This window comes from Embiotoca jacksoni, unplaced genomic scaffold (assembly GCF_022577435.1).
Source record: "Embiotoca jacksoni isolate LCO1_2020_lvr unplaced genomic scaffold, fEmbJac1.0.p SCAF_43, whole genome shotgun sequence".
NCBI lineage: Eukaryota > Metazoa > Chordata > Actinopteri > Embiotocidae > Embiotoca > Embiotoca jacksoni.
In genome coordinates, this window is record NW_027185396.1 from 2,113,721 (window position 1) to 2,185,809 (window position 72,089).

General features: G+C 43.0%; 3 protein-coding genes across 6 annotated transcripts in view; 1 reads left to right on the plus strand and 2 right to left on the minus strand.

Annotated features, from left to right (window-relative positions):
* Positions 1–2,040: 2,040 nt before the first annotated feature.
* Positions 2,041–26,373, minus strand: LOC138210187 (protein FAM110A). 3 transcript variants are annotated; one of them, XM_069169186.1, is made up of 3 exons: positions 26,330–26,373; positions 5,214–5,557; positions 2,041–4,967 (listed from the first exon to the last, which is right to left on the minus strand). In XM_069169186.1, the coding sequence occupies exon 3, from the start codon at positions 4,955–4,957 to the stop codon at positions 3,542–3,544; it is 1,416 nt and encodes a 471-aa protein (XP_069025287.1). In that variant the 5' UTR covers positions 4,958–4,967; positions 5,214–5,557; positions 26,330–26,373; the 3' UTR covers positions 2,041–3,541. The 3 variants fall into 3 exon arrangements, with proteins under 3 accessions (XP_069025287.1, XP_069025286.1, XP_069025288.1); XM_069169185.1 differs by lacking the exon at positions 26,330–26,373 and adding an exon at positions 15,230–15,430; XM_069169187.1 differs by lacking the exon at positions 26,330–26,373 and adding an exon at positions 8,999–9,128.
* A 26,326-nt stretch (positions 26,374–52,699) lies between these two features.
* cox4i2 (cytochrome c oxidase subunit 4I2) lies at positions 52,700–61,697 on the plus strand. Of its 2 annotated transcripts, none has more exons than XM_069169209.1 (5): positions 52,700–52,835; positions 57,728–57,836; positions 58,910–59,074; positions 60,106–60,237; positions 61,330–61,697. In XM_069169209.1, the coding sequence occupies exons 2-5, from the start codon at positions 57,728–57,730 to the stop codon at positions 61,461–61,463; spliced, it is 540 nt and encodes a 179-aa protein (XP_069025310.1). In that variant the 5' UTR covers positions 52,700–52,835; the 3' UTR covers positions 61,464–61,697. The 2 variants fall into 2 exon arrangements, with proteins under 2 accessions (XP_069025310.1, XP_069025311.1); XM_069169210.1 differs by having other exon boundaries at positions 52,701–52,835; positions 57,728–57,830.
* Positions 61,698–68,605: 6,908 nt separating this feature from the next.
* bcl2l1 (BCL2 like 1) overlaps positions 68,606–72,089 on the minus strand; it is a 36,121-nt gene continuing 32,637 nt past the window's right edge. Inside the window, exon 3 of the mRNA XM_069169111.1 lies at positions 68,606–68,851. Within this exon, the coding sequence (XP_069025212.1) occupies positions 68,708–68,851 (144 nt within the window). The 3' untranslated portion in view covers positions 68,606–68,707. The remainder of the gene's footprint in view (positions 68,852–72,089) is intronic.

Here is a 72,089-nt window from a genome sequence, read left to right on the forward strand (position 1 = left end):
TATTTCATTTGGAGCAAAATGTATTTAATTCTATCAGCTTTCCCACCGAGGCCACATATATGACAACAAATATGGGAGTATTACAGGATAAAACCCTCGTTATTGCATGTAACTAAGAACTGGTATACCTGCACTTCAGAGGAAGTTTAGCTGCTTGATCTCAAAAACATAGGACTGGGCGACAGGCATTGAGTATCAATGAGTACAGGATTAACTAATGCTGGCAGCCATCTCAATTTAATTTCAGTTGCTTACTGAAAGGCACATAACTGCTTGATAATGTCGTCCAAAAGATTTAGCTAAAAAAATCAATTTTAAAAAATACACCGTTTCTGATCATCAATTCATTTAAAATGTATTTTTTATTAATATAAATCAAATGTCCATGACAGTTAGCTGCAAAAAGTCTGCAAGACCTCATTGTAGCGATATGCTCGTTGAAAAGTTTCTTTAATTACTGTTAAATAAAACTAAAATTACCAATAATTTACTCAGTTCAACTAAACGAATATCAACCTTAAAAGACGTTGACCAATTTCAGGGAAGAAAATGCACAACGTTACCATCAAACTATTATCTGACACTTCAGCAGGAAACTCGGGTTCATTTTCAATGCAAATGAAGTCGTTGGTCCTTTCTGGACATTAAAGCCTCAGAGATGCACAGCTGCCCGGTAATAAAAAGCTGACACAGTATGCATGAAACCACTTTCTCTCTTGCGTGTTTTTCCTTCGTTTCCTCCCTTCTGCTCCTCTTCCATCTCTTGAGCCTTTAAACGGTTGTGATGTGTCGGCCTGTTGGATCTCCGCCTCGGTGTCGCTGGCTGGTTTAATCAGAGCTGCCGAGGACATCGGGCGGCTGCTGTCAACGATGACCGGCTCCCAAGGCTCCAGGCAGCCATATTTATCATCCACTGCACCACACTTCTCCAAATCCTCAAACCCAGGGAAGAGTGAGCTCAAGGCTTCATCCTGGAGGAGATCAGGCATGCCGGGAGGATGTGAAGAGACGCAGCAGCGGTCCAGCCGTCTGAAAACTCTCCACAACGCAGACGCGAGGTGTCAGAAGTCCTCGACAGAAGTGGTGTTCGATCCCAGGAGCTCATCAAGCTCGGGAAGGAACGTTTTTATGGTGAATTTTACTGTTCAGAGACCCGGTTTGATGGTTTGTAATGTAATGGTGTAATCATGAGTTGAAACTCAGCATAAAGGGAACTCTGCCAGTTTTACATTAAAGTGAGTTTATTCATCACAAGGAGTTCTGATCTCACACTTTCCTTGGACTCTTGTAAAGTTGAGGCGTGCGTGTTTTGTCCAGGATCTAATCACAGTAAACATGATTAGTAGGATCTTCGTGTTTTCTGGACATTGATGGTCTCCGCTGCTTTACATTTTGTCCCATTATTTTATTTTCTTTATCAACCTTTCTAAGCACACTTAACACTGATGCATGTTTTTTATTATTAAATAGCCATGAGTTATTAAAAGCTTTTTAAATTAACATCCTCGAGAGCCTCAGATTTTTTTAAACTATATGGTAGTCAATGCTGATTGTTTAAAAGCTCCTACAATACTTTTGAAAATGAACCCGAGGTCTACGCCCCCTTCTTGCGGCACCATCTCCTCCTCTTCCTCAAACCACTTGCATCCTTTCAAATCCGTCACCTGTCGAACCTGAAAAACTCTTTAAACGTTTCATCTTTCTTACAACGAACGCAGACAAAAACATTTTTTCTGTGAACGGCTTCAGTTGAAACAACCAGTGAAAGTAGCTCTTTCATACCAGTTTCATTTTACACCAAGTTTTATGGATTTATGGATAATTTCAGGTAATCAAAGATGAGTGAATCCATCCAGTCAGTGGATTCCTGAGGCTGAAATGACATTTCAACACCTGCTTCTGCTGAACTGGACCTGCACCAGATTTCAGATTACAAACTTGGCAGCAAGATTTTCATAAACTCCTTAAAAATCACTGAAGACCAGCGGAGACACGCAGGAACCAGGCTTTGCAAAGAAAAAGAAACCATGAACAAGGAGGTACTCCAACATCTTTTTTATTAACAGTTCAGAATACACCGCGGTGAAGCGTTCACTTAAAGACTCTTTGGGCCGCCGTGTTCTCCGGCCTCTGATCTGACCGTCGCTGTGCGCTGCTCTCTTTTTTCCAAGAGTTGGAAAAAAACCTGACGGTGGTACTTGAGGGTGGTAGAACACACACACACACACACACACACACACACACACACACACACTCACACACACACACACACACACACACACACACACACACACACACACACACACCTCTCTGTCCTGCTGCGACAAACAGAAAGTCCAATAAATACACAACAGGTCTCTCTGGAGCGCATGTTACATGCAGCACTCACACCGAGCACGTGTCTGCTGCCTGCGTGTGTGTGTGTGTGTGTGTGTGTGTGTGTGTGTGTGTGTGTGTGTGTGTGTGTGTGTTCAGGTGTGATCCTACATATATTGTAAGTATAGTAAATACCATCAGATTGCACTTAAGACCAAAAAGATTGAATTCTGTACACAAAGTCGTCCGATATTAAAAAATACATTAAGTTACATTTTCCAAATAAATATTGGTCCATTTTTGTTAGTATGTCGACTACCTGAGACGCTTTCAGAGCCGCAGACGCATCCACACACCTTTTCATTTATCCATGAGCGGGCTTCCTTTCACTCTTTCCTTTTTACCTATCCTTTGATTATTCTTTCCATCTTTCCATAATAAATCTGTTCCACTTGCTTCAGCCATCCCTCATCATGTGACTTGCTCTGTTACCGTGCCAACACATACAAAGTAAAATGATTTCTCTGGCTGCACCAGCGCAGCTTCGTCCAAAAGACACGAGAGCGTGTTTTCAGATGCAAACACACACACACACACACACACACCCACACCCACACACACACCCACACCCACACCCACACACACACACACACACACACACGTGCTGTGATTCTGTGCGAGAGGAAAAAAGTGTGTGTGCTTTGTTGATGTGACTATATAAACGTTTCACTCGCATGCTGTGACACAAACTTGTAGAATAACAGTCTTACAGCCAAAAGGAGTTTTTTGGGAGAAAATATGAACGTGTTCATGGAAGCTTTTTCTTTTTTTTGTGAGAAGGTTTTCACAGTATCATCTGTTATACACACACACACACACACACACAAACACACACACACACACACACACAGTACCTTTACATGAGGACCACCACTCTTCCTCAGCATCATTTGCATCAGTCTATTATTGCTTTCGTATACAAATATTGTTATAGAAGTTTTTCGTGAAGGAAAAATGGGAGCTGCATCGTCCGTCTGCAGAGAAGCAGTCTTCACCTCCAGCCCGCGTAGAAAAATCTGTGATGTGTAATTTCCATAGCAAAAGTGAGTCCTCACAGGAAACGGAAGAAACAACGACTGGATTATCCAGAACGCTGCCGTAAGGCATCAGAACCGCCGGGCTTCCCTTCCTCCCTGTTCTCCAGCTCCTCCGAGTCTCTGTTGGTTTATACGTTAGAGACGGCGCTGTTCATGTCTCTCGCCTGCCGGATGCCGTACAGCCACTTGATGACTCGGGCGTTCCTCTCGATGACCGAGATGCCGTAGGGGACCCGTTCGTTGGCCCTGGAGGGCCCGTCCTCGTCCTCCTGGTCCCCTCCGTCCTCCCTCGCCCGCTCCGCCTCCTCGCCGCACTCCGAGCTGGGCGTGCTGACGCTGCGCAGCTTGGAGACCGACACGATGTCCGAGTTGGCCCGCGCGAAGCGCTCCACGCCGCCCATCCCCTCCACCTCCTCCGGGTCGAGCCCGCAGTAGTTGAAGAAGCGCTCCAGGTCGGCGGTGGCGCGGGAGTAGCGGTCGCTCAGGTCCGACTTGGAGCGGTGCAGCGACGGGTGCTTGCGGGCGGAACCTTTGGAGCTGGCGTTGGATATCCGGGTGAACGCGGGCGAGGCGGGCGGGATCATTCCCGCTCGGATCAGCATGGGGCTGGGCGGCAGGTAGGCCGGAGGGGAGGGGAGGGGCTTCTGGGATGGGGTGATGAGCTGAGGGTGGGGTTGGTTTTGATTGGGTGGAGGGGGTGGAGGAGGCGGGACCTGAGGGTGTGCGACCTGGCCCTGAGCAGTCTGTCTGGGTCGGAGCTGCAGCTGGGCCCTCTGGGGCTTCCTGAGCTCCGCCTGCGGCCGAACATCCACCCTGCGCACCGTCACCGAGTTCGGGGAGCTGTACGGCACCGGGACCCCGATGCGGGGCGCCCGCGCCGGGACGGGGGGCGGCCGGCGGATGAGTTCTGCCGCGGGGGTCCGGAGGTTGTTGCTGAGCGGAGAGGAGGTGCAGGAGGAGGTGGACGAGGAGGCGGCGGTGCTGTGATTCAGGGGTTTGAGGTTGTTGAGGAGTCGGTTGCTCCGGTCCGGCTCCGCCGACAGACTGCTGCCGATGCTCTTAGCTCCTGACGACGGGGACGAGGAGGAGGGGGAGGTGGAGGAGGAGGACTGGGAGCAGGGCAGCGGTCCGTCGCACACGTCGTTGATCAAGTTATTCAGAATATCCAAGTTCAGAGCGGGCTTCCTCCTCTCGCCCGCTCCCTCTCTGCCTCCTCGGTTCTCCACGTCGGCGGGGCAGCGGGGAACTTTCCGGGCCGGCGGCGTGCTGATCTGGCAGTGGAGCATCATGCCGTGGGGCACGAGGGGCTTGCGGATGATGGGGGGTTTGATGGGGGCCTGGCGGGTGAGCGCCACCTGCTGGCTCTTGACGTACTTGGCCTTGTCGGCCTCCAGGCGCTCCACGGCGCTCAGCTTGCGGGCCCCGGGCTCCACCTGGCGCCGGAAGTAGTCCGGGCCCTTGTTGAGGATCCTGAAGGGCATGGCGGAGGTGAAGGGGACTCCGGCCAGACGGCCGTCGGAGGGCCGCAGGGTCTCCACCGGCATGCTGGAGGAGCTGAGACAGAGAGGAGGAGATCAGTCACAGCTTTTGGAACAGAAATGTGTGTGAAGTGACAAGAAGAGGAGAAAGTGATGGACTGAGTGACGGGAGGAGAGAATGAACTCATCCAACATCCTCTCTCATGTCCTCCCTGAGCTTCAGAAAATAGCTCTTTTGTACTCTCTCTTTTCTGTCCCCCTCCCCCCTCTCACCCCCTTTTACTCCCCCCCTCCTCTCCAGGAGCCCCTTTAACTTCCTTACCGAAGCTGCTGCTGCTCCTCTCCCTGTCTTCCTCCCTCCTTCTCTCTCGCTCTTGTATCGCTCCTCTCTCTCCCAGTCCGGGCTCAGTGAATGGCGACGACGGGGTCAGTCGGGGTCAAATTCCACATCGGTCCCGTCCAGACCACCTCTGTTGGCTCAGCGGTGACCCGGAGGGGCGTCGGGCTGCAGACCGGGGTCAGCTCTTTATCCCAGAGTGCAGTTCTGGAGGATCAGCTGGCAGCGATCGCAGCTGCGGCTCAAACGCCGGATGATCCTCTTTAGGAGCACTGACCTGCTCCTCGGCCCCTACCCGGTCCAGATGTGAGCGGAGACACACAGCTGCTCTGCAGAGTTAAAAAAAGAGAGGAAGTCCAGGTCAGATAACAGCAGAGCGCTCTGTCTTCTGTCGCTCTCTCAACAAAAAATGGCATCCACACACACCGAGAACACACACACTCCCACAACACACACACACACACACACACACACTTCAGCCGGCCCACAGACGGGACTCTACACTGAAGTGCAGCAGACGGGTCGGGCTTTAATACCATGTCTGGCTCCTCCCAGCCGGCCAATGGGACGGCAGGCCGGAGGCTCGGTGGGGAACGGGGAGGGGGGAGGGGGGGGCTGCGCTCACATTGGTGCAGCTCAAAAGGGATCCTGACCAATTGAAACCCCCCCTCCCCCCTCCCCATTCAGAGCACAACAAAACACTGAGGCAGGGCTTTCATTCAAATGAAAATTCTTTGAAAGGGAGATGGAGGGGGGGGGGGGGTGATTGGTGGGCGGGGGGGAGGAGGGGGTGAAAGGGGAGGGGGGCGGGGATAACTGCTAAAAAACAGATGCAATATTTTACATTGACTTGCATCAAGCTCAGCGGGATGCTACCAAAACACTGAAGGCCACTGAGCTCTTTGTTGTCATCACAGCAGAAGGAGACAAAGTGTGAACAAAGACCCAGAAAACAAGAGAGGATCATCAGCTCACATCCAAACACTCTGGAAGGACCATTTCACACATTTCACACATTCTCACTGCTGCTTTTACTTTACTGCAAATTAACTTCATGTTGTGTAAAAAACAATGAATCCAAACCCAAGAAGCAGAAAAAGAAACGTGAACAAAGCCAGTGAAAGTTTGTATTATCTCATCTCTTTCTCTGAGCTCCAACTCCACAAAACAACCCCCCCCCCCCCACACACAAAACCAGTCTTATAGTTTACAGCTTTACAATCCAGGGTTACATCACACCCAGAGAGTAGGCCTCCTCCTCCTTCTCCTCCACCACCACCTCCTCCACCTCCTCATCTAGCCACACATTTTTAATTAGGCTTTTTATAGCCTGTTCCCTCAACATGTGACCCTGATTTTCCCCCAACATCTCTCATCCTCTCATCCCCAAGCAGCCGACCAGCAGAGAGCAAAACGCAACCATGACAGCTTACACTTAGAGCGACACACACACACACACACACACACACACACACACACACACACACACACACACACACACACACACACACACACACACACACACACACACTGCTTTCATCCCAACCATGCGACAATCCACAGAAGAGTTTAAAATAGTCCGGCTTAAATTAAACACATTTGCATCACAGAAAACAACGATTCACAAACATCAGGCCACCAGAAGCCGTCACAAACCCTCCGGGAGTCGGAGCACTCACACGGGAGACGGAGCAGGAAGCAGTCAAAGCACGACGGAGAGAGCGCTGAACGGATGCTGAAGCTGGAGTGTTGGGAAAGGAAAAGGAGGAGCGGTTTGGTTTCTGGTTGAAGGAAGACAAAAAAAAACAACAAAAAAAACCACAAGATGATGACATCATCACCAGCATTGGGACATCTGGAGCGTTCAGACGCACACAAACAAACAAACACACACCAGGTGCCTACCCACGATGCAACCTGACCGCTGCATTGCAACACGCAGTGTAAACACACTGTTGAGGAAAATCAGTGGAATTCCCTTTTAGCACACAACGCAACAACAAGCCGAGCACATGACACACAACGCTGCTGCACCTGAGACAGTGACCCACTGAAGACCGCCGGAAATCAGACACGCCAGGATTTCAACGCTTCTTTGGGATTGAATGTTTCTTTTTGCGGCGGATTTTCGAAAAAGCTTTGTTGTAATTTGCAAAGTTTTAAGTGAGTTTTTTTGCATAAAATTGCAGGAATTACAAAGAAAACCTAAGTTGAGAAAAAAAGATGCTATTTTTTTTTTTAGTACCACCTGATAAAAATGCTGCTGCACATCACAGAAATATTTTAGCTCTAAACTTTTTTCTATTTATTGAACTTAGAGGACCGTGGAGATAAAAGGTCCTAAAAGCTCCTAAAAGGTCCTAGAAGCTGCGTATGTTTCCAGAACAGAGCGTCTGTGACTGGAATATAGAAACAAGGACGACATCAGCTGTCAAAATAAGAGCTTTAGATGCTGTTTAATTCATGTTCATTCAACACATAGACCTGCTGGATGAAACCAACAAAGAGACGTCTCTGACAACTGGACGTGTGGAGAAAACTCATTTAACATCCAGTAATATGGAATCACTTCCTCTGATCACAAACATTTAATCACATCATTTTCATGTGAAGAACACATTTCCCACAAACCCCGTCACTTCCTGTTTCTCCTCTTGTTCAGGTTTCCTCCAGAGTTTTATTTGGTGATGAAAACAGGAGCAGAGTCTTTCTGATGGTAAATAAGTTATTTTTGTCAATAAAAAGTTTCGTTTGAAAAGATTTATTTCATGTCGTTAACTTTTTCAGCACAGCTTCTGTTGACGACATTTTTTGAAGAAAAATATTGGGAATTTTAATAAATTACAAGGTCCTGCAAATATTACAGTTTGCTTGAATTCAACTTATTGTTGGTAAAAACTACAAACTCACCACTGACACACGTCCAGTACCCAACCTCCAGAACATTTAAATGCAAGAAAAACTAAAATATTTCATAGTCACAGTCTCATTTTTTAAAGAAGAATTTTATTTCACTAATTTTTGTGACCGTTTGTGACTCCAATGCTTTTCTTAAAAATCTCCTGAAGAACTAGTGTAGTGTCACCAGACCCTGGCTTTAAAAGAACTGCTCAAAAACACCCAGAAAAGAACCACCCTCCTCTGCCTCCTCACTCACACTGAAAACTGCAGGTAATTATAGAAACGCATCCGATAGAAAAGGGCTTTACCAGAACCGGTGAAGACGAACGTCTGGTCCCAGAAACCTCAGCCACCTCAGGTTTAGTAGGCCGTGGCCTTGTCATTACCCTCACAGGCCTCCTCTGAAACACACACACTCCTGTGGTCCACATTTAGACCCTTTTCATGTCCACAAAGAGGCCGATTTCTTTAAGAAGGGCCAACCTTTGGCTGCACTTGGTCCTTTCGGGGCTCAAGTAAATACTGAGGAAAACAGGTCCCGGTCCGATGAGTGGTGGTCACACACTAGCCGGGCCTCCTCTCTGTCTTTCTCTACAACGTAGCATGCTGCTGGTGACCAACGGGCCTCTGACACACACTTAGATCACGATTACTGTAGTCGACAAATCCCAATGACACAAAAGGAGTAAACCCATCTCTGCAGGGAACAATGATCCCATGATCCATTCATTATTCAGTCTCTGCTCACACATGCGTAAAGAGTCCAGGAACACAAAGAGGTAGAAGTACTGATCATCATTCTCGTCAGGCTGCTAAATAAATTCACAACACTGCAGGTTTATATTTGGTACAAGTATGTAAATGTCAACCTGTTTCCGCTCCTTCGTTAGCGCTCGGCATCGAGAGGAACCATCAACGACCGCCGGCCTGGATGGAGGCCAACTTAACAAAACAAAACAGCAGCTTTTGTCATCCACGTCCTCGTTGAAAAGAGTCGAGCAGCTTAACATCCATCTCTGCAGCAGACTAACTGATCACACCGTTCACACCTCCTGCAGCCAGCAGCGAGGTGTGCATTGATCAGCACACCGCAGGCCGTCGGCCCTGTGTGTGTGTGTGTGTGTGTGTGTGTGTGTGTGTGTGTGTGTGTGTGTGTGTGTGTGTGTGTGTGAGAGAGGAGAGGAAACAAAAACATCCCTCAGCTTGTGTGTCCTTTTTTTTTTTCCCTCCGAACTTTCCGTCTTTTACTTTTCCGCTCATGTTCTCTTCTCCCACAAACAGCTGATGTCTCCAACGGGCTGCGACCGCAGCGTCAAACCGAGGAATGATATTTCTATTCAAGCGATGGAAACTCGGTCTGATTATTACAAAACTATGCGGACCGCTGACTGCTCTTACATTCCAGTTTCCAACCAGCATATCAGAGGGTCATGATATGGCTTGTGATAGCTGCTGTGTGTGTCCGGGAGATGGTGTCAGATGTTAGTGAAAGAGATAAAGGGGAGCTGTGATCCGGATCACTGGGACCAGAAAGCAGCTGAAATGGAGGGATGACTGGACTCTTTTACCGAGCAGCCTGTTTAAAACTAATTACAGACAGACACCAGGACTGGGAGCAATTTGCCACGCCAAAATTTTCTAGCGCTAAGTATCTGAGTGACTGAATAAACAGCAACACAAGAGGAAACGGGTTTCAGGAAAAGAGGAAAGATCGTTTCTATACTCGTGTTCTTAGAAAAAAAAAAAAAAAAAAACAGGAAGATGCAGCTCAGAGGGTCCAAACACTGAAGGACAGGAACAAGGTGCGCTCATGTGTGTGTAAACTGTGCCGCCAGCTGGCCGGTCATATCTCGGAGGCCTTGGTCCCAGCAGACGTTGATCCCTGATAGTCTAGAAAACAAGAGAAACCCCACCTAAACACAGAGTCAACATCCAGGCTGAAACTCAGGAAGACATCGGGTTCATTAACAAACTCTCCAGTGGTGGAGTAAGAAACATTACACTCAAGGGTGCGCATTATTATTTATTATTATTATTATTAAGCGCTTGTGCCTAATATTGTGGTTAAAGAAGTTTCCAACTAAATAAAACATGTAATCTAAATGTTTTCATATTGTGGAGCAATTCACTCTCAAAATGTAAAACTTTTTGTTGGCGTGATCTCCATTTCCATGGCAACACATTGGGGTACGACTAAGACCTGGAAAACAATCAGCTGACTCTTATGTAACATATGTAATGTTTACTACTCCAGGAAGTAGTCTGACCCTTAGCAACCACCCTAGCAACAGAGGATTTCTAGTCTCCAACTGAATAAATACAGAACATAGAAACACTAAACTGATCAGCTAGTTCAGTCTGGTTGGAACAAAGATATCTGATGGACAAAGATATCTGATGAACAAAGATATCTGATGGACAAAGATATCTGATGAACAAAGATATCTGATGAACAAAGATATCTGATGAACAAAGATATCCATGGACTCATGTGTTTTTAACATTTTAGCTCCGTGTCATGTGTTCAAACCAAACCGGTCCAGCTAGCCTCCTCTAGGATTGTAAGTGCGTGACTATCCGTGGTGTTACGGTACGGGTGCTCAGAGCGACCAAAAAGGACCAAAAGAGACCCGACTTCACCAAATGGGTCATTTAATAGAACTATAACAAGTAGAAACTACATTATATTACATATTATATGAAACTCAACTCTAATTCTATATTCCATTGAGGAGGTGGAGGGATATTTGGAGTGATGAGCAGGATGTGATGTCACCAGGAAGCAGTGATGCATTTCACAACAGGTAGAAAAACAAACAATGGCGGTCAGCTGGAGTGTTTGTGCACCCAGCAGGTGGACACGGTTTCACGGCGAACTGCACCCGTCTATTTCTGGACACTTGGACTTGCCTCTTTGCCATGAAGCCTGCACACAATAAACTGGCAACGGCTGCAAAGGAATCCCACAATGAATAGGATTCCTGTACGGCACCATCTAACCACTGGAATAACAACACGGGAGGAAAAACAAGGAGAGTCCAGAGTGCAAACTGAACTAAAGCCACTACAGAAACAGACAGACAGATATACTGACAGCTGTTCCTAATATTTTGTTCTTCCCATTCAAATGTATTGGGTTAAATACAGAAAATAATGGGAACATCTGTCAGAATAACCCAGTGCAGTTCAACAGCACCACAGATCACACTCTCCAAACCGACCATTAAACTCAATCAACACTTCTCTCTCAGATTGAATAACAACTGAACATTATTCAGTCGCTCCTGGATTTTTTTTCTTGTGATTGTTGCGATCTAAAATGTTTGATGTGGATTCTCTCAAAAGTTGCGATGTAATTTGCTACGTTTTAAGTGAGTTTTTTTGCGGTAAAATTGGGGGAATTTGACTTTTTTACGCACTATCTGATAAAACAAAAAAAGATATCTAAGCATGCTGCACATCACAGAAAAGTTCTAGTTTTGACCTTTTATTTAATGTTTTATTGAACTTAGAGAACCATGGGGCTCAGAGTTTTATAAAGCGAGTTTTGTTTGACCAGAGTACTTTATGCTGTCAGATTCTGCTCATGAAATTTTTTGCAGAAAAATTAAGGGAATTAAAAAGAATTTCAAGATGATTATAATCTCTATGAAGTGTGGATTTATTGTTATTGTAGTTTATGCTTCACCTGTCAGTGGTTTTAATGTTGCAGCTGATTGGTGTATGCCGTCTGTTGATATTATGATATCCAACAACTAAGACAATATTTAGTCTCGTACACAGACTGGATATAAAAGAGTTCGTAGCTTCAGGTCTGTAAAATGGTTCTGATCCAGAAGTGTCTTCAGCTGCAATACCAGCGAGTGCCACTAGAGGTCGGCTCCAAAAAGCCTCCGGCTCCATAGACTCCCATTCAACTTCTCTCATCAAATCCAAAGTGAATAAAATGTGTCCATCAGTTATCTCGGTGTTGTTAGCTAAAGTCACTCCTTCTTATTAGTTTTCTGGAAGTCCATCTGAAAATAATCCCTCATTCATTAGAAAAGAAGATTCAAGAAGACCTGTTTTTGGGGGCGTGTCATAACGTTCACAAACCAACGATGACATCATTGATGGTTGATGGTTGGTCTCATATCGATATAATATTACCCAGCCCTTATGTGCGACGCAGGCTGCTGTTCATCACTGGGACTCCCCAGCTTCAGTTTTTAAGTCAATAAAAAAGCTTAAAAAGAAGAGTTCAAAAGGTTATCAGCCCCTCCCCCCCTCCCTCCCTCAGGGCTGATTTAGGGAGCTTCTCCGACAGCTAATGAAGACGGAGAGGTGAGCAGCGGCGCAGCGGACCTCCCTTCACACAGAAAGCAGCTCTGGCCCGATGCAGAGCTCGGCCGACATGCATGACTGAAGTGTCTGAACTGCACGGTTATGCAACTGTTATGCACACTGGAGTCTAGTCATCTGCAAAAACAACCACTGAACCAGAAGCCAGTTATTATAGCATCCTCCTCCATCTTTGGACGGACCCCCTCGCCCCCCTCCCTCCACCTCTGCCCATCACTGTCTGTGTCTGTGGTCCCCGAGAAACACACACACAATTACACCCAGGGGTGGGCCGGGGACGGTCCGATGAAACCCCACCTCGTGTGTGTGTGTGTGTGTGTGTGTGTGTGTGTGTGTGTGTGTGTGTGTGTGTGTGTGTGTGTGTGTGTGTGTGTGTGTGTGTGTGGAGGAGAGTTTTGACTGAGGAGGTAATCAGTGCAGAGCAGGTGGCTGAGTGTTCCCGCAGGAAAACTAAAACAAGCATTGAAGACAAACATGCGAGAACATCTGTGATCTGACAGCATTAGTAAAGAAGGAGGAAAAAAACTCATTCAGTTGGCACATAAACAAAAACATTTCTCTACATTTCATGTTATGAGTGTGTAAAATAAATTTGCATGCCTTGATAGCGAGAGAACGAGAGAAGAAGAGAAGAAAGTTCAAGATGTATTTAAGTTTTCTGCAGTGTTTCTCTTGCAAATTAATAATAAAAAAAGCAACCCCTCACCAAAAAATATGTTTACTTCATATTTGAGACGTGTTGTTGTGCCTGTGGTCAGAATGACGTCTGTGCAGGAGTCTGACATCAGAAAACTGTTTATACATTCCTGCAGATGGAGGAGGAAAAGTTTCTGAGCTCACCTTCAAACTCAGTTTAAAGATGAGCATGTACAAGCATGAATATTTGGGAAGCCAACCGTAGTCCAATAACCAGCTTAAAAAAAAAAGGTGTGATATGCACTCATATATCCACAGAGCACATCCTCTGAGGAAGGTGGAGGAGGAAACATCATGTTTTCTCTTCCAAGATCCTCATTTGTTCAGTGACTTGGAGGAAATGTGATGGAAGAATTTTTTAATGAGTTAAAGGAACGTTTTTGTGGATGTATAATATCAAAGTAGTGTCATTTATAACGGCTGAATGCATGACTGCAGGGAAATTTAAACAACACAAAGGTTTCTGATGCATTTTAAAAGGACTTTCATTCGAAAATTCTTCAGAAGTAATAATTCTGTTTGGTGCTTATTTTTCTGGATAACTGGCAGACATGCACCCAAAAACACACTTATTTACTAATGAATGAGGGATTATTTTCAGATGGACCTCCAGAAAACTAAGAAGAAGGAGTGACTTGAGCTAACAACACCGAGATAACTGATGGACACATTTTATTCACTTTGGATTTGATGAGAGAAGTTGAATGGGAGTCTATGGAGCCGGAGGCTTTTTGGAGCCGACCTCTAGTGGCACTCGCTGGTATTGCAGCTGAAGACACTTCTGGATCGGAACCATTTTACAGACCCGGAAGCTACGAACACTTTTATATCCAGTCTGTCTTACAACTTGAATTTACAATTTCAGTAGAGGTTCTGGCATTGCTGAACCTCCGGAGGGCGAAATAATAACTCTGATGCAGCAGAGTATTTCTGCTGATTATGAGTCCTCCCAAAACTGATCTGAGTATAGATCTAAATGAGAGTGTGGGTTCGCATCACTGGTTGGAGGCAACTCCTCTCACCACACACAGCTGGAGCTAATCCATTAGATAACACACACACACACACACACACACACACACACACACACACACACCTGGGGGGCACGAGGCACAAATGCACACACAAAGTACATAGGAATGAAACTACATGGAGCTGCATCCTAAAAAGACACAAAATGCATGAAGGGCACACTTGAACAGCCACACACACACACACACACACACACACACACACACACACACACACACACACACACACACACACACCTCTGTGGTGCAGAGCCTAAAGGCAAACACAAAAACGCAGGGAGAGAGAAAGTCCCCTCACCCCCCCACCCACACAGGCCCCCTTCAACGTGGTGTGGTGATGAACACATTCCAGAGACACACAGGCGTGGACACAATCACATACTGCTGTCCTTACTCAGATATACACACACACACACAGTTAACTCTTTATAATCACACAGGTACTGAGTCAGCAGAGAGCTCATGAAGTCTGTTTGTTTCGGTTGTGATGTGCTCAAAACATTTCGTCCTCTCTTCTTTAAAAACAGAAGTTACATTAGAAATGGAGAAGATGAACTCATCAAACTGAAGCACCTCTGAAACCCTTTCTCTTTCTGCCCTGAATCAAATGTCAACATCAGACCGCGGTACGTCCAGCCTGCCAGCATGCCGCTACAGCTGAGAGGGTGAAAATAGTCCCGGAGCAGAGCTGCCAAATGTTATAATCAAGACCAATATTTTTAGATTTGGCATTCTGTCTCAAGGACGAGGAAGCAGACGCACAAAAAGACAATCTGCTTCTGTTACCATGAAGGTTTTCAGTTGCTCTGCAGCACAACAGATGACTGAACATCTTCTAATGAGGAGAATAAAATAATAAATCATTGAAACACACACACAAAAAAAACACTTAAAACATGACTTTCAAGTGATAAAATGTGCCATGGATACCTGGCAGAGCAACAAGCCCTCCCTCCTTTTAAGTACACAAACACAACCCCGTGCCCACACACTGCAGCCGCTCAAACAGGACAGAAGACAAAGTTTACTTACAGGATGTCAACGGGGTCCTAAAGCAGGTTTCTAGAGTTCAGGGAAAATAACAACGGAGCTGCAGCTTGAAAGCAGCCGAGTCTCTGAGAGAAGCAGGTCGAGTCTGTGCGAGCGACACAGTGCCGGTATGTGTGCGCGCCAGCCAAATGAACACTAACCTGAAGCCTCCCTCTCTGCTCCTCAGTATAATACTCCCCTCCTCAGTATAATACTCCCCTCCTCAGTATAATACTCCCCTCCTCAGTATAATACTCCCCTCCGTCTCCTCCCTCCGCTCAGGAAGACTCCGCCCACTCTGACAAGCAGCAGGAAGGGCGCTGGGAAAGCAGGAAAACAAGAGCTCGTTACCTCGCAGTCACGTGACCTTCCCGACACTTTCTCACCTTTCTTCCGAAGGGCCATTTCCACCTCTGACAGCAGCACCAGAAATGGAAACAGGGATTCATTTATCTAATCCTGCAGGTTCCTGAAAAGTAGGTGAAGCATCTCCAGTGATCAGCGCGGAGACAGCGGTCAAACAGGGCAAAATTATCTGCGTTTAAAAAAACAAAAAATTCAGTGCCAAGTTCAATTCCGATTTTGTGGGTTTTTATGAGGCGACTGCTTCTCACAGAAACCGTCTTTTTCTGCTTATCCCCCCCAAAAAGTGACGCAGTTCAGGCCTCTGCAGCTGAAAATAGAAAACACAACTTCCTGTTCCCAGGAGGATTTTTTTCCTGGAAAGAGCCGGCAGCAGGTGAAACTCTAAAGACATTTAAAGACTAATTGTATAGTTTACAAATTTGTCACAACTTGCTAGAAACATGACGCATTACGAGCAACAATTAATCAATGAAAGAATAACTGAGCTTCAGAAGATGTTGAATAATTGCTTAATTTAAGTCAGTACTCCAGTAGAAAAACACAAAACAGCCCCTGTTGCAGCTTCTGAAATCTAAAAATGTTAGATTTTTGAACAGCTGGTCAGGTATTTCTTTACGCGGGCACTTCTTACTTCTTTTTATTTTTTTTTATAACATTAAATTTGTGGACAATATATAAAAAGAAAACTGCAAATTAATCAAATATGAAAATAATGATGCATTAGAGTCCTATTTATTACCTTATAAACTGTCATGGAAGCACAAAAATCCATCAAAAAGCCAGTTCCTCTACCCCTTGCCCTCCTTCCTTATCTCCATCTACTATCAGCATGTAAATAAAGCAAGCAAACAAAAACAAAGAGCTTACTCTGAATAAACTATTGCTGTAACGCAGCACAGCATCATCTGTTGAGGCGATGTGCTGCTGCTCAAATACCTACATATTGATTTATTCACAATGATAAGGGCAATATTTCCCCTTGTTTACACGATGACGTCATACTGTGACGGTATGACCTACATTATGTGTTACATCACGCACGGCTGCCAGCAGCTCCACCGTGGAGGACTCAGTTCAGGAGAGGGGAAGTGGGTCGGTTAGAAACCATTAGATGGAGAACAAACCACAGTGATATGTCAGTCTTCACTGAATACTTGAAGGAGAAATGTTGTGTTTATGCCGACAACACATATTTTGTTGTGATTGACTATTCTTAAATTTATAATAAAATACTGTTTTGCCTTTTGTCATCTTATCACAGAAAAACATGGAATATCGTGGTATTATTTAAGAGCTATATCAGCCTCCTATGTACAAGTGCACATTGCAGGCAGATTAATAAGAATATGTTCCAGTCCTGCTAGTTACCTCTTGATTGTCACCATAACAATGAATGAAATCAGTGTGATAACGAACCTCGAGTCTCACAATGTCACAAACTGTGTTGTGGCATTCGATAAACTTCAAACTCCTGTCTCAGTGACTCCAGCTGCACCGCCTGCATTGTGTCCCGTCATCTCACTATATCAAATAGTGCAGGGCTAAGCAGCCAGTATAATAATTCAGGTTGTTGGGTGTGATTTCTAAAACCAGGACTCCCAACATTCACGTCGTGCATCGACTGACCAGCTGTGCAGAGGAAAGAAAGAGAGCGGGGTTGAAACTCTTTTCATTCTTTACTCAACTGTTCAGAGGGCGACAGCTGAAATGTGCGCTGGTGTCCCCAGAGTGTAACGCAATAGACCAAAATAAGCACATTTAATTTCAGATATGGTAAGAAAACGTTCCTCGTATAACCTGGCCTCGTGAAAATGTAAACAGAGAAGTCACACGTGGAAGAATTTCTAACTTCAACTGCTTTGAAAGCAAATTTCTTGCACTTGCAGTAAAAAAAAAAAATCTAATTTACAAGTAACAAGACATAAACCGACTTGATATTTACGTAGTGAAGTGCATGTCTGAAGGTTTTTGCAGTTTAAAACAGGTGGACACTACTGAAATAAGAATTGAAATAATAAAGGGATATAAAACAATAATCAGTGGACTCTCTTCTCCACGTCTGACAGCATCCAAATAAATCACTAACAGTTTCTCAAAGAAATTCCAGAGAACATTTGCCTCTTCCTTTCCAATAGATTGAGCCAAGATAACAAACAATGCTTTCTAGTAAGTGAGAAAGTCAGTGAGGGGAAGTGGGATAACACTCAGCTGGCGAATGAAGGAAAAAGAATATGATTATGGAGAAGGTGTGGTCGAGGATATCCTGTCATTAAGACCGGCAAAACAGTAGTTCAGGAGAAGCTTTATTACTGGAACACTTGGAGAGGATTCCTGTAAGTTTATATAGAAAGCTTTGTGTCCAGTTAATAAAACAAATAAAACAAATGTCCATACATGCACTTGTCTTCCTCCCCATCAGTAGTTTCCTTCATTCCCTGCAGGCTGCCCTCCCTCCTCACAGTCCAAACACACAGCGCTGCTTATTTAAAGGAGTCAGCAGGGCGGGGCGCACCACACCACCCTCCCTGTGGTACACACTGAAACACATGTTTACAAACCGACACAAAGTCGGCCGTCTGAAGTCCAACACACACACATGTCAGAGGTTCTCCGGAGGCAGCAGCAGGGAGCGGACGTCCACGCCGACTCCTCGCTGCACAGGAAAAGCCATCGTGTCAGAAACACAGTGGGGGGGGCCACGAGACGGGACAATAAATAGTTCGGCTGGGTCAACAAATTCTGACACCTTCTCCGCCGGCGCTGCCAATCGGGCTCTCCTCCCTTTCTTCCACTTCTTCATCACATACAAAAGAAACATTCAAATCTACAACTCGGTTTCCCAAAAAGTTGTGACGCTGTGTAAAATGTAAATAAAAAAGGAATGCAATGATTTGCAAATCACATAAACCCATATTTCATTGAAAATTGACCACAGACTACATATCAAATGTTGAAACTGAGAAATTGTATTGTTTTATGAAAAATATCTGCTAATTTTGAATTTGGTGCAGCAACACATCTAAAAAAAGTTGGAAAAGGGGCAACAAAAGACCGGAAAAGTTGTGTGAAGATTATAAAACAAACATGCATTAGTGCACATGGCATGGGTAGCTTGAACATCTGGAAGGAAGCATTAATGCTGAATGAGATATTCAGGTTTTGGAGCAACATATGCTGCCATCCAGACAACGTCTCTTTCAGGGAAGGTCTTGTTTATTTCAGCAGAACAACGTCCAACCACATTCTGCACGTATTCCAACAGCATGGCTCCGTCGTAGAAGAGTCCGGGACCACATTTCACTTTGAAAACTCCACCAACTGGTCTCCTCAGTTCCCAAACGTTTACAGTGTTGTAAAAAAAAAGAAAGAAAATAAGTGATGCAAAACAGTGGTAAACATGACCCTGGCCATATATGTTTCATGAAACAATGAAAATCCTCAGTTTCAACATTTGATATGTAGTCTTTGGTCTATTTACAATTAAATACGCGTCTATATGATTTGCAAATCATTTCATTCTGATTTTATTTACATTTTACACAGCGTCCAAACTTTTTTGGAACTGGAGATGTACTTTTAATTCTACTTCACTTTCAAATTCCAGCCTCCCCTTTTGTCTCGTTCCTCCCTCCAGCTGAAAGCTACACGCTCTCTGTGCCAGGAGGGAATATTTTCAACATAATACCTTGAGAGCGTCCCAGCCGGCCTTCCGGCAGCGCTATCACACCTGCATGAGAACGCACACCTTCGCTCCGAGACACAGAGGAGGCAGGTGGATTAAAAGCATTAGTGAGTGTGAGGCGCCTTCTCATTTTGCCCAAGACTCTGATCCATGATACACGTATGTGCACACACAAGCTCACTTACCAGCACAACAGTGAGTGAATACTGACGCCCCGATGGACGTTTACACAACAAAACATTTTACATTTCTCTGTCGATTAATCAGTTGAGACGGGAGGGGTGCAAAGTTACAGCGGCTCTAGGTCCTTTCTGACATACCACACACACACACACACACACACACACACACACACACACACACACTCTCACACGCACGCTCACACACACACACACACACACACACACACACACACACACACTCTCACACGCTCGCTCACCCACACCCACACGCACGCGGCTAACTCCTCACATTACCGCTCATATTACACACCGACGTGCCCCGGCAGGCCTCGTCTCCGTCACCCTGCACCCGGCGAGGTACAAATATCAAACTGTGTGAATCTCCTGAGGAAATCAGCCCGAGCTGAGTCAACAGAGAGTGGAACGGATTTTTGATTCAGATTTTTGGAGGGACTTGTTATCATCAGGCGTGTCTGAGGATGACTTTCAGCTTATGTTGACATTCGCATACTCAAAAAGGCTGCAAATAGTCAACACAAATATCATGGGCTCATTTAAACATGAAGACTTCATCAGGGCAACATGTGACTTCTCCCATAGCTAATGACCCCCCCACCCCAAATATATTAGATAAACCGTACTGCCTTGGAAAAGAGAAAACTCTGTATTCAATGTTAATAAGGTGTATTAATCTCTGCTGGCCCTCCGATTTAACTAAAACCACACTTCAATTCTTTGAGACTTTGTACCGGTTCACCCAGTAAACATTTTAAGACCACTACAATATGATTTTCCATATACCACCATACCTGCACACAGTAGAAACAATTACTGTAAGTTTCCTTTTAGCAGCAAACTACAGATCCTCATGGAACCGAGGTTACGTGGAGGTAACCACCACTGTGCTGCATAGAGGCAACACAACACCATTCAGTTTAATAGGAGAGGAGCCTGTACCACTGCGTACCCTTCTTCCTACTGGTTATAACTTTATCATTTGTGACACATAAACAACCTATAACACTAACAATGGTACATCTTTAAGTTTACAGCGCTGAATTGCATGCTGGGTACATTAGCTAGCGAGCCAGGTAGCATAACAGTCTGTTAACAGCGATAACACATTCAAGAAGAGAAAAGCGAGCTGCAGAATCAAGAGAAAGAAACCAGAAATGAACCAGGAGAACTTGTGGCCATGAAAGGAGATGTGTCTGCTGTCTGGAAGGTTTTGGGGTTTTAAAGAAATCCGTCAAAGCCCAAAAGACTACTGTTTGCATACGTTTGTGGACGTCAACAAGTCTCGCTAGTGAGGCACTGAAGTCTAAAGTTAGGACATCTCTTTTTCTCGAGGAAAGTCACATTACGAACGCAAAAACATCCACCTATGCGAGGGCATCGTCCTGCTACGGACAGACCTGCGTTCAAAGCAGTGATTAAAGCAGTGGATTCCAGGCATGTCGTGTAGTTAGTGAACAGTCACTGTGCCCTTGTGAGTTTTACCCCTTTACACCACGTGAGGGACTGAACTTCTGTCAGGTGTACACAAAGACAAAGTACACATGAGCACAAAGAAAAAGGTGGGACAGATGTTCACAAAGATGTGTTGCAAAGTCTGTTCAGTTCCCAGAATACCAAGTCCAGTAAGTGACTAATAACTCCAGGATTTCCCCGACTTCTATGACACATGATAAAGAACTGGATCGATGAGAACACGGATCAGATAGAAATACAATTTCATCTGGACCCGTCCTAACAGCTTGTTGTGTAGTCTAAATCCGTTCGCTGTAAGCTTTGTTCTACGACTTTTATTTAGCATTGTTAAATAGATACCGTCATGATAATAGTAAAAATATTAGGTTTTTAGTCAAGTAACTGCTCACCAGAAACCTTTAGGGAAAACCCTGGTAATTCAAAGTCTTTGTTAGCATGCAATACAGCCTACATGATCAAATATACTGTATACTGTACTGTATATCACTAGGATCTTAAAGAGTACCATGATACAATTATTAGAGAACAAGTTTCAGAAACAACGTTTACACAATGCAATAAAAGTGATAACCACATGTTGACCAGTGTGAAGCTACATAAAGACAGGACGGTCTCATCCCCACGTGACGCAGCAGCGGATCTATAACACTCAGACATGTTAACAGCTGCTTGTTTGAGCTGGTTAGTAGGCCAGTGGTCCTAGTGGGGGGGGGGGGGTAAATAATAGTTAACCAGGAGCACGTTTCTGAGTAATGACCTCGAAACAACCAGAGGTGCTGATGATAAGCAAAGGGCATAGTCTCTCCGTCATGTGCAGCGGAGGAAGCACGGCCTTCTGGGAAGGAGGGAAGGCTGGTTGGCATCCAGACTGCCGACATTTGTCTTGAAAGGGAGGAGGACGAGGGAGATCCTCCAAAAATACACTAGCAAACACACACACACACACACACACACACACACACACACACACACACACACACACACACACACACACACACACACACACACGTGTGGGGGGGATTTACAAACACAAACTAATGAACGCACACACTCATATCGAACTCATCAAACCAGATCTTTCTATTTGTGTAGTCACCATTGATTTAGCCTTAACGGCCTGGTTCCCAGCCGTCGACCCACTTATGAGTAATGGCTCTGAGTGAAGGCTGTTTACACCTAAATACAAGCAAACAGAAACACAACTTGTCCTCCTTCGCCTGATGGACACAGGCAACACAACACACAACTCACATGGTGCCTTCACAGACATGGTCTCCTCATGAAGAAGGTCAATGATCATGAGGTTTTGTCCAGGACAATAACGTGGTCCTCCTGCTCTGCGTGATCTCCGATCCATAGAGCGTCACCTGATCACCCCTCCATCAGCTGTTTGCATGTGAAGCCTTGAGCCGCTGACCCCCAGGTTTCATCAGAAACAGAGACACAGGCTGCCAGGACAAGGAGTCACACTGACCTCATTCCTCAGGGAAACTGGCAGCACCCGGGAGCCAATGACTGAAGGGAGCTCCTGCCACATGACTCCTACCGTCTTGGATATTTGGGCCACAGAGGGCTTAACCTGACTGGAAGACTCGCAAGGACACGAACTGCACACACCACTTCTTGATGTGAAATGAAATACTCAAGACAAACTATCCACGAAGAGCTGCTGCACCATCATGACTGTATCAGGAGAGACATTTCAAGACAATGATGACAGGTGTGTGTGTGTGTGTGTGTGTGTGTGTGTGTGTGTGTGTGTGTGTGGGGTGGGGGGGGGGGTCATATTGTTCTATTTTGGCTGTTTCAATTTGACTCTATTTTGTAAAGAGAAATAATGGACTTTGCCCGTCACTACATTAAAAGCTGTAAGTGAACGACAGGTAAACAAAGTGTGAGCAGGATTCTGTTCACATCCGTCACCGGGGTCAGGAAGCACGCTTCACTCTGTCAGAAGTACAACAGGAGAAGTCGGGAATTGGTAGAAAAATCTTCAAGTGCTTTTGTAGTGCTTGAGCAAACTTAAAGATGCAGGATCGGTTGTCAGGTGTACGTGGACATTTTGCTTGCTGTAATCTCTCTTCCTGTTTGTTCTGGCCTTTAAAATAACCTTTCCTACCGAACTGTCAGTGTTAGTAAAACTAAAAACCCTCCAAGCTGTGTTTGAAGCAGTCAGAGTGAGACTGCTTTTTGGTAGTTACTGTTTTTTCAGACCTACTTTGTCAGCGTCTGCCGCCTGCAGCTCAACGAGGAAAAACAAAGAGAGGATTTTGTATTCAAACGTCGGATCTTTATCTAAACTAATATTTCTAGACTAATATTAAACTTGAGATAAACTTGCGGCTCTGTGTGCGGCTGTGCTCTATCCTCCATCCTCTGACCAAGTGGAGCGGATTTATTTCCCCGGTCTGAGAAACGATGTTGACATTAGCTGACCTCGTCCCCCTCATGGCAGTGAAGACACACTGCAGGCCGCTGAGATAAAAGACAAGCACAGGTAGAAGCACAGAACAGAGACGGGAAACTAACGACGGGAAGATTAAAAACAGAAACAGACAACCAGCAGAACAACGTGCGAGAATTAAATCCACGCAGCCTGTGACTCAGTCCCTGTGATATGATGAATCATAATCATTTCTGCAAAAACAAACACTCAAACCAAACTCACTCGCTGCATTCAGCTTTGGCAGACATACATTCAGATGTGTAAAATCTAAAGACTGGCCTACATGCACTCTGCAAAGAAAAACAAAGAACATTTTCCTACGTTGCTCTGCAGCCATGATGCTGGCTATAACATTACAGGCCACAGCTAGTGGAGCGTAATCCGGGCCAAGCCACACTATTATTTGCTGACTGTTCATTGTGATGGATGGTTTGTAGGTTTCATAGGAAAAATATAATATTTTCCAGCTAATCACAGGCTTGCTGTCATGTAAACAGTCTGCCTGAGCAGCGAGAAACAGGAACATCACCAGCATCAGCCGCAGCGGTTGGTTAACTCCATTATGCATGCCATCCCAGCAGGCTGATGTAACAGTTGAGATTAAATGTTCCAGCGTGTCCATCTGTGTGGCAGCTGTGTTCGGCACAAACTGTAATATCACCGCCGCTGATGTCTACCGTAGTCCTGAATTACTGAGGATTCCCTCATGTTTTCCCGGCCCAGACGAGGCACCACCGACAAGACCAAAATACTCAAAAGTAAACAACGAGATGAGTGGACACAGAAAAAAAAAGAAGAAGAAACTATGAGAACCTCTGAGACAGCAAACCTCACAAACCAAACCTCAGACATGGTGACTAGAGCAACGCTACACAATCTGCAACACACTGCACAAGCACACGTTTTATGGTGATGCATTTTCCACAAATATATAATAATCTCGGTCATTTTGTAAACCCAAACATGCGATAAATATTCCTCATCATTGACCTCTGTAGCAGCCAAAAAGTCAAACATGAGATATCTTTAAAAGGTCGACAACACAAGCTCAAACAGTTCCATCCATTTTTTATTGAACTGCCCATCATTGCATTTTACTGGTTTACCAATAAAGTCAAGAAGGAAACTGCAGCCAGAGTTTCACCAAAAACCAAGAAAGGAGAAAAACATTACCAGACTACTCAAAGCACTGCATCGGCTACCCGTATCTTTTAGAGGCGATTTGAAATGTCTTTTACTTGTTTATAAAGCTTAAATATGTTCCTCACGTGTCCCACAACAGGTCTGCTGAAAGCGCTTTCTCTTTTTAGTCCCCCAAACTGTGGATCTCGCTGCCTTCAGACATCAGAATAACAAACTGAGTACTTTTAAAGAAAACTGAGTGACCTATCTTTTTGGCTTTCTCGTGACGTTTATCATGGCGATGTTAAATTTTAATCATTGTTTTTATCCCTGGTGTTTGTCATTACTTTTCTGAATTTGATTCATTGAGTCTCACAATGTTTTTTATTGTGGTAATTTTAAGTTCTTCATTTTACCTAACCTACATTTTTACTAGTTTTACACAGTTTCAGTGAAGGTCGACTCAATCTATCTGAACAAGTCTCTAGTCTGATTTTGCCCACCAGCGTTGCAGAGCTGCTGCTAATCTGGACAAATGGTAGCACCACCAAACAAGTATAACAAGCAAAACATCTTCCAAAGTGCATTTCATGAGCACAAACCCACCTCCTGCTGCACGCTGCGGTGGGCCATAAGCTTCTTTCCAGACACCATCAATCAATACTCTTCAGCTTGTTCGATGTTTCTCCTTGTTTAAATGACAGAAACAAAGTCTGCAAATGTGGATAACAGCAGGCAGCTCTACATCACGACATGCACTCTGCCACAAACTGCCATTAACATCTGAAAAGTCGGATGTTTTTCCATTTAGATGTAAGAAAACAGAGTCAGAGTTTCAGCAGACTGTTTTTCCCGTTTTCTCTGAGGGGCCCGTAAAAAAAACAAAAAACTCCATGCTGATAGGTGAACTGACTTTTCTAGGCTGCAGGATGCAGATGTCTGGTATGGGAATAATTAAGTATTGAAATTACGAGGTGGTGTGTTTGTTGCTGTTGCCCGAGGTGAGCAGCTTTTAGCAAGCGAGTTACACTCTTTGGTGAATCTGAGCCAATTAATACACCAACAATGTGTGACTAGTCTGCTTTCCTCGCTTGGAATATTTTAAGATTTCCCTTTAAGTGAAACAAAAATAGTAGCTCAGCTGAATTATCAGGCTGAGTTTCTTTAATTGAAGCTGATCTTGTGTATGCATCTGCTCAAAAAGCATCTTTTATAAGCCGCCTCTGGGACTCAACCTGCTGATTAAAGAGAAGAAGGCAGCCCGGGTCAATACAGGAAGGGACAGCAGTGAGTTTCAGGCCTCAGCTTCCTCCTGACAGAGGAAAAGGACCTGCTTCCCTCCCCCTGATGTAAACACATCAACAGCCTAACACGGTGCCCCCCCCCCCCATGTGACCTTTTAAACCAGACTCACGTCCTCTTGCTTCCTCATTTTATGCAGCAGGCCTCATGTTACTGCACATCTTTGTGTATCTACAAAGGAATCAGAGCGGTTTCCCGACGAGGAGAGATTACAGGAACTTCTCAGTCACCTACAAAATCACAACCATGTAGCTTCAAGAACAAAGACAATATCCTTTGGAAATAATGTACTTTTAAAGCCCACGTTAATACAATGTGGAAGAAACAAAACCGAACTTCCCTTGATATGGACGATCATTTAAATACATATTTAACTAACTGCAGGGGACCCGTCGCGAAATTTAACTCCGAAACGTTTCTTTTTCTTTCCTCCTTTCCGATTAGCAAAGGTGACCTCTTTCGGCAGGTGGACGTATATCGATTTATATATATATATATATATCAATGCTCACCTGTCCCAGAGCTCGTTATCACCGTGAAGCCACGCCGGTTGGTTTAATTCCCGTTTGAACGGATCGTGTCGGAGATGTTTGAGAGTAAAAGTCCACTAACGACATTTGGTGTCTACTTTCAATGTTGGCGCGGGTGATACCATTAGCTCCCTACAACCACCAGGGCTATTATACGGGCTTTATAATATACACTCGTGAAAAATGTCGCACTCTGCTAAGTGGTGAATCTAATGCTGCGTTTCACTGCAGGTAGTCTTCGTATTGTGAAATATTTTATTTATTTTACGTTACAAGGTTTATTTAGGAGAACCTTTTAGCAGACCCCTAAAACGATCCGAGTTTGGTACGGTCGGGGTTCCCACTCATTGGTCAGTCCGGGCCTTTCGTAGTTTTGGAGGACGCAGCGTGCCCGCTACCTTGGTAACCACGTCTTCTCGCGAGAATAACAGTATGGCACTTATTACAAATGGAGAATACATGAGCACATTGGACGGACTTCTTTTGTCGTGCTGTGCCGGTTCCGCCCTTATTTTTTATCACCGTTACTGGACGCAGTTTCACTTCCTTCCATCCCCCATTATGTTCCTTTCTAGAATGATTTGGAAGAAAAGAAAATCAATATGAAGGAGACATTGCTGGGAAAACGTTCATTAATTTGGTCATACAACAGTGTGACTGGAGGATATAGGCTAATATGCATGTCCGATGTTGCTTGGCCTAAAATAAAGACTTACACTTTTTTATATAGAGATTAGAGGGTTGTGTAATTATTTAGCATAATTTCCAACATATCCGACTTTCTGAAAAAAAAAAAGAAAAAAAAAAGCATAATCCACCAAGCGGGAATCCAACTGGTTTATAGGATTACAAGATTCCATCTTCTAAGTGAAAAGACAAAACAAAAAGATTTAAAGTTGAAGGATGCAGAAAAGTAGATTTACAGCTCTCGGTTATTCCTCATTGGAGACTTGCTCGGCCTCCCTCATGTTCTCATTGAGAGGGGCCCGGCCGAGGGGCTTTGGGTTCAGCTAACGACAAAACAAGCTGGCTTGGGGATGATCTAATGTTTTGGCAACAAATTGCTTTAATGAACTAATTCAGGATGACCTCAGCTCTTAAGCAGAGGGCTGTTTTTGTCCCCTCGTTCTCCACGCGCATGCAGAGGAGGGATGCAACACTTACCACACCCGGTTCCCATGAGGACAGTCGTTGTTTTCCTTCTGCTCGGTGTTATTCCTCGAGTTAGAGAGGAAAGGCTAAACGTCTGGATAAGTGCCGATAAGAGCGAGAGTGATGCATTAAGTGTACTTGCCACACATCAAAGGAGCAGCCGAGAGCGGTGTGTGAGGCGATCACGGCACAATCACATTACAACTGTTTGGTGGTGCATGTTGGAGTTTTTCCATGGATTTACCACAAATGTGAAAAAACAGGATTTATAAAAAAATAAAACCTTCCAACCTGTGACCTGTACGGCTTTATTCTGTGGTGCTATCTAACCACTTACCTCGAGAGAACAAGGATGTATATGAGTGGAAAGAAACAGAGTTGATATCAGCAGCACAGTATCATCTTTCTGTTCCTGAGCCAATGTGCCCTTCAGCAAATGTTCCACACTTGTTTGGATGAGTTTGGCACACGTCCACCCGCCGAATATCACCTTCTGTGTCAATTTTAAAAACTGTTTTATAATTGATAGAACCAAACGGACTATTCGCTTTATGCTGTACGATAAAGTAAACACACCATTGTAGTATTTTCTCCGTCACACTTTGAGCCGAAGGGAAATCAGATCTGTTGCGACACGTCACATCGATGTTACTACAACTGCCCTCGATCGGCCCGTCGCCATGACGACAGCTGCTCAGCCACTGCATTGGGGGAATGCAACAAAAAAAAAACGTCTTCGTGGATCTATTGTTCAAACCACAAGTCAGATCAAACCTGCACGAAAACAAGACACGCAGCGTAAATGGTTGTGTTGCATCAGGTACTGATGAGACAAAGACAATCCAGGAAGGCCTGTTGGACACGGGCGGCTTTTCAAATGTTAACAGTGCTGAGCAGCTTCTGAGAATAATTACCACAAGAGACAACTTCAAGGATATACTTCCTGTTTAAGTGCGAGGGTCAGCCACATTCGTATAGTTCAGTTTCCTTTCGTTCATGCACTGTTGGCCAGAAGAACTACTGATGGATGCTGTTGGTGTGTGGAAGTGTAGAAGTTAGCACTCCACCAGGAGAGTGACATCACATTGTTTTCTTCTGGGTTAAAAGTGACTTAGTTTGGAAAGTGACAGTACTCTAACTCCAGAGGAGGATCCTGCCGAACACTACGGGACAGAACAAACTGCTGATACTGCTGCACCACCCATGTTCTCTCTCAGGGTTATTATCATCTGCTCTTGCCAAATACACATCTTATTGATTATTATTTTTTGGAGTGAGAGTACATTGTGAGTGTGAAGTTTCATATTGCGGGCTGTGAAGAACGGTATTCTGCTGCCATGTAAGCCGTGTGTGGAACACGGAGGTGACGATACACCTGATTCTGATTCTGATGACAACTCACCACTTCTACTTCCTGGATGTGGCTCCCTGCAAAATCTCTCACAATTGTGGCACAAAACGTGACGTGCACTCTGCTCAGGTTTGAGGTCCTTGTTGAAATTGTAAGTGCAGATCTACCAAGGGGGCACAAAAGCTCATAAAACACTGGTGATGACACAGGAACTTGGAATACTTCCTCGGTAGTTATTACTTCTCCCTGCTCGATGCACATCACTGTTGGTGTGTAACAGTCTCAGAACTCTTTGATCGCTCCTTGTACTCTACGACTATTCTCATTCTAACATCGCGCTTGTGGTGCGTTCATAAGCAACTGGGAAGAGAAATCACCTGTCGAACTGGGAGCTCCCTTCTCGGTAAATCTGAGGTTTTTAAAAGCTCAGAGAAGTCGGTCACTCGACATGACAACGTTTGCAGTGAAAAGAAGAGATACGCTTGCTCGGCACAAAAATAAGTCACTTCATGGTTATTTTGGTCGTTCTAGTTAGAGCAGGTTGATGTGATGTTAAATGACAGACAACGACGGTGACAGTCCTCCAACACGGCCGTTACTTTGTTGCCGTTACTTTGTTGCCGTTACTTTGTTGCCGTTAGTTTGTTGCAGTTAGTTTATTGCCGTTACTTTGTTGCCGTTAGTTTGTTGCCCCTATTTTGTTGCTGTTAGTTTGTTGCTGTAACTTCGTTGCTGTAACTTTGTTGCCATTAGTTTGTTGCCGTTACTTTGTTGGCACTATTTTGTTGATGTTTGTTGCTGTAACTTTGTTGCCATTAGTTTGTTGCCGTTAGTTTGCTGTTTTAAACGTTATCTGCTTAAAACAACACATAGAAAATGTAGTGTACCAATAATAATAACTCCGTTTGGTCCCTGCGATGGTCTCCATGGTGATGACGAGGTTGTTTGTCACTTTTCTGTATTCAGACAGCAGATAGAGCAGATTTCGTGAAGGCTGCCATGTTGCCTCTTTGTTGTTGTCATGCAAACACTTTAAACCGGGAGGTCGGAGGATGTTACCGAATCTGAACTTTCCTCACTTCCCAGCTGCCTGAACGCACCATTCATACAGATGATGTGAAACAAACACAGCTTTTGTTTCTTTTGGTAAGAAAACCACTCAGCAGTAAAAGTCTAGAGGTCGTTTCAGATCCAAATAAGTCCTAAAAGAACTGATTCATACAAGAACTTAAAGCAGACTTTGCTAAACATTGTCTGTGGTGGTAAAACAGAAGAGTTTGAAATCAGACAAGGCAGAAAGCTTTTCGACTCCCTGTATGTCACAAACAAAAGCTTTGTTGTCTAACTGCGATTGTGGCTGTATTTAGTCCGACTGCAGCAGAGGTGTTCGCTTCTTTCGAACTCGAGTACCGTGAAGCTTGGCAGCTCCTCATTTTCCTGGTTACATAACTGTCTTATCTCGTCTATCTGCTACCTTAGTCCACTCCTACTCTCCAACACCTCAAAAACTCAAACTCTCACAGAGCAAGTATTTATACAGTAGAACAGCTGAGTGCTCTGCGTAGAAATTCATTTTCTTGACATTTTGCCAGAAAGCTTGTAATTACATTCATGAACAATCCTGTTTCCCCTCTTATGCAACACAACAAATACCCCCCCCCCCTCCACCCCTACCCACACACACACACACACACACACACGCACACACAAATAAACAGTAAAAAATTTCCACAGCTTAATAATAAAGAGCCAGTTGGACGGCAGGCCGACTGTTTACCACCTGTGCCGGTTGATTGTCCTCTCACTGACTTCCAGTCAAGGAGGAGGAAGCTGCTGAGGGCTCAGACGCTGACCGTCGGTCGACCCGCTGGACTTCAGAGAGGAGGAAATCATTCGGGGGCCCCTGGAAGACACAACGTCATCAGCTGTGATGGTCCTTCATGGTCACACAGGGTGTAACATACAGTAAAGCAGTGGTGCAGCTCTTACGGTATATGCTGCAACATTAATAAACCTTGAGTTCCTTTAGGAGCGAATGAGGTTCTTCAGTAATTATGCTTTTAATGCAGCAGGATTCTGGATAAATATTAAACCTGCATTACAGAGTTTTTGGCAAATTGAGGGCAGCAGAATCAACATAGTACTGACATGTTTTCCCTTCATAAAGTTCTTCATTTGGCAGCTTGTTTCTGTCCACAGGGCTGAATATCCAACCCGGTATCAGTCTATCAGAGGGTACCGTGTCAGCGTCATGTTTTGCCTTCTCCAAGCTTGAAAAGTACTCATAGGTATGAACAGCCTGTTCTCATTCCCAGGGCAGAAAACTCAGGATTTACCCGGGAGACTCAAGGTCGAGTGTGGGTGAAAGCAAAAGTCAACATGGACTTCTTTTAAGTAATGTCAGTAAAGTTCGTCACATCTTCTTTTTAGTTTTCTGGAGGTCCATCTGAAAATAATCCCTCATTCATTAGAAAAGAAGATTCAAGAAGACCTGTTTTTGGGGGCGTGTCTGTTTGATTGACAGGCCTGTGGTGCAGTCAGGTTACAGCTATCGGTGGGCGGGACGTAGTATCGTCAGGTTTCCAATCAGATCGGTCAGATCCACCGCTGGCTCCTCCCCCAGCTCGTCCAAATATGGTCACTTCCTGCTCCAAACCGCTCCGAACTAGTAAAGATGATGACGGACAGAATCTGTATACTGCATATACTGTATATACTGTATATACTGTATATACTGTATATACTGTGCATTTTATATTTTATATTTTTTACTGCTATTTTACAGCTATTTTATTGCTTTTCTATTATTGTATTATTATCTTATTGCTTCTGTATGCTGCTGTTGTGAAAAAATTTCCCCTCGGGGATTAATAAAGTAACTACCTAACATAACATAACCTAATCTGAACTGGAGGCTTCATAACGTTCACAAACCAACGATGACGTCACTGATGGATGATGACGTCACTGATGGTTGATGACATCACTGATGGATGATGACATCACTGATGGTTGATGACATCACTGATGGTTGGTTCAGACTTGATTTTTGAGTAAAAACTACAAATGAAAAAAACTTCACGATGATGTGAGAGAAAAGTCAGTAGGACTCATTGCCTGAGGACCATGTCTGTACCAAACTTCACTTCCATTTATGGATCAATTTAATGTTAATATACATTAGAACAGCTTTAAATTGGCATGCTAAAGACATAAAAATTATTTATGTGACATCCAACCTGCCCTGACTCCAGCTGGAAATTCCTTACAGCCACACTAACAAGCAGGAACAGCTCTGAATTAGTTAGATACAAGTTTACATTTCTATCTTCTTCTAAAGAGGTCCCCACGGATGCTAATTTTGTTGTTGTTGTAGTTTTCCACAATACAAGTCGATTCAGACTTGAAATGTTGCGTGTAAATCAGCAAAAGCAATCAACACATTGTACTTGTACATCACTTGTCTGTTGCCCCTGGAGTTCCCTGTTAAAACGACTACAATGTCCAGTCAGCTTGTTTTCTGGCAGCTTGGAGCGTTTTCCTCCCGCTGTGACCATATATGTTGATTTGTGTTGTTTTTATCGGCTCTCTCCATCAGCCATGAGCCCGCAGAGCTATTTATACGGCCGGTTTCCTGCTATTCAGAGGCCGCGAGGCTGCTGCTGTGCTGCTGCTGGAGAAAGGCCCGGCCTGGACGCAGGTAGTCCATCACCGCTGACAGCTTCGCTCTCTGAAGTCTTCCGCTTCATTCATCGCTTCTCATCAACACACTGCAGTTTCCTACACAAAACTATTTATGGAACTTCTTAGGAAGAAGGTGTTCAAAAATAACAACTTTTAGATTTTTCCCTGTTCTTGTGTAGTCTATCTGACATATCTTCATCATAAATCAGGGAAAGAGTGACTTCTGTTTTGGGAATGAGAGTTCTTCCTAAAAGTGGAGGAAAATGTCCCATTAAAAGGGGATGAACAGCTAGAGGAAGGCGACCGGGTGAAGTGTCGAGCAGCAGCGGGAGAAGTCTGCTTTGCCTTGGCGCTCCGGTTAAAACGTGAGTTGCGGACAGAGCGATTGCCCGGGCAGCAGACGAGACTTGCAGCGGAGCCGACCGCAGCGTTCCTCTGGGTTTTATAATGGCAGTGCTCGGCTGTGTTACCTCCACTCGGAGGAATGTGAGAAAAACGGAAAAACTGACACATGCACATAAAAAAAAAGGGCCGTAGCTAAATAACTGCATTCAGCTCCTCCGTGATCTCATAATAAAGTCAACACGTTTATACACACATGTGGCAGCAACCATGAAGACAAGGACACGCTCAGATGTCTGCTTTTATTTAAAGCCTATAAAGATTATATAAATATTGGGTAATGACAGGGTACTGAATATCATTGTAACTCAATATTAACTTCAAACGTTTGTCTCAAGCCTTTTAAAGGGTCACTTCACCCAATCACAACAACAGCATTCTTCCCTTGTGGTCTCCAGTGCTGCACATAGTTTTGGTTTTATTGGCTCTGTTGTTTTTTTTTGACACCACTTGAAAACATGAAAAATGACACAAACAAAATGTGCCTTTCTGAAGGGTGTAATTTTCCCCTGAAGATGCAGGAACACATCTCTTAAAACTGCGTCCTCTTGTTCTTCTGCAGCCAAAAATCCAGCTGGGAGCAGATAAAAGAGTTGATACAGAAATCTGAGTGACTTTCGGTGACTACCTCTTTCTTTCAGCAGTTTGTTTTGGAGACTTTTTTTCCTGTCTTGACTGGGACCGGGAAGAAAGACATGCAGGCACTCGTAGCTAAATTAACATCCATCTCTGTATGTTTTGTGGCTAAAAAATATACATGTATGAATGTGCATGTGTGTTTTATTTGTTATTATTATCCCAAAAATATATCAGCCATTTATTCTGAAGAAAAAAAGAGGAAAAGTTGTGTTTTTTGTGAATGAAAAGGTTCTCAATCAAATATGTTTATAAAATTAGTGCATTACTTTTTTTTTTTCACAGTCAAAGTCAAAGTCAACTCTATTGTCAATCCACAATATGTACAAGACATACGGAGAGATCAAAGTATTGTTTCTCACAGTCCCACGATGTGCGAAATAAAAAGATAAATATGTAACAACAAAAACAACCACAGTAATGCTTAACAGCAATATATATATATATATATATATGTATATATATATCTTTACACAGCATATAATGGTGATAACCAGTGTTATCATTCATCTGCCTGTTAGATATATGTGTAAATAGAAACATCAAACCTGGACAAGTTTTATAAACTGTGTAGCTCAGAGCTTAAAGTCGTTTCCTTTAACTTGCCCCTTAAGTGCAATGAATCAGAACCTGACTTCATTCCTTGCTTGTTACGATTACAGCTGGAACACATTAGTTTTTAATGGTTGTAACACATACTGTCATAGAGGCATCTTAGATTCAAATATTAACATCTGGACATATTCAGACACAACAGACTGAACTACACCAGCATTTAAAGTCCAAACAATCACTAATATGAGCCCAGCTTCACCGTCACAACTCTGCCCACAACAAGAAGCTGAATGCTGTCGGGGATCGGCCATTCAACGAGTCACATCTTCTCCACTTCCTGTTGGATCTGCAGAGCGATTCCTTCAACTGGAAGCCCGTTACGGCTGAACTGCACCAACTAATAAACAGACAACAACAACTATTTTCCTCGGAACGATTCCTTTGGTAGAAAGTCATTCACTGAAAAGTGTTGCTGTTTTTGTTGTCTGTTTCCCCCCCCCCACTGAAGACACTAAAATGTGAATGAGAGCAGATGTCATGCTGGCAAATAGAATTTAAAAACCAGATCAAACCGTGTTGTTCTGTCTTTGTTTCTAAGTTCAGCTGATGTTGAGCGCAAACGTGACACAATTAGTCTTTGTGTGTTTAAATATGCTGCGAGTTAGTGTATGTATGTGCACGGTAACGGGACAGCAGGCACGTGTGTGTGTGTGTGTGTGTGTGTGTGTGTGTGTGTGTGTGGTGGGGTGGGGGTGGAGGGGGGGGGGGGGTTAAGGGGGTGTAAAGGTCAAGATTGACAATTTCAGGTCAGGTGATGACAGAGCTGAGACAGATGGTTATTTACAACCGTTTGTCAGCAGGTTTCCTTCGGGACGTCGCAGAAACCCCGAGGGTCTCGATTGGAAATCAACAGACATACAAATAAAAGAAAATGGAGAAAAACACGAAAATGAGGAAGAGATAGAAACTAAAACCTCAACTGATTCATCTGAGCGGACAGAAATATTGCTAACGGTGTTTCTTTTGTTAATTACATTTCTATGAGTTACCATTTAAAGATGTTTGACAGTTTTTGCTTGTTTATGAGACGACGTCTCACGTTTGTCTGTTTAATGTGACGCTCCAGTCTGCAGGAAACGCTAGAAACAAGGAGAAACAGCTACCAAAGGAACATGAAATACACCCACCAGCACCTCCACGGGCCTTTTTTATTTAAACCTATAATTTGGTCCGGATCAGTAGATGAGTTTGTAACAGTATTGTGTTTCCCTTTGGTTTGATTTCTTTTCAGCCAATCAATGTGCCCGGGCAGAAACAACAACACATGAACAAGGTCCTGTAACAGAGTCCACTGCACAAATCATTCAAGAGGGGTCTGTACTTTTCTGCTCGCCCAGTTCACTCTTCAGCTTCATTTGGCTAATGAGCATGCGAGCATGTGTAGTTCATCTGCCTACGATCAAATATGTCGTCACCAAACTGAGACTTCACCGAACGGCTTCTGTTGTGGCTATTTTGGTCAACAACCAAGTTTGTTTGCTTTGTTCAGATTTTTTAGAACAAATTGTACCAAAAAGGGAAAATTAACAGAGTCCGACACAGGTTTGAAAAAAAAACCTAAAGATGACAAATGATTACATTAGTTCGTGTGGTAAACACATTGACTGTTTATAAAAGAGTTCGTAGCTTCCAGGTCTGAAAATTGAGGCCGATACAGAAGTGCCTTCAACTGCAGTACCACCGAGTGCCACTAGAGGTCGGCTCCAAAAAGCCTGCGGCTCCATAGACTCCCATTCAACTTCTCTCATCAAATCCAAAGTGAATAAAATGTGTCCAGCAGTTATCATGACTTTGCTTGCTAAACTCATTCTATCTGAAAATAATCCCGTCATTAATTAAGAAATATTCCTCAAAAAGACCTGTTTTTGGGGGCATGTCTGTTTGATTGACAGGCCTGTGGTACTTTCACTGCAGGACAGTGAAGAAGGGTGTTTCCCAAAACGTCAAGACCACTCCTTCAAGTTAAAGTAAATGAGAACAAATGTGATGACACATGTAGTTCAGATTTAAGTGCGCAGTAATAAATCTATAAGTAATTTGCTGAAGGCCCGGACATCTGACAACGATGCAAATCTGTGCCAAAGGTCACAGAAAAATCATCAATGAGATCAATTTTCCCTTTTTTTCTGTTCTCCCCTCCCTCTTCCACTTATGCACCCCTTGACCACCTCCTCTTCTCTGCAGGCCGCCAGCTGCTGCTCAACACCTCCATCTACGATCCCCAGAGAGGAAGAGCAGCGATGGAGGCTGAGGAGGAGGATGGATGGAGGGAGGGAGCGGATGGGCGCGACTAGACGCTCGGGGTTAAAGGTCAGGCCTGCATGTGCCAGGAGATCTTTTGTGCAGAGTCCCCGTCCGTCACCACACACACACACACACACACACACACACACACACACACACACACACACACACACACACACACACACACACACACACACACAAACACCTCTAACTGCCTTTGTCGGTCCAGCTCCAGCAGAGCCCCACTTGCACACTCATGGGTTTTAACCACAGACAAATAAAACAGGGTTTAACAGCAGAGTCGGGGTCAGAGCCCAGGGGAGAGAACATTTCCTGACCCCAACTTCCACCCTCAACACACACACACACAAACACACACACACACACACACACACACACACACACACACACACACACACACACACACACACACATGGGAAGAGATAAGTTATAATTACTCCATCCACCCTCCACCTGGAGTCCTCCTCCATCTCTCCTTTCTCCTCCTTTAAAAGTTTCCTTTTTTTTTTCCTTTTCAGAAAAGTGCTGCCTCAAACATGTTTTACATAATTAAAAAAAAAAAGCAGGTCACACAACTTCACTTAGTTTCTGCCGAGCAGCGAAGGCAGCTGCCATTAGCAAACACTAAAAATGTAAAATGCTTGACACACTTAAGCAGGAATTTCCATAACGTTGCACAAAAACTGGTACGTCTGGGAGAAGGATAGCAGAACAAAATGGCAGTTTGGTGGGACAGAGAAGAAAAGAGGGCTCAGTGGTTTGATTAAACTGCAGCACGGTGAACGCACTCTTTGTGAAGTTTACGACGACGGCGAGAGGAGGGCAGGTGTTTAGTGCCATGCTCAAGGGAACGTTGACAGGATGACAAAACGGCTGCTGATTCAAACGTTGTGATATTTGGGGCAGTAAAAGACACGAGCCAATCATTCTGTCGCTCCATCACCCCAATCTTTATCCTTCTTGCTGAGAATGAGATGAGAAGTTTGATACCTCTGGTGTTTGTGTGCTGAATATGAAGCTACAGCCAGCAGCTTCGCTTGGTACGAAAAACTGGAAGCAGTTAACTTTTCTCCGTCCAAAGGAGACAAAATCTTCCTCCAGCACCATTAAAATTCTCAAATGTGCTCACAAATGTGATATACTGTAGGTAACACTGTAATTTAGATGGCCTCATTTAGCATATATAAGCAGTATATATATGTTTAAATAAAGAATATAATGTAGCTCTGTGCAGCAATAAAGACATTTTTTAATATTTATCTAGGAGTAATGTTTGTCAGCAATTACAACTTACCACACAGAGGACTGTGAGTAAATATGTCACACCTGAACAGATTAAAGAAATCTTTTGTTCCTCCATCTGAAAAATTCAAATGATCACACTGCAGCTACTTATTTATGATGTCTGGTGGAATATAAACCCACCAAGCACTTTGTACACCTGCTTAGTCAGAAAGATGAAAAACAAAAAAGGTCAAAGATGGATTAGATGGGACAGAAAGACGACTGTAACCAAGCGGCAACCATCTGTGATGTCATTGTTGGTTTGGGAACGTAATGAATCCTCCAGTTCAGATTCTGTTCGTCACCATCTTTGCTAGTGGTTTGGAGCAGGAAGTGACCATAAACCTGACGATACTACGTCCCGCCCACCGATAGCTGTAACCTGACTGCACCACAGGCCTGTCAATCAAACAGACACGCCCCCAAAACCAGGTCTTCTTGAATCTTCTTTTCTAATGAATGAGGGATTATTTTCAGATGGACCTCCAGAAAACTAATAAGAAGGAGTGACTTTAGCTAACAACACCGAGATAACTGATGGACACATTTTATTCACTTTGGATTTGATGAGAGAAGTTGAATGGGAGTCTATGGAGCCGGAGGCTTTTTGGAGCCGACCTCTAGTGGCACTCGCTGGTATTGCAGCTGAAGACACTTCTGGATCAGAACCATATTACAGACCTGAAGCTACGAACTCTTTTATATACTATATATGACTGTAACTCAGATAACCACTCTTAACAATTATGCTGAATAGTAAAGTATCTAAGAATCTACATCATGGTTGGACAACATCAGGTGAAGACCACATCAAGTTCCCCTCCTGTCAGCTCAGATCAGAAATCAGATGCAGCCAGTTGAACACTGATAAAAAACATCCTCTGATCTGATGAAGTGGGATTTCAGAAATCAGAAATACTTAATTAATCTCCACAAGGAAATTGTAACACCACACTCACTCACGTTTGCTCCAGGATAGAAAGAACAGAAATATTTTAGAAAAACAAGATAATAACTATAAATACCAATATAAAATACATGTTAGAAATTCAGGTTTGTGTAAAATGTGAAAATCCTTAAAAATCCTGAAGAACTCAAACTTTATATGTGGCCGGTCTATTGGCTCATAGTGTTCACATCAGATGCTCTGAGGGAGGTGTTATGAATTTTGATTTCTGCTGACGCTGCAGATAAGCTCAGTCAACAGCATGAATCCATGAACCCAACCTGCTTTGTGTCAACAGTCCAAGATGCTGCTGGTGGTGTGATTGTGTGGGGAGTGTTTTACTGGACACTTTGGGAGCCTTTAAAACAAATCAGTCACGGTTTGAATGTCACAGCCTCTCAGTGTCCCTGAAGACCATGTTCATCTCTTTATGGCCCGAGCTGCTTCTAACGGCTTCTTCCAGCAGGATAATGCAGCATGTCACAGAGTAAAAGTTGTCATGAACATGACAGAGGACAGTCCGCTGATCTGAATCTAGTAGAACAGCTTTAGGATGTAGTTGAACAGGGGATCTGCAGAAATGATGAGATGACTCATGTCAACACGGAGCACAATCTCAGAGGAAGGTTTCCAATATCAGGTGGAGTCCATGACACCAAGAGCAGAGAGTTACTGAGCTTTAGGAGGGCTGTTGTAATGACTGTTACTTGTGTGCAGAGCATCAACTGTATATAAAAGAAAAATGGTTCCGATCCAGAAGTGTCTTCAGCTGCAATACCAGCGAGTGCCACTAGAGGTCGGCTCCAAAAAGCCTCCGGCTCCATAGACTCCCATTCAACTTCTCTCATCAAATCCAAAGTGAATAAAATGTGTCCATCAGTTATCTCGGTGTTGTTAGCTAAAGTCACTCCTTCTTATTAGTTTTCTGGAGGTCCATCTGAAAATAATCCCTCATTCATTAGAAAAGAAGATTCAAGAAGACCTGTTTTTGGGGGCGTGTCTGTTTGATTGACAGGCCTGTGGTGCAGTCAGGTTACAGCTATCGGTGGGCGGGACATAGTAGTGTCAGGTTTCCAATCAGATCAGTCAGATCCACCGCTGGCTCCTCCCCCAGCTCGTCCAAATATGGTCACTTCCTGCTCCAAACCGCTCCGAACTAGCAAAGATGGTGACGGACAGAATCTGAACTGGAGGATTCATAACGTTCACAAACCAACGATGACATCACTGATGGTTGATGACATCACTGCTGGATGCTGCTTGCTCTTATCATCTTAACTCTCACCAGGAAGCGATCTATCAAATTCCCAGGAAACAATCGTGTTTCCTTCTCCGTCTCTCTTCTACCAGTCTCATAAATGTCCCGTCTGGGACCCCCCCCCCCCCCCCCCCCCCCCCACACACACACACACACACACCACCACTACATCACCCACTCCTCAACCTTAACCCCATCGTTCTCCGGCTCCCTCCATTGGTTACACCCCCCACCCCCCCCACCACGGATAATGTAGGACAGATGATGCGAAGTGTGTGGCACGAGCTCGACTGCAGCAGCGTGGAGCCCCCCCGCAGACTCTCAGCTGTACCAGCTTGGAGGCACTTCACCATAGCATGAATTATGGATCGTACGAAAATAAATGATGAAAGGGGAGATAATATACTTTGCTGATGCAAGAAGCTGTGTAATGATGAATGAGATGCAAGAGTTGAATGATGACGGACAAGTCGTGATTTGATCCGACACCATCTTTGTCATGTGTTTGCTAGTAAATGTATTTATTCTGAACAAAAAAGAAATTATAATAATCTAAATCTCTCTGACAATCACATGTCTGAATCAACCGCCGATCAGGAATCAGATGACGTTCCCTCTTTAATCCTCAATATCAATTTACAAAGTCACGCGACCTGGTTGCTCTGCACGGAGCTGAAGCTGCAGGTGCTGCTGCAGCGCAGCGGGAAGTGCACCACTTCTCCTGAGGTCTGATTTTAAAACGCAGAGAACGAGGCATAAATACAAAATTCAAAACACCCTTGCAAAATTGGCAAAGCTGACATCATGAGAAGCTCTAATGTTCAGAGGTCGAAGACAGAGAAGAGTTAACCGTGAGCAAACAGAAAAAAATACCATCATAATACGGAGCTCGATATTAAAGCTCTCTATTTTATCTTTACTTTCATGTACTTTCTTATAATTAATTGTATCGTGAACAACTTTGAGCTGCATTTCTTGTATTAATATTCCTTTACAACTAAAGATTTATGATCAGTATTATTATTATATGTACATGTATAATATGTACATGAACCAATACATTGTGAAATAATTTAGGACAATAATAAAGTGGCTTAACGACAGTATTTTACATTTAGTCCATGACAGATGATATAAATAAGTTACATATAAATGATATCATAAATAAAAATGTAATTTTCCATTTATTTTCTACGCCACACAAGAAAGGTACATCCGACTTTGTTAATTAGCTTCTACTCATACTGTTGAAGTTTCATGGAGGTTCATTAACTGAAATATATACAGTCTTCCATCTTCAACTGCAGCCATGACTTAAAATAAAGCAGCAGCTTGAGGAAATTTACATTATTCATTATTCTGATTGGTCCTTCGAGCAGCTCTGAATCTGCTCTTTAATGAAAGATTGATTAGAGGAATCTAAACTTTTGTTGAAAAAAAACCATCCAAATATCTTTAAAATAAAAACTATGTGCTTATAAAAATAAATCAATTGGAATATTCCATGGGTTTAATTTTGTCATCCAGCTGAGTATTTATTTTTATTGTCTCTTGACTTCATGCCTGTATAATGGTGAATAAAACATGTGGTGCACCATTAGAACTACATGTTGGTAATCTACATGTATCAGTGACCTTCAGTATGACATGTTTCATCACGGAGGTTTGATATGAAGCAAGAACACTGCAACGTGCCGGAGGAGGAGAGTTTCAGGCTGCGGTCTCTAACTGCTCCAACAGCTGCAACATCCTTCACATCTGGATCATCTGGATCATCTGGATCTCTGCAGCTCACCTGGAAACCAGTATATGAAGGAATTCCTCTGAAGAACTCCTGGTTCATTTCCTAGGATGGGTTTGTGTATCTCTGTGTGTATCTGTGTGTATGTGTCTCTCTGTGTGTGTGTGTGTGTGTGTGTGTGTGTGTGTGTCTGTGTGTGTGTGTGTCTGTGTGTGTCTGTGTCTGTGTGTGTGTGTGTGTGTGTGTGTGTGTGTGTGTGTGTGTGTGTGTCTGTGTGTGTGTGTGTGTCTGTGTGTGTGTGTGTGTGTGTGTGTGTGTGTGTGTGTGTGTGTGTGTGTGTGTGTCTGTGTGTGTGTGTGTGTGTGTGTGTGTGTGTGTGTGTCTGTGTGTGTGTGTGTGTGTGTGTGTGTGTGTGTGTGTGTCTGTGTGTGTGTGTGTGTGTGTGTGTGTGTGTGTGTGTGTATGTGTGTGTGTGTGTGTGTGTGTGTGTGTGTGTGTGTGTGTGTGTGCCAACACGTGTCTGGCTCTGCTGAGAGCTGTGGATTAGGAGTGTTTTGTGTGACTCAGAGTTGCTGCGCGTCATCTTCACATGAAACATCAGTTCTGGGAGGCAGAGCTGCTGTTATGTGTGATGTTGACTCAACATGTATTTTTATTATGGACTATTTTAAACTGTATGAAAGGCCGCTGGAGGAACGTTGGGGTTTACTGACCTGCCGCACGTTAACCCTGTACAGTAACTGGCAACTGAAAAACCTCCTGAAATTGACTTTAAATTTCCCCAAAATAAACTTAAATTCAAGCGAAACACATCTTCTTGCCTGTTGCTGTCTGGTTAACCCTCATTGTTTTCAGCTTTTAAAGACTTTAGTCTCAGTTTCAGCTGTTTTAACACTCCCCATGCAGCCGAAGCTGTGAGTATTCATGACAGTAAATATCTACGTTTCAGTCAGGTCTTATTGAGAGCTGAGCATGCAAGTGTTTCCAGTAACAGAAAGTAAATACAGAAAAGGGGGGAAATACACAATAGGTGGATAATTAAACACCGCAGTTCCTTAAAATTTGGAGGAAAAAAAAAAAGTTTTAAAAATACCAATGTTTGGTAAATCTAAGCAGTTTAACGTTTATCCAATAATATTCAAAATTAAACTTTATATTTAATGTTGTTCAGCCTTTCTAGGAGAAACACATGAATTTTCACACATGCAAAAGCTTCATGTGATCACATGTGACTGTGGGGAATATGTGTGAAGCACATGTAGATTCCCATGCAAAAACTTGTCCCCATGTTATTACATGTGGCAGCATGTGGTAAACATGTGTCATACATCTGATCACGTGGTAAACGTGTCATACATCTGATCACGTGGAAAACATGTGTCATATATCTGATCACATGGTAAGCATGTGTCATACATCTGATCATGTGGTAAACATGTGTCATACATCTGATCATGTGGTAAACATGTGTCATACATCTGATCATGTGGTAAACATGTGTCATACATCTGATCACGTGGTAAACATGTCATACATCTGATCATGTGGTAAACATGTGTCATACATCTGATCACGTGGTAAACATGTCATACATCTGATCACGTGGTAAACATGTCATACATCTGATCACGTGGTAAACATGTCATACATCTGATCATGTGGTAAACATGTGTCATACATCTGATCATGTGGTAAACATGTGTCATACATCTGATCACGTGGTAAACATGTGTCATACATCTGATCACGTGGTAAACATGTGTCATACATCTGATCACGTGGTAAACATGTCATACATCTGATCACGTGGTAAACATGTCATACATCTGATCACATGTGGCAAACATGTGTCATACATCTGATCATGTGGTAAACGTGTAATACATCTGATCACAAAAAAAAAGCCAATAATCTGATATGCATCCTGAAATCACAGGTATCCTATTGCACGTCTCTTGGTTTGAGTGGTTTGCATTTTGTAGTTTTTCTTTGCCCTTAACTTTTGTGTTCTTGGACAGGGACAGTAAACTGACTGAATATTCTAGAGGCTGAATATCTGTGGTGGGATAAATAGTCTTCTAGGCGACCCCAGAACTGTGATGCTATCAGCACTCCTCAAATTGATATTAAAATAAAATATTACTGCAAGTTTTCATGACTTATTCACGATGACCCTGCAAATATGTTCCAGGTTGTGTCATTTAATGCTGCTTAACGTCTTTTTGTATTTTTAAAATCACCAACATATTTTTGTGAACCTTTATGACCTGTTCATCCTTTACGAACGGCGGGGCCACCAAAGTAAAGGATTTTCAAATTAAAAGTATCTGAGGAAGCTGCAGCTGTTCCTGAACACAAAGTGTTTCTTTTCCACTGCTGGACAGAAGAATCAGTATGTTTATTGAGTGTTAAACAGAGGACACAAAAACACACTGATTTCTGGGTAAAATAATTAAAGCTGCAGATATTTTGGAGGGTGATGTGTTCACATGATGAGGTCATTTCCTGTCAGTGCAAAACAGCAGTCGCAGCAAAGTTCTACAAACATGTAGATTCAACACTGAATATGTCCATATGCATGATAAATATTTAGAAAAGACAACTTATTGTAGTAATAGTTTCTTGTATCCAAATCATAGACTGTATCCAATTTTTTTTGTAGCTTCTGGGTCTGAAAAATGGTTCCAATCCAGAAGTGTCTTCAGCTGCAATACCAGCGAGTGCCACTAGAGGTCGGCTCCAAAAAGCCTCCGGCTCCATAGACTCCCATTCAACTTCTCTCATCAAATCCAAAGTGAATAAAATGTGTCCATCAGTTATCTCGGTGTTGTTAGCTAAAGTCACTCCTTCTTATTAGTTTTCTGGAGGTCCATCTGAAAATAATCCCTCATTCATTAGAAAAGAAGATTCAAGAAGACCTGTTTTTGGGGGCGTGTCTGTTTGATTGACAGGCCTGTGGTGCAGTCAGGTTACAGCTATCGGTGGGCGGGACGTAGTATCGTCAGGTTTCCAATCAGATTGGTCAGATCCACCGCTGGCTCCTCCCCCAGCTCGTCCAAATATGGTCACTTCCTGCTCCGAACCGCTCCGAACTAGCAAAGATGGTGACGGACAGAATCTGAACTGGAGGATTCATAACGTTCACAAACCAACGATGACATCACTGATGGATGATGACATCAATGATGGTTGCTGCTCGATCTAAAAGCGAATAAATTCAATGTTTGAAGCTGAAGTATGAAGGAAAGATTGAACAGCTACATTTGAACATTTCAGTTTGATCTTACAGTTCCTCCTTTAACTTGATTTCTCTCAGTCTGATTATCTTTTGTGCGTAATAAGAATCTTCTTCTCAATCCTATGCACACAACAAACGCTGCTGCTTTCCTGGATGAGAGAAAATACTCCGACTTTAAAGTGTGTCTGAGACATCTCGCCCAGTGGAAACTTTACAGATTCCAGCCCACAAAAACACACAATGTTATCGCTCTCTCCAGAGCTGGACTTTAGAAACTCGCTGTCGGAGGAGGAACTGAGAGAAGGAGGAAGAAGGACAGAGACAAAGACAGCGCGAGGGAGAAAACAAAGGGGAGAAGCTTCGGTGCTGATGACGCACTTTATCCAGGTCAGCATCAGAAAAACAAACGCTGGATGTCTTTCATCAGGTGGGTGGGCTTAAAGAAGATGACTTGATGATCACTGTATGTGTGCCACAGCATGTCACTGACCCAGCGACTGATGAGCTTCATTTCTAATCTGGACTTCCAACCTGGAAAGTTGCATAACAAGAACAAAATTCCAGAAAATGTTTTTCCTTCCAATTTTCATCTGACGAAAACACTGCAGAAAGTTCAAGCTAAATGATCCACTTTGGTTTCCTCCACAGACTGGATATAAAAGTGTTCGTAGCTTCCGTCTCTGAAAATTGAGCCAATGCAGAAGTGACGTGAACTGTAATACCGCCGAGTGCCACTAGAGGTCGGCTCCAAAAAGCTCGGTGGTATTGCGGCTCAAGGCACTTCTGCATCGGCCTCATTTTTCAGACCTAGAAGCTAGGAACACTTTTATATCCAGTCTGTGGGTGATCGCCTCATCTGCTGCAACCTTTACCTGCAACGCTCTATAACAGTTCAGTATCATCGCAAATCTCTGGTCTGAACTGGGCTTTAAGGCTTCGTGGAGAGAATCTCGCAGCACAGCCGAGGTGTGGAGTCCGTCTGGCACGGCGACCTCAGGGCGATGACCTCCAGTGAGCAGCGGGAAGGAAGCTCTGCAGCCGACTGTGAAGAAGCAACACCTCCAAGTCTGAGTCACTGCTCCCATCGAAGGATTTCAAGTGTTCTCAGGTCTGTTTTCAGGTCTCGTTCACAGTGTTGTCGCCGTGTTGTTTCTGCGGTGGTGAAGAGCGAGCTGAGCCTGAAAGCAAAGCTTTGGACTGTTGTGGTCGATGTGTGGTCTCACCTGTGGTCAGGAGTCAAAGAATCAGATCCAACATGCAGTACAAGAATGTGAGCTCTTTTTACAGATGGCACAAAGTCAATGGAAAGACATGATTAGACATGAGTTTGCCCCGCAGCGGCATGAATTAATGCAAAGACTCGTGAAATTTAAATATATTCCGGGGCTTTATGAATCTGCCTCGTGAAGGCACAGAGACAGAAAAAAAAGAGAGAAACTGGAAGCAAATAACAGAATAAATTGGAGTTCATCTTTGAGGCTGGATTGAACACACACATGTTAATTTCCACAGAAAAGGCTGGTGTACACGAGGGCACATCAATAAGTTCAGAGACGACTGCTCGTAAAACCCTGATGAGTAACTGGAGGAACTTCATCTCTTGTTCTGGTGCGTCTGTGATTTCTCCGTGAACACGACCAGTGATGAAACCATGATCAAACTCTGGAAATCATCAACGGAGACTCTTGCGATGCTTCAGGAGGTCTGAGACCACGAAGCAACGATCCAGGAGACGTGTTCTTGGAGACGTCTGAAAGCAGCTCACCAGAACCACGTTGCTCTCTGGCAATGAAGCAGGTCAGGCGAGGTGGTTCGGCTCTGCCTTGTAAATGGAGGTCCAACAACCAGAACACGCTGGAGGGATCACCGAGTCCATCTGGTCTGGATCCCCCAGGAGGAGCTCAGACATGCGGCAAGGGAGACGGACCTACAGGGCCATAACCGAACTGGGTTTAACAGCGCACGGTGAACGTTTGGATGATATGCAGAATGAAGCGCGCTGACGACTCCTCTGCATGCAGCGCAGGAAACCATCCAAAAACTGAGATGGAGGCTGTTTGGCGACTCTTGTGGATTATGGATGCAGAGAGGAGAGCCCTGGATCACCAGCGCTTACCAGACCCTTTCATCCTTAGTCATGGTTCGGTGTTGTCTTTGATGGGATGCCAACAAACGGGGGCGACGACACCGGCGCTCACCGATACAACACAAAGCAGCGGGGCAGAATATGACAGGAGGAAGAGGAGGAGGAGGAGGAGGAGGAGGAGCAGCATCGTTAGCGTGGGGGTGAACGGGATTTTGACCCAGTTCTGCACAATGCCTCCAGGCTAGAAGAGGAGGGGACAGACAATCATGCAGACTCACGTGCCAACACACACACACACACACACACACACACACACACACACACACACACACACACACAGAGATCCAAGGCCACACACCATCAGAATGAGTGTTTGGGCTTTTCGTGACCTACATTCTTCATGTTGGAGGAATTAAGGGGTTTGTTGCGTCCTCGCTCCTTCTGTCTCGCTGCCAGCTGACTGAGCTGCAGCGTCGTAGAACGAAGAGACGACAGGAAAACTTGAACTGTGGAATCACAAGAAGTCGAGTCTCCCCCAGAAACACTTTCCCCCCGCAGGGTTAACCCGAAACGAGATCATTAGAGCGACGTGACGAAGCGTTCATCTCCACAAACAGAGAAAATAAAGGATGACGGAGCATCAACACCGAACAGGCATCGCCGCCGCTGTCAGATGTCTTTTGTCAGGATGTCGGAGGGGAAACGTGTTCGACGAGGCCGCTGAGAGATCTACCGTTAGAGCCGTTAAAAGAAGGCATCTCGCTGTGTGTGTGTGTGTGTGTGTGTGCATGCGTGTGTGTGTGTGTGTGTGCATGCGTGTGTGTGTGTGTGTGTGTGTGTGTGTGTGTGTGTGTGTGTGTGTGTGTGCGCCGGATTGAGTCCAAGCTGATTCCCTCCCATCAACCCCTCGTTTCTGCTGCTTTATGTGCTGAACAAAAGGGGAGAAGAGAGATGATGGATGGCCGGCGTTTCCTCCAGAGAGATGGAGGAACATCTCCAAGTCTAATGGGACAGCAGAGGGTGGCTGGGGGTCAACGTGGGGTCAAACCCTGCAGGAGATGAAGCCCAGTGTGTGTGTGTGTGTGTGTGTGTGTGTGTGTGTGTGTGTGTGTGTGTGTGTGTGTGTGTGGAGGCGGTGGATTTGGGGGATATCTGCACCGTCACGGTCCTCACCTAATTTCCATAAATGAATTAGGGACGCGTGTCCTACTGTGTTTGCGTTGTGTGAGCAGCTGCCGTCTTGTTTGACAGACGAAGCGCCTTCGTCAAACATCACAAAACACAAACGCATTCAATGGAGACAGACTTTATTTTGGATGGTTTAATCATCTGCGAGGCTTCTTTGGCCGCGTTTCTGGAAAATCTGATGCACGTGCTTCATGTTTGAGTCTCTTTTGCTTCTGCAGAAATGAAAACTGAAACCCAAGCGGTCGGGCGGCGCGTGGCGAGTTAACGACAGACAACGACTCTCACGAGAAGCTGCAGCGCTCGCTGCATCTGCATTAACCATCACATCCATGTAGGGGGAAAAAACAGGACAGGAAATGAGCTGCGAGGGAATATTCAGTGTTTTAGAGTTCAGGAATTATCAAACCATAAAATAAAGTTTTATCTCTGCAGGAAAAAGGTTTTTACCTCATTAGAAAAGTGACGTTTATTGTTCACCTAATTGATTGAACTGGATTTTGAAAGTGGTTGCATAACACAACATTATCTTAAATACTGGTGCTGAGTACTGTGCGTGTGTTTGGGTTGTTACACGTTGAACCAACAAACACTTCACCGCAGTGAAAAACCAGCTGAACAAGTTCAAATAGGAAAAACACTCTTCTTTGTTTTCAATTAATCTGACAAAGATGTGTTTTATCTTAGAAATACTTTCATTTTCTAATGTGCTGCATCCAAAGAGATCTTCTGTCTGCTGCTGCCTCAAAGGTTTGTATGGTGTTGCCATCTAGTGGACATATGTGGTAACACCACTTAAAGCAAGAAACCCAGAGTAAAGGATCAGTCCAGTTTCTCATTTACTTGCAGTGTTTTGCTAATTTTTTTAAATATTCTTCTTTATAACATTTTCATGAAATTTTCTGAGTTTTACACCAATTTTTATATATATATATATATATATATATATTTTTTTTTTTTTAATTCTCTTCATGTTTTAAATTATTCCTAACCTTCTGATTTTATTTGACATTGTCTTTTATCTATTTTATCGAGTTTTATTTAAGTAATTCTGTTTTGTAATTGTCATTAATATTATTATTTTTTTAAATTTTATTTTTATTTTAATTTCCTGTGCAGTCCGAAATGCTTTAGCTTTTACTTTGAATAATCTTTTTGATCAGTTTGTCGATAATCTTTAAAGCACTCTGACAGGCTATAACCTGTTAAAATGTGCCTTACAAATAAAGTTTGATTGATTGATTGCTTGAAGCAGCATAATACAGATAAATGGAATTCAATATGTGGCATTTAAAGAACATTACAAAAATAATATCAATAATCATTGATCCAGATTAAACATTTTTAAGCTGAACATACACTCAGTGGCCAGTTTATTTGACACTCAATGTTCCCCAAACTCATTGTTTTTGTTGAAATAGTTTTGGATATTTTAGGAGGTGTTCACAGCATTTTATTACATGTTCACTGGGATTAAAGGAACTACACTTTGCTTGTTTAAATCATCCATCCATTATCTAAACCTGCTTTATCCTGAACAGAGTCAAGGGGGGCGGAGCCTATCCCACCTCACTGAGGACGAAGGCAGGGTTCACCTGGACAGATCATCAGTCCATCAAAGGGACACATAGAGACAGACGGAAACAAAGACCGTTCACGCTCTCATTCACACCTGAGGGACATTTGTAGAACCACCAATTAACCAGAGATGCATGTCTTTGGATGGTGGGAGGAAGCAGGAGAACCGAGAGAACCCACACAGGCACACGGAGAACATGCAAACTCACCACAGAAAGGCCCGGATTTGAACCCAGAACCTTTTTGCTGTGAGGCGACAACGCTAACCACTGCACCACTGAGCCACCTAGTTTAAATCATATTTATCAGATAGTTTCCAGCTCGTTTATGTCAACAATGATTCTTCCACACACAAACGTTAGTCATGGAGTTCCACAGGGGTCAGTGTGAGGGCCGATAGTTTTCACGGCATAGGAAGGTGGACCGATAAGCTCCAAGACTGCTGCCCGTGCAGGGAACGCAGCAGGAGGAAGATATGAGCCCGATGAGTGAAGGATAAACATTTCACAGACGCTCCGAGAACACGACTCACAAAAAGGCGTGTAACTCAGGAACCGATGATGATCAAGAGAAGAGATTTGTACCAGTTACTCATCAGGGTTTTATCTTTCTGCTGCTCCATGTGTGCGCTTGAGCAGCAGTCTCTGAACTTATAGATCCACCATCGTACATGCTTCCCTTCTCAGTATTAATGAGCATACATTTCCATTGACACGCTGAGAGAATCAGTGAAACTTCCAGCGTGTCTAAAAGATGTAAAGGCCTGGATGACCTACCTGTATATGTTGCAGATACCATCACTGTTTTTATTGTTAGATATTTATACGTTTCTTGTTTCATCTTTTTATTTTACACACCATGGGACTGTGAGAAACAATATTTTGATCTCTCTGTATGTCTTGTACATACAGTGGATTGGCAATAAAGTCTCTCCTGAAAACCCTCCTTCAGAGCTGCTTTTAATGTTTTTTTTACTCTCATTAGCTGCTTTTACTTACACAACTTTATTATGTTGTTTTGATCAATTTTAACCTGTAAAACGTCTTTGAGTATCTCAAAAAGCACTTTATAAATAAAATGTATTATTACTAAACTTACAATGCTAAAAAAAACTAGACCCTACATATACGTCGGGTGAACCTGTGATTCTTCATCATCAGGATGTCTCAGTAACTCTCTGAAAAGCCTCCAGTGGATTCAAAATGCTGCAGTGCAAGAAGTGACAATATCCAAAAAGCGATATTACAATTATCATTATCATGATTATCTCTATGACAACCAGTCAGACGGTGCTCAAATACAGTTTAGTGTGCATAAATGTTCCTGGTGTGCCGCTCCATGGTTACTCTCTACAATACTATAAAGTCCTTGTTATATGAAGATCCTTTAAATGACGCGTTATAATTTGACACTTCATTCGTCATTTGTGGTGCTGTTGAATTGTATTATACTGACAGATGCTTCTAATATTTCTAGTCTTTCTATTTTCCACCTGTTCTACTTTTTACATTAGAAGACACAACAATTCCTGAAAGTAGATTTTATTGTAGAACTGATCTTTACAACTATTTACACTTTTCAATTACAATCTATTTGCTGATTTATATATTTACAGTTTTTTTGTAAACCACAGCTCTTGCACTTTAAATGCAGTCGGACCATTTAGTTCTGTTGGTGCGTATCTGTCTTTTTTTTTAATTTTTAATTTTTTTAATAGTGTTATCTGTCATTTCTTATAAGTGTGTTTTCGTCATTTTTTATGTCTTTTTTTACTTCCATTTTATTCTAAACTTGTTGTAACTTCTTGGGACTGTGAGGATCAACATTTCCTTGGGCTGTGTACTTGTATGTGGATGAATGACAATAAAGAAACTTGAACGCTGTTAGACTTACTGTAGACCTATTAAACTGTCTCATAGAAGTAACAACCAGCTGTCAGATAAATAAACACTTCATCTGCCTCTGAAATGTGGTGGAGTTGAAGTGTGAACAGGAAAAAGATGGAAAAACAAGCACCTCAAAACACTTGAGTAAATCTATTTATACTTTCCACCTCTGCAGCTAAAAAAACAACAACACTCCAGCACCATTGTGACGCCAGCTTTATCTGCTTATAATAAAGAAACATAAACCGGGATAATAATTCACGAGTATTCTTCTGTATTTTATCTGACCATACTTTGGTCTGTGCCGGCTGACTGGATGCAGGAAAACAGGACGGTATGCAGACCGTAAATCTAAACACTAAGCACATAACTTAAAGTCAGGTGCTGGTTAAAGAAAAACCAGCAGCTGAATGACTCCTTCAATATCTCAAACTTTATTAAACTTGACTTCATTTTCTGAAGTTTAGTCAGAGTTACTGTAAAGCTGAAAAAGTGCTATAAAAACTGTGTCCCATAAGAAATAACTGCTTGTAGGTTAAAACTGAGCTGTGATTTGTGATCCGGGTCGAAGGCTTTCAGGTTGCCTCAGCCGGCCGAGCAGTGTGGAGTTACTGCCGAAGCTCTGTCCTTATACGACCCCCGTTCTCCTGACCTGACCGTTGGCCAACTTGTGCACCACACACACCACCCACAAGCCCCCGGGCTCGCTGCCAACCCGCTGCTCTGGGATAAAAGGTGGCTCGGGTCCAAGCTGCACTCGAAGGAGGCTTTAGTCTGGGCTGTAAACGGTGGCAATTTATCTCTTTAGACCCACAAACCTCCGTGTCCTAATGTGACCTCACCTAAAGCAACCGGAGGCGTCTCTGCTGTCTGAGTACGAAGTTACAGAGTTGAGAGGAAGAAGACGACACAGAAAGTGACCTTGTGTCCGTTGAATTCAGTCCACTCTCTCTTTCTGCCCGTCCTATCACATACTTTCCTCCACTGTTTACTTGTACTAGTTTGGTGCTTCTCTCTTCCTCCCTCCCTCCGTCCCTCCCTCTCACCCGCCCACTGTTTGGTTCCTGCTCAGTATTATGTGGCGATAAGAGCTGAGACGAAACGGGAAACAAGGCCGAAAAACACCTTTTGTTTTTAGGATTTGGTCCTTTGCAGTTGCATCTTCTAATCTTACGACTACTGTGAGTATCTGTCTTTGCATCAATCAAATAAGCAGATTTGTTAGAAAGCAGCATTTCAGGGGGAAAAAAGAGGACGGGACGGAGCCCCTCCACCTCCCCCCATCCCTCCAACCCCTCACGCTGAGGGAGAGCGGCGGACGTGCAGGAAAGATGGTGACAGATTGAGCGGAGAGATTCCTAGAATGATATAAGTGTGCAGCAGCTGTTTCAGTATATCAGAAGGAAGCAAAAAAATACATAAAATTCTGTTGTATTTTTGCAGAAAAAAAGCCTTGTGAAGCGGTTAAAAATGATTCTGTGCAGGTTTTGGTCTTTGCAGGAATAAAAACACTTGTTGAAAAATGTAAACATGGAAACTTGGTGATATTCCTCATTGGGTGCAAACAATCGTTTCAGCAGCTTCTCTTCTGCTTTGAAAAGGATTTCTAGGAAACATGGAGCTGAAACTCAGACTCTTATTTCATCAAACAGGTGTTTGTAAAGCAGATTTAATGTTTCAGTTTACTTCTCTCCGTCTCAGAAGGTCAGCGCAGACTCTTAAATTGACTTGCAGCCAATATCCGCCATTTTCACTGTGTGTGTGTGTGTGTGTGTGTGTGTGTGTGTGTGTGTGTGAGGACCAGTTTGAACTGTAGACCATGGGAGTGACTGCAGCGCCTCACTGTGACCTCTAAAGAGTTGTCAGTGTGAATGTGTGAATGTGTGTTGGTAGCGTGTTGTGGGGACATTAATCTGTTTACACAGTCAAATTGTGGGGACAAAAAGTAAGTCAGTGTAACATAACTGATCACATTTTAGTGTAAAGACTTGGTTTAAGTTTGGAGCAGGAAGTGACCATATTTGGATGAGCTGGGGGAGGAGCCAGCGCTGGATCTGACCGATCTGATCGGAAACCTGACGATACTACGTCCCGCCCACCGATAGCTGTAACCTGACTGCACCACAGGCCTGTCAATCAAACAGACACGCCCCCAAAAACAGGTCTTCTTGAATCTTCTTTTCTAATGAATGAGGGATTATTTTCAGATGGACCTCCAGAAAACTAAGAAGAAGGAGTGACTTTAGCTAACAACACCGAGATAACTGATGGACACATTTTATTCACTTTGGATTTGATGAGAGAAGTTGAATGGGAGTCTATGGAGCCGGAGGCTTTTTGGAGCCGACCTCTAGTGGCACTCGCTGGTATTGCAGCTGAAGACACTTCTGGATCAGAACCATTTTACAGACCTGAAGCTACGAACTCTTTTAAAAACAGTCTGGATTAGTAAGGGAGGGGAAAACGAGTACTTATGGTTATGTCCTCTGAAGTCAAGTGTGTAATAAGCAATGATGATCTCGGACTTTAAATGCTTTCCACTTTTTTCAGCGCTTCATCTCTCATTCAGGTTTAACTTGTACAAATAAAATCGGAACTTTAAAAGATCTCAAACTCGAAGTTTATTTAAGTGGTTTCCTTTTCCGTTACACTGCAGTGTGTATTTAATAGATAATGAGGTGACCAGACAGACAAAGAGGGGATTTGGCTTTCCTCCAGGCCTCTGTTATAAAGCACTTAATGAGACCTCACCGTTGTAAATAACAGAGACACGAGTGAGTCCAGTTAACTATTAAAGGAAAATCCACGGCCAATTAAATGTTCATCCTACTGCATTATTAAACATAATGAGGAGTAAAGAGTCGTTAAATATAAATAGAGTGCGTGAACATGTGTTTATTCAAAAATGACCTCATAGACTTTTAATTTCTTCCATGTTTGGTTGCACTTATTGCTGCTTTCTTAACGCTCTTCTGAGAGCAGTAAACGCTTTCGTCCTGTTTAGCGATGAGATTTACTTTGCAATTAAATAATACTTCATGTTGGCTTTGCATTTACTGTTCAGTTAGATGTTGTACATGTAAACAAAACTAGTGCTCAGAAAAAAGGTGGAGAACCAAAGCGAAAATGAAACTAAACTTTCTATTTACGATTATAAAAAAAACATCTGCCATATGAATAAAAGTTAAATTCAACTCTGCTTCAACAATTTCCATTACTTTTTATAATTATTCAGCAGCTTTACTGAAGGCAGCTGACATTAATAATTTTAAGCTATTATCCCAAACACATAACAAAAAAAAGTATGTTTCTTTGTGCTTTTGGAAATCTTTAACACTTCATTCAGTCTCACCTCTGTTATGAATAAATGTCTTATTGTAGTATTCTTCCATCCATACTAGATCATTTGAAAGAAGTTTATTAAACTGAGACGATAACTTTTGATAATTCGTCAAGGCAGCTTTAGGTGGTGAGGACAGATTGAATGTATAAAGAATTTTATAAATAAAAAAAAGGAATGGAAAATATGCAGAACAAGATCTTAAAACTACGTATTACCATAAAACTAAATGAGCAAAAGATGTCCTGCGATCGATGTTTTCAGTTCAGTTTTCTTGATCAAAAAGTCTCAGAACAAATAAGGAAAAAAAAATTTTTGAGGGCAGAAGAGCAACTATTTGAAATCAGCTCTTTTTTTCATTTACAAGCAGATGGCAAACTAACAGCTGATAAATATTACTTATTACGTATGAAGATTTTCTCATCTTAAATAAACTGCCAGCATGCCTCTGATCTTTATTTAAGTAGATTTACTCTTCATCATCAACCTCCATGTTCTGTGGCCTCCCCCTCTCCTGTTCAATAATTGGTACAGTCGTGCTCTTTGTTTACATGCATCTCATATTTTTCTTATCATCATTCTATATGAAGGATGCACAGATTTCCCTCCTCTTAAAATAACATCACTGATCACCAATTACAACTAACAACTGTCTGCAAGACTTAACCTGGATAACTGCAAACCTCCTCCAGCTGTTATACAGCTGTGACCTCATCATGTCCGACGTCATCACTCTCCATGTTGGAACATCGTTCGCTTTTGTTAAAGCTGATGCAAAAAAATCTTGAAAGTTATATTTGATCATTTTTGACAAACAAACCAATGAATAAAGTTTCAATCAGCTTTGTCCAAATTCAGATCAAATCTCTGCCCCTCTGATCTGGAGAAAGTCATCCATACCTTTATGATCTCTTTATAATTTCCATCATCGGCTACAAACTGGACAGCCTGGAAAAGGTGGTGGAGAGGAGGACGCTGAACAAATTATTGTCCATATTGGATAATCCTGTCCACCCTCTCCACCACCTGCTGCAGGGACAGAGGAGGACGTTCTCCAAAAGATTCCTCCAGCTCCGCTGTCACAAGGACAGATACAGGAGATCGTTCCAGATACAGGAGATCGTTCCTGATACAGGAGATCGTTCCAGATACAGGAGATCGTTCCTGATACAGGAGATCATTTCTGATACAGGAGATCGTTCCTGATACAGGAGATCGTTCCAGATACAGGAGATCGTTCCAGATACAGGAGATCGTTCCAGATACAGGAGATCGTTCCAGATACAGGAGATCGTTCCTGATACAGGAGATCGTTCCTGATACAGGAGATCGTTCCTGATACAGGAGATCGTTCCAGATACAGGAGATCGTTCCAGATACAGGAGATCGTTCCTGATACAGGAGATCATTCCAGATACAGGAGATCGTTCCAGATACAGGAGATCGTTCCAGATACAGGAGATCGTTCCTGATACAGGAGATCATTTCTGATACAGGAGATCGTTCCAGATACAGGAGATCATTCCAGATACAGGAGATCATTCCTGATACAGGAGATCGTTCCTGATACAGGAGATCATTCCAGATACAGGAGATCGTCCCAGATACAGGAGATCATTCCTGATACAGGAGATCATTCCAGATACAGGAGATCGTTCCTGATACAGGAGATCGTTCCAGATACAGGAGATCGTTCCTGATACAGGAGATCGTTCCTGATACAGGAGATCGTTCCAGATACAGGAGATCGTTCCTGATACAGGAGATCGTTCCTGATACAAGAGATCATTCCAGATACAGGAGATCATTCCTGATACAGGAGATCATTCCAGATACAGGAGATCGTTCCTGATACAGGAGATCATTCCTGCTGACCGCAATAAGACTGTACAATAACTCACCTCTGGCAAAATCCATATATATATATAGATATATAATGTACTGTATATACTGTGCATTTTATATTTTATATTTATATTTTTTACTGCTATTTACTGCTATTTTATTTGATTGCTTTTCTATTATTCTATTATTCTATTCTATTCTATTATTTTATTCTATTATTTCTATTATTATCTTATTGCTTCTGTATGCTGCTGTAGCGAAAAAATGTCCCCTCGGGGATTAATAAAGTAAATACCTACCTACCTACCTAATTTGGTATCACTCAAAAACAAGAGAGCACATCAGTCCAATCCTCTCCTCTCCACACGGGCTCCATGTTTGCTATGAAACTGATTTAAAATGAATCCTGTTTGTCTGCAAACTGTTTAATGGTCTGGACAAACTTCTGTCCCAGTATAAGACTGACTCCTGTCTGTCCCAACATCCAGGACTCTGTATTGTGGGCACAGAGGTTTGTCTATAATGCTCCAAATCTGGTCAACTTCCCTCCTGTTGCAGTGGATTTTCCTCTTTTATGGAGCTTTTCAGTAGACAACAGCAGCTGGTTTGATCTTTAGAGGCCTATTGTGCTGCTGTGTAACACACGTGTGTATTTAGCCCATAGTAACAGTTTCATGTAAAAGATTTAGTGTACAATATTGTATTTTTCCCTTTTGTCTCCTAGTTTTCTTAAAAATCTTGCAAGACTGAAATAAATTAAAAAAAAGTCCTGCTTTTCTAAACTGCATTGAAAATAGTCAAAATAGTATAAACAGTAATCAATACAGCACAAAGTATCACCTGACATGAAGGCATATGTCATAAACTTGCACACTTACATGTTTCCAGATGCTGCGCTTGACTACAGGGCGCGTGGGGAGCCTCCTGGCCCGGCGCGCCGTGGCTGCCCTGACCACCAGCAGCAGCGCGAGGATGGCGAGCCACAGCCACGGTACCGGTACCGATGCGTTTTAACTTCTTCCTCTTGGACTTCATGCTTTCAGGAGGACATGGGACGTTTATCAAACTATTTTAAGAACCAATAAAAGTTGAATAAGTGGTGCAAAGTTAGTGACGCAGTTGACTTGCGTCTGTTTTCACTGCGGACATCTTGAATCGTCACAGCAGGGAATCACAGGTGTTAATGAAGGCTGCATTCCCTTTAGGTCGGTTCTGGTTTTGTTCACGCACGGTCCAATATTACTGGGAAACTTAATGGAACTGAACCATCGATAATTTTACCTATTTCCTTATTGTGACATTTAAAAGGGTCTAATACTATTTTTTTTTTTATCTTACTTTTATCCACCAATACTTTACTTTATTAGCAACTATTGAACAAAAATGGTTTCTCCATATTAAATGTGTATTTAAGAGGAACAAATAGAGGAAACCATTTTTAATAACATAAACTACACAGGACAATTTTTACATTTCCTTCATGTAGCCTACTTTAGCCTGCCAGCGTCACAAAATGTTATGGTTTCATCAACTTTGGTGGAAACATCCAAGGTTTGTTTTAAGACTCTTACCTTAAGAGGAGCCTATTAGTGAGGTTGTTTGTAGAAACTGACAAAGATGGAGGATGTAGAAAAGTCTCGCAGGTGTAGATGAAGCCGGATTTAAACTCCAATGTGAGTTTGTGATGTTCTGTGTTTTTGTATTGTTGTGTTTTTGTATTGTGATTGAGAGGACCGATGTGTGTCCCCACCAGCAGATGGCGCTGCTGCACCACCGTGACCGCACACTCACGTAGACAGAAGGCCCCCTTGTGGTTATCTGTAGATGTTTTCCATTTGCAAAAGATTCAAGGTTAATTCATTCGTCAAATTCCTGAACACATAATTATAATATGGAGCTAAAAACATACATGAAACATATAATCAGAAGACAATAACAGAACAGCAGAGACCTGCTCAAAAGTGCATCAAGTAATAAGTATAATATATCAAATTCAGCGCCCAGTATGTCCTGTATAAGAACTCTTACCGGTTTCAGTATTTGGTTCCTAAATGGACTCTTTCCCTCCAGAGACGTCCGACGTGGTGGACATGTCCAAGCCCATGTACACCGACCGGACCGACAACCCGCTGCCGGACAGACCCTTCAAAGACGTCCTGACTGACGCCGACAGGAGGCTGAAGCAGAAGGAGAGAGGACCGTGGGGTCAGCTGAGCAAAGAGGAGAAGATCGGCTGTAGGTTCACTCAAACACATCAACACAAGACCGGCAGTTAGGGTTCATGTTCAAGTACTCAAGTATCCTGAGTTTATTGAAGTTTGTACTGCTACTCAACTCAGAGCAAAGTGTACCTGGATAGTAATGGATGACATCATAGTGACATCTGTGGTGACATCCTGTGGCCCCGCCCCTCATGTGGTAGCGGCCCTCCAGAACAGACCGAAAGGTGAAGGGCTTCACATAAATGGGACGCCACTTGTTGCTTCAACAGTATCCCAAATTTGCTTAAATTTTATAGATATATATAAATACGTTTGTCAGTGTTGATTAACAGTTTTATGGAAATATTCAGTATGATGACAAAATAGTGTATCACAGAGATATTGATGCTTTATTCAAACTGTTTGAACCAGAATGAACTTTATTACCTCAAAGATGAACTTTCAGATTACAAAAATGTTCTTAGAAAAAAAAGGGGAAAAAAAGACCTGTTTATTTTATGGAGCGTTTTCACGTTTTGTTGCTCATCTTAAAGCGCTGCATGTGGAGGAATACATGGCCGCTACCCTCCATCCCTTAAAGAAATGGGACTGAGGTAGTCAAGTCAAGATTTGAGATACTAAAAAGGGTCATTATGTTACAGTATAGTTTAATGATAATCACAGAGGATATTTTACTGCAGAACACATATTTTTACTTTTGATACTTTAATTAAATTCCTCTGATAATAAAAACGTAGAATGGAGGACTTTAACTTTTTTAAACAATCTGAATACTTGTTCCACTACTGACATCAAAACAGGAGAGAAGAAGGAGAAAGTACTCCTCTTTTATTTATTTTCATTTTTGTATATAATTTGGCTTTTATTCTGATAACAACAGCAGAGATACAGACAGGAAACACATGCAGAGATAAAAAGCTGTCACATGCAAATAGAAAAAGACTGCAGCTGAATGACCTCCATCATCACTGATGGTTCAGGGGAAGAGGAAGGAGAGAGATTTGCGTATTAAATAAATAAAAGACTCCTCTCACCCGTCTGCAGTGTACCGGCTCATGTTCTGCCAGACCTACCCGGAGATGAAGCAGCCGTCAGCGGAGTGGAAGACCGTCATCGGGGGCATATTCTTCTTCTTCGGCATCACCGGCCTGGTGGTCTGGTGGCAGAGTGTCTACGGTAAAATAATCTGTCTGACAAACCCGTCTGTCTCGGTTTAATGTGACGGCGACGGTTCCGTCAAAGAGGATCAGAGGAGGACGTCTGACGGTCCTGAACTCCACTCACACTTCTGCCAGCCGACATGTTGACCCGGCAAAGCAGAAAAAGCACAGCTGGAACTAACAGCGTTAATGATGCCACCGGTTCCCCTTTCAGTCTCCCAGTGGGCCAACATGAACAGGACCAGAACCACAGAAGCGACTCATCTCGGTGTCTGTAATATAGCGAGTCATATTGGGTTTGGTTGGTCGAATACAGGTGTGACTGCCTGATTTTTGGACCATCATTTCAATAAGGAGATCATTGTGAGCGGAAAACCATTTATTGAAGTAATGACAGTTAGACTCCAACAGTGTGAGGTCACTCCATAGAGCGATGTCCCCGATGGATGTAGGAGACAGGACAGGACCCCTGGAGCCAAGAGGGGAGTATATGACTTTTGAAATGTGTGTTTATGTTGCATTAAATAATACTTGAAGACATCTCAGGGCACTTAAGGAACCCCAAAAAATCCCACATGAGCGACAGCTGGGAGGACAAAAAAAATTCATAAATAAAAGATCCCTTTTACAGGAAGAAAAACCTTCAACAGCAGGAAGGAAAAACTTCCCTTTAACAGGACTCATCATCCGATAGCTCCAGGTTCAGAGGTCAGAGGTCATCTGCCTCCACCGGTTGGGGTGACGGAGATCACAGGTGACTGATGGGAACTTCGATGGCGATTCTCTGAAAAAACGGATGAATCCGGTGGTGATGAGGAGGAGGAGGAGGAGGAGGAGGAGGAGGAGGAGGAGAGTTGAACATCAGAAGGTCTGAATGGCAGAATTACTAGATTAGAAACTGATTGGCTCAAAATCGCGGGCAGAGAGATAATGAATGAGTGATCTGACAGCGTGGGGAAGCGGAAGATAACAGCAGGATTCATTCACGCGAGATTAGAGATCTTCCTTATTGAATATATGTAAAAACTTGTATTGAAGATGATTCATTCTCCGTCTCTGTCTCTGTCTCCGTCTCTGTCTCCGTCTCTGTCTCGGTTTCTGTCTCCAGTCTACCCGGCGCACCCTCGGACCTTCAGCGACGAGTGGCAGGGCAAGCAGCTGCAGAGGATGCTGGACATGCAGGTGAACCCCATCGAGGGCTTCGCAGCCAAGTGGGACTACGAGAAGGGCCAGTGGAAGTAAAGAGAGGCGGAGGCGCCTCCGTCTCCTTCAGAGGCTGCAGCTGGAGTCAGTGTGGGTTTTAAATGTTGTATCATGACTGTCAAAACCACTAAAAGATGGAGCTCATCGGCTGTCAGCGTCTCCGGGAGGAATCCACTCTGCAGTCGGTCTCCTCCTCTCCAACCGCACAGCGATAACCGAGTCCGTCCTGGTGTGACCTCATAATAATAATACTAATAATAAAGTTTGGCTTTACATCTGTGTCCCGCTTCTTTATTATGAGGATTAGTGATTTATGTAAAAGTACAGTACTTCCAGTTTCTGCCCCATCACACTTCTACTCAACAGTTTAGAGGGAAATATCATCACTTTTTACCCAACTGTGTTTAATCTAAAGCATCGAAGTCTCATAGTTTTAGTTATTATCTGCCACAGCAGTAATTTCAACCTTAATTTCAATGTATTACACTGAAAACCTTTTTAAATTTATGCATTTGATAAAGTTATGTCTCTAGCGGATTATTGTTGCTTGTGTCCAAACTCAGACACTTATTTCTGAAATATATTTCTAATTTAAATTCAAAACAGGTTGAAATATTTAGATTTAGTTCATTTGCGTGAAGAAAATATTAGAAATTGCTTTACAAGATCGGTAGTCTGAAAATAAAACTGTAAATCAGTGAAATGTAATTAAATTGGTATCATAAGTACTAATAATATTTAACACTACAGGGTACAGTCTGCTCAAATGACTCCATTTTGCTGATAATATTTGTGCATATTAAAATTGAATGCAGTAATTAAAATTTCTTGGTGCACATTTTTCTTCAACCACTTTATTGCACCAAATATTTGGCGGTGCAAACAAACCTGCAGCTGAAAAAACTGCTTTAAAAAAATGAAGTTATCAAGATGAATGTTAAAAGGTGAAATGAAATCGTCCTCTGGCCTCTAAAGATTAACAGCAGCAACACATATAACAAGGTTGGCTGGCAAAATGATAATGAAAACTACATCTGGATTAATTGTTGTAAATAATATTTAAAGGTATAGAACTTATTCTAAAGTAATCTGACATAGTTACAGTCATAAATTACTGCCTGAACCACCAGCATCCTCTATTTCTCTTAGAATACTGCTTTTATATTAAGACTTATGCTTTTACTTGAGTTTATAGCTATAAGTTATGAGTTATAAGTTATCTGTACCCCAATAACACACGCAGAGTGTGTACAGCTACGCTGAGTCAGTCCACCAATAGGAACTCCCGTTTCCAGCGTAAGCCCCGCCCACTACACCTAACTCATCTCACAAAGGTTTTCCATTTGCGGCCCAAAATTCTCGTTTCATAAGTAAAACTCTTCATTCTGTGACGGAAACTAACAATAATGACAGCAAATGTATTTATTTTTACTTACAAAGTAGATTTTTGATTGCAATTTGCTCTCAATTTTTTTTTTTTGTTGCATAAAGAGACAAAAATACCTTCATATAGAACTTGAAACTAAATATTTGATTGAAATCTGCTTTTTTTTTTTCTTTCATTACATTATCGCTGATCTTTTTTTAAACATGCTGAACTGTCATTTCCTCTCATCAACTTTCTCATTTGGGACAAAAAAAAAAAAGAAAAAAAAGTTCTGTCTTGATTTCAGCTTCTGGTAATAAGCCTACTTAAATATTAAACAACGTGTCCTAACGACTCTTCATGCTCTCGTGCTGGAACACCAAGACTCGGGGAAAAAGACCAGACAGACAGTGCATCTTCCAACATTGGGTTTTATTAGGTTCAATGTAATTTAAAACTTTACAATGGCATTCTAAAGACATACAAACCAGACATGGTTGCACATTTTTTATTTTGTACCCAACAAGAATGCACGAAGGACCAACTTCTTTTTTGTTGTTGCTGTTGTTGTTGAAAATATCATCGTCCTTTTATTTGCATTTCCTTGTCTCGTAGCGGTCCAATAAAAAAAACAAAAAAACAAAAAACAAAAAAACACAACTGACAAATGCACATCAATGCAAAGATGGAGTTTAAGGCCATTTGAAGGGGCACAATGATGCTTTTTACACCAAATATAAATAAAAGCCATCAGTTCTGTTCTTCTTAAATATGTCACTAAGCTAACAGACTATTCTAATCAGTTTAAATAACTAGCATATATATATCTATATATATATATATATATCTATATATATATATAGATATATATATATATATATATAGGGTCGTGCCAATGCTGCTGCACTTCCTTCACTTGTGCCTCCTTCAGGAACATTTTGCCCCACACACACACACACACACACACACACACACACACACACACACACACACACACACACACACACACACACAACCTAATTGATAGGAAGAGAGCTTGAAACAGAGAACAGCCTGCGAGCAGCTTCTCGATGGGGCGTACACTAGAAAAATAGAAATATACTGGACTGGAATGTATGAGGGCAACAAGATGCTCAGCACACTTCAGAGGATACTGATCCATAATCAATGCTGCTTTTTATTATTATTTTATTTGGTGAAGTATTAGTTGAAAGGATAACAATCAGGACTTCAGAAGGAGAAATGTGTGTGTTAGTGTGAAGGACAAAGTGCTGGAGACGGATGAGAGTGAAGATGGAGGCAGCGTGAGGATGTGATGAAGGATGAAGGATGTGATGAAGGATGAAGGATGTGACGAAGGATGTGACGAAGGATGTGATGAAGGATGTGATGAAGGATGTGATGAAGGATAAAGGATGTGATGAAGGATGTGATGAAGGATGTGATGAAGGATGAAGGATGTGATGAAGGATAAAGGATGTGATGAAGGATGTGATGAAGGATGTGATGAAGGATGAAGGATGTGACGAAGGATGTGATGAAGGATATGATGAAGGATGAAGGATGTGATGAAGGATGTAGGATGTGATGAAGGATGTAGGACGTGATGAAGGATGTAGGATGTGATGAAGAATGTGACGAAGGATGTGATGAAGGATGTGATGAAGGATGAAGGATGTGACGAAGGATGTGATGAAGGATGTGACGAAGGATGTGATGAAGGATGTGATGAAGGATGTGATGAAGGATAAAGGATGTGACGAAGGATGTGATGAAGGATGTGACGAAGGATGTGATGAAGGATGTGATGAAGGATGTGATGAAGGATAAAGGATGTGATGAAGGATGTGATGAAGGATATGATGAAGGATGAAGGATGTGATGAAGGATGTAGGATGTGATGAAGGATGTAGGACGTGATGAAGGATGTAGGATGTGATGAAGAATGCGATGAAGAATGTAGGATGTGATGAAGGATGTATGATGTGATGAAGGATGTGATGAAGGATGTAGGATGTGATGAAGGATGTATGATGTGATGAAGGATGTGATGAAGGATGTAGGATGTGATGAAGGATGTATGATGTGATGAAGGATGTGATGAAGAATGTAGGATGTGATGAAGGATGTGATGAAGGATGTGATGAAGGATGTAGGATGTGATGAAGGATGTGATGAAGGATGTAGGATGTGATGAAGGATGTCTGACGGACACCTGGATGGTTTGTTGGATTATTTTACACTCAGTTCCCCGTGAGCTGTCCTGTTGATGCTGCGTTGAGCTGTAACGTGTTGTTGTTGTTTAGTGTTGTTGTTGTTTAGTGTGTTGTTTCATGTGTTGTTGTTGTTTAGTGTGTTGTTGTTGTTTAGTGTTGTTGTTTAGTGTTGTTGTTGTTTAGTGTGTTGTTGTTTAGTGTGTTGTTGTTTAGTGTTGTTGTTGTTTAGTGTGTTGTTGTTTAGTGTGTTGTTTAGTGTGTTGTTGTTTAATGTTGTTGTTTAGTGTGTTGTTGTTGTTTAGTGTGTTGTTGTTTAGTGTTGTTGTTGTTTAGTGTGTTGTTGTTTAATGTTGTTGTTTAGTGTGTTGTTGTTGTTGTTTAGTGTGTTGTTGTTTAGTGTGTTGTTGTTTAGTGTTGTTGTTGTTTAGTGTGTTGTTTAGTGTTGTTGTTTAGTGTGTTGTTTCATGTGTTGTTGTTGTTTAGTGTGTTGTTGTTGTTTAGTGTGTTGTTGTTTAGTGTTGTTGTTGTTTAGTGTTGTTGTTGTTGTTTAGTGTGTTGTTGTTTAGTGTTGTTGTTGTTTAGTGTGTTGTTTAGTGTTGTTGTTGTTTAGTGTGTTGTTGTTTAATGTTGTTGTTTAGTGTGTTGTTGTTGTTGTTTAGTGTGTTGTTGTTTAGTGTGTTGTTGTTGTTTAGTGTGTTGTTTAGTGTTGTTGTTGTTTAGTGTGTTGTTTCATGTGTTGTTGTTGTTTAGTGTGTTGTTGTTGTTTAGTGTGTTGTTGTTTAGTGTTGTTGTTTAGTGTGTTGTTGTTTAGTGTTGTTGTTGTTTAGTGTGTTGTTGTTTAGTGTTGTTGTTGTTTAGTGTGTTGTTGTTTAGTGTGTTGTTGTTTAATGTTGTTGTTTAGTGTGTTGTTGTTTAGTGTTGTTGTTGTTTAGTGTGTTGTTGTTTAGTGTGTTGTTTAGTGTGTTGTTGTTTAATGTTGTTGTTTAGTGTGTTGTTGTTTAGTGTGTTGTTGTTGTTTAGTGTGTTGTTGTTTAGTGTGTTGTTTGTTGGGATGAGATCAAGTTGTGAAGCGGTGGGAAGTTTTTTTGGGAAACATCCCTCCTCCTTCCTGGGAATAAAAAAACCCGAGCTGCCAGTTGTTGAAGCGTGAACCACCCTCAACACACACACACACACACACACACACACACACACACACACACACACACACACACACACACACACACACACACACACTAGCTTTAAATTAAAGATGGATGGATGTTTAGAAACAAAGACGAGGTCCCCCCATCCCCCCTCCCCCCCGTGGACTACATCTGACTGGCAGGTGTGTTACTAGTGTGCATACGTGCTGAGCTGTGTGTGTGTGTGTGTGTGTGTGTGTGTGTGTGTGTGTGTGTGTGTGTGTGTGTGTGTGTGTGTGTGTGTGTGTGTGTGTGTGTGTGTGAGAGAAACAGGTGGGCCAGCTGTGACTGACACACGTGACTACGTGCGGTGACAGCCGGGGGACCGCGGGAGGAAGAGGTGGAGCTGGAAGGAGGAGAGACGGATAGAGGTTTGACAGATCCGAGATGTCTGGGGAGGAGAGGGAGGAGGAAGAAGGAGGAGGAAGGGAGGAGGAGGAAGGGAGGAGGAGGAAGAGGAGGGAGGAGAAGGGAGGGAGGAGAAGGGAGGGAGGAAGACATGGAGGTTGACTGTGAAAAGCAATGTGTGTATAAATTGAAGTGTGTGAGATGAGATGATGAGATGATGAGATGATGAGATGAGATGATGATGAGATGATGAGATGATGATGAGATGAGATGATGAGATGATGAGATGAGATGATGATGAGATGAGATGATGAGATGATGAGATGAGATGATGATGAGATGATGAGATGAGATGATGAGATGATGAGATGAGATGATGATGAGATGATGAGATGATGATGAGATGAGATGATGAGATGATGAGATGAGATGATGAGATGAGATGATGAGATGAGATGATGATGAGATGAGATGATGAGATGATGAGATGATGAGATGATGAGATGAGATGAGATGCCGCTGACAGTCGCTGATTGGCTGAAGGCGGTAAACAGACAGGACGTGAACGTTCTCTCATCAAAGTGAAGTCAGAGACGACGTGATGCGGAACCGCAGCGCCTCCTGACGGACAGCTGCTCCTGACGGACAGCTGCTCCTGACGGACAGCTGGTCCGTCTGTCGGCTGCACACGTCTCCAGAAAAGCTGCCAACACGTCTGAGTGGACTCGCGGCTCAAAAATCAAAAAAAAATCAAACACCAAAACCAAACAGCAGAAACACTCTTCTGTTCCAACACTGCAGCACGATTAGGATTTTTATTGCAAAATAATCACTTAAAATGACTCCTGACACATTATTTTAATCCCCCAGCCGACTGACTTTTATGTCGGTTTTGATAATTAATTATTAACCAACATTGTTGTAGATTGTGAACAATGCATTGTGTATAAAATAGAAGTTGTAAACAGATTCAAGGACGTTTGTTAGAGTTAATTAAAGTGTTTTTTTTCCAGTGAATTTAACTTCTCTGTAACTGGAACAGACAGTAAATGAGTTAATTCCCCTCTATGTGATGTATAGGATCATATATATATTAAATATTCATTAATATGTATATGAATTCATTAAAACCCCCATTATTAAATGATCATGATACTTGTTTGGTGCTCAGTCTGCAGATGAAGGCCGTGACGTGCAGCTGAAAGCTCCAGTAAGTCTTTGAGTGAAGAATTGACTGTGATCAATTAAACAAATCTCAGTCTGCTACTGACGCTTAAAAAAACATCCTTTCATCTGCTCACAGCTGAACAACAGCAGAGTTATAATGTTTTAAACGTCTTCACGCGCTTTAGAAATGATGGGGATGTTAAAATAAAGTGTGAACAAACACCAGCTTTACATCCAAACATCCAAACGACGAGACGGTGAAGGTTTGAGACTCCTTCATGCTGTTTCTCCTGCTGCTACAGAATCTGCTGCGTCCTCCAGCTACTGTGACCTGCGGTTACACTGATCCAGGATCAGACTACGTTATGGAGCATAAAGCACAGAGCAGCAGTGGCAGTGGGACTTTTAATGGTTCAGAAATACAAAAAAAAAAAAACACAAAGAGGATTTTTGTTTCCCCGTTCGTCAGTTGAAGTTTAAGACTCCGTGTTTCTGTCGACTGGAATCTGCTCGAGTCGTTTTTTTTTAAATCTAGCGTGAAAGATGGAGCGATGATGACGTCATACTGTAAGTGATTGGCTGCTTCCACTCCGCATATGGCACGCACAAAAGCTTCGAGACGAGACCCCCCCGCGTCACGCCGACGCTCTCGGTTTCAGCCCGTTCTCGGAGGACGAAGACGGGAAACAGAAATTTGTTAAAACTAATGCAAACATACAGGAAGGAGAAGAACAGCTGGTTCAGAGGAAACACGCCTTCATCACACTGGAATAAGATCAACACAAGAATACTAAGAACTCTCTTTTCTCAGAAGTCCAACAACATGTGAGGTTGCTCAGTCCGCTGAGGGATGCATGACGGTGGAGGGAGGGGGGCGGGGGGGGTGGGGGGGGAGTAAACATCATCAACAGTTCTGATGAGATCTTCATTTTAGTGTGGAGGGTGATGAAGGAGGTGGGTGGAGGAGGGGTTGGGGGTGGGGGGGTTAGGAGGGTGGTGCCCTCACAGGCGCTTCTGGGCGAAGAGCGATCCGACCACGACGCCGGTCACCACCGTCATCCCGACCAGCAGCCACTTCTTGAAGCTCTCATGAGACCTCCGGCTCTCGGCCGCCGCGTCCTGCCCGAAGATCTCCGCGAAGCGCTCCTAAGAGGAACAAACACAAGTAAAAGGTTAAAACCATCAGTGATGTCATCATCCATCAGTGATGTCATCGTTGGTTTGTGAACGTTATGAATCCTCCAGTTCAGATTCTGTCCGTCACCATCTTGTTAGTTCGGAGCAGTTCGGAGCAGGAAGTGACCATATTTGGACGAGCTGGGGGAGGAGCCAGCGGTGGATCTGACCGATCTGATTGGAAACCTGACGATACTACGTCCCGCCCACCGATAGCTGTAACCTGACTGCACCACAGGCCTGTCAATCAAACAGACACGCCCCCAAAAACAGGTCTTCTTGAATCTTCTTTTCTAATGAATGAGGGATTATTTTCAGATGGACCTCCAGAAAACTAATAAGAAGGAGTGACTTTAGCTAACAACACCGAGATAACTGATGGACACATTTTATTCACTTTGGATTTGATGAGAGAAGTTGAATGGGAGTCTATGGAGCCGGAGGCTTTTTGGAGCCGACCTCTAGTGGCACTCGCTGGTATTGCAGCTGAAGACACTTCTGGATCAGAACCATTTTTCAGACCTGAAGCTGCGGACTCTTTCGGTCTGTGGTTAACACCGGGGTGTTCGATGTGAGATGTATTCAAATGTGACAAAAACCCCACGAGCACCAAAACACCCCATTCAGAGCAGAAACCATAAACAGGCCAGCGGTGGGTTCAGAGGTGGATTCCCTTCTTGTAAAGGCTGAACTGTCTGTATGACTGTCACAGCCCACAGCTTCACATGGGGAAGTTTCCATCCATCCATCAACAGCACAACCAGCAACAAAACCCCCCAAAACCACCTGTGTTGATGCTGTAACCCCCGCCTCCACACTGCTACGGCCCGCCTGTCTCTGGCAGGACCCTCATCGCCACCCACTAAAAATAATTTCCTGGAAATCAGCTCCTACAACGCAGCAGTGTCTGCCTCTTGCCACAGGGGGGCGCCAGTCAGACTCTAAACTCTGCACAAACACAACAGCAGATCAGCTGAGCTGGACTCGGCCCACTGACTCACTGCTGTTGTCCTCAGTAAACAGGATCTGTGCTTCTTTTAAATCAGGAGACTTTATTTGGAACGAATGTGAGAATGACGAATTCAGATGTCTGGTGTTAGTCAGAGGTCAATCAAGAGGGTGGGGGTGTGGGGGTGGGGTGTTACTGGAAACACTCAGAGACAGGATGGAGAGGGTGAAAGGACGGAGACGTAATCACTCAAACAAATCAAAGAGAGAAGCTGGAAACAGACAAAGTTAGAGTTCAAAAACTCCACTTTGTGACGATGGCAGGACTCGATGACATCATACCGATGACATCATCGTCACAGTTACTACGCAGCAACAACCAACATGGCTGAAAGCAGCTTCGTTTAACACTGTTAATCTCACTGTTGTTGTTTACAATCTAAACAACTGAGAAATAATTCATTTGAGTTTTTACTGATGATTTGAAGGCGAACTGTCACATTTATTCTGACATATAAAACTAAAACATGTATTGTTTGGAAATTGTACGTTCTTTAAATTACTAATGAAATATTTTTCAGTCTTCTACTCCATTTTTTCCAGTGTTGCTCATCATTTGCCAGAGTTGTTGTTCCTTAATAGACAATAAAGCAGTGACATTATTTTATATTTCTTATCCTGACAGAGACGACGTGTGCAGCAAGTTTAGATCAAATATAAAAATGAAACATATTTAATTTTACTTAAAACTACAACTCACCATGCAAAAAGTATTTAGATCATTAGGTCAGTTGAAAAGACATCCAACGTGTTTTTAGAGGTCTAATTTACTGAATAAATGTTGTCTACACAGCATTTAATTTGCATATTTTAACATTTCTGCAGGTATTTCACAAATCCAGGATTGTTTCAGTTATTTTTGGAGCTAACATGTAAAATATTCGCTGGTTGCAGTTTCACATTTGCTGCTTTTCTTTGTCAGAGAACAGAAACTGAAGACTTTCAGGTTTGGACTGATGGTGGGAAAACGCTGCATTCTGATATGTTTATTGGCACAATTATTGATTATTTATAAACATTCCTAACAGATTAATTGATTATAAAAGTGACTATTAGTTGCAGCCAATTAAAGATTTATACAGTATCAATAAAATAAATACTAAATATGTGCTTGAGCTCATGTGATCGATCACAGATTTATCAGCTGGGTTTAAATACCGTATGTGCTGATTTTTCTGCTGTGAAATGAGCGTCTTAATCATAATTTTATGAACACAAGTCTAAGAGATGCAGATCAACACTGTTCATGTAAAACAGACATCCATGCAGCCTGTTTGATCATCATCAGGTCCCTTTAAGTGTTTCAGCTGCAGAGCTGACTTCATCTCCATTATACTAACTGAGGAGTATATATTAAACATATGAAGTAAATATGACAACATGATTCCATCAGCGTGCAATTACAGCAGAAACCTATGAGCTCACTGAGCACTGATTAACGGTGCGGTTGTGTGTACAAAGCGTCACTGAATAATTGATCATTTCAACAACAGTGAACTGTAGTAAAGTTCAGCAGTGACATCACAGAGTTACACAGGAAACGCTGGACGTTCAAACCACCGGAGAAACAACTGGAAAGGAGCTTCAACATGGAGGAGATCAATGAGGAGAGAAGGAGGGAGAACAGCACCTCCTTCAGGCTGAAAGAAGGAGGAACACTGTCTTTACTGGACAGACTGGAAGTTAACACGTTAACGACGAAACACGTTAACGACGAAACAGGTTAACGACGAAACAGGTTAACGACGAAACACGTTAACGACGAAACACGTTAACGACGAAACAGGTTAACGACGAAACACGTTAACGAGGAAACAGGTTAACGACGAAACACGTTAACGAGGAAACAGGTTAACGACGAAACAGGTTAACGACGAAACACGTTAACGAGGAAACAGGTTAACGACGAAACAGGTTAACGACGAAACACGTTAACGACGAAACACGTTAACGACGAAACACGTTAACGACGAAACAGGTTAACGACGAAACACGTTAACGACGAAACAGGTTAACGACGAAACACGTTAACGAGGAAACAGGTTAACGAGGAAACACGTTAACGACGAAACAGGTTAACGACGAAACAGGTTAACGACGAAACACGTTAACGAGGAAACAGGTTAACGAGGAAACACGTTAACGACGAAACACGTTAACGACGAAACAGGCTAACGACGAAACACGTTAACGACGAAAC

Bases quoted from the DNA above. Each gene is read 5' to 3' on its own strand.
- LOC138210187 (XM_069169186.1), bottom strand. From the start codon at position 4,957: ATGCCGGTGGAGACCCTGCGGCCCTCCGACGGCCGTCTGGCCGGAGTC.
- cox4i2 (XM_069169209.1), top strand. From the start codon at position 57,728: ATGCTGCGCTTGACTACAGGGCGCGTGGGGAGCCTCCTGGCCCGGCGC. The intron at 57,837-58,909 runs GTACCGATGCGT...CTTTCCCTCCAG, and splicing joins GAGCCACAGCCACGGTACCG to AGACGTCCGACGTGGTGGAC. The intron at 60,238-61,329 runs GTAAAATAATCT...TTCTGTCTCCAG, and splicing joins CTGGTGGCAGAGTGTCTACG to TCTACCCGGCGCACCCTCGG.